The sequence below is a fragment of the Cynocephalus volans genome, chromosome 7 (assembly GCF_027409185.1).
Source record: "Cynocephalus volans isolate mCynVol1 chromosome 7, mCynVol1.pri, whole genome shotgun sequence".
Lineage (NCBI taxonomy): Eukaryota > Metazoa > Chordata > Mammalia > Dermoptera > Cynocephalidae > Cynocephalus > Cynocephalus volans.
Genome location: NC_084466.1, coordinates 26,481,116 through 26,553,204, shown reverse-complemented (window position 1 = coordinate 26,553,204; position 72,089 = coordinate 26,481,116). Strand labels below are relative to the sequence as shown.

The window sequence follows — 72,089 nt, the reverse complement described above, 5'->3', positions numbered from 1 at the left end:
TCTGATTTTCATTGATGCAAAGAAGAACCAGTTTATAGACTTTAAAAAATAAATTAGAGCAAACTAACAATATAACTTAAATGAACTTATGTACCAGAAATTACACTAAGCCCCATTTGTCTTTGTGAACAGATAGCAGGGTTTCATTTTAAACTTGGATAGAACATAGTAATAATACCAACTATTTCTAATTTTATTCATTGTTATACTGAGGATAATGGTTGGCAGAGAAACAAAGGAAATATAATTTAAGGGCAAAAGGATTGTAAAGAAAAATAATCTTGCTGAAATTCAGAGAAGGTAAAATTTTTAGAATATATATATTTTTAATATACAAATACATAAGAGAAATAATACAAGGGTTTGAGGCATTGTCTGATTTAAAAGATAGTTGCATTATTTTGCAAGAACAACTAAAAGCTGATTCCACTTTAAAGAGCAGTGAAACCAAAGCAAAAATTCAGCATAAAAAGTATCAAGTGTGTGGGGGGGAAAAAATGACATGGAAGTCCTAAAACAAGGCTTTAGTTAATTCAGATTTTCAATATCAATTGAAACAAAGTTCAAAGTTCTTTGAACTTTGCTGCAAAGTTCAAAGAAGTAAAGATGATTATATTCTCTATAAATATAGATTCCCTGAAGCTTTTTAATCAAGGACTACCTTCTTCAGGAGGCTGTGCAAGAATGAGGATGATTTTGCAATAATTTTCTATCTGTGGCAGATACTTTTGCAGTTCGATGTGGGTACTCCGAATGTGTGGGTACTCCTGAATGGGTTGCTAACAGGTATCCACAGACACGGTTTCCTCCTCCAGTGTCACTTTGTCCTTGATATAGTCTGTGGCTGCTGAGCCCCTGTAGGGGAAGCCTAAATTCTGAGTGAACTCATGGGTATTACAGAGTTAATCTCCTATGTTCCAGCTGATGCTGGATGTATGTCCTGTGTATTGACAGGTGCTGATGAATTTCAAATTTGTCAAGAATGAGATGAGTCCACTGATCTCAATTTCATGATGTTTTGTATTTTGCTGAGATTGTTCTGACACCAGTTTGTGAATGAAAGTACTTAGTGTCTCTTGCTTATTACTACATCTTCATTATTGTACAGTTATGCAAAGAGCTTATTATCAAATCCTTTTTTAATTTTAATTTTAATTTTTTTTTAAATTTTATTTTGTCGATAAACATTGTGGTTGATTATTGTTGCCCCTTACCAAAACCTCCTCCTCCCTCCTCCCTCTCCTCCCTCCCCCCCAACAATGTCCTTTCTGTTTGCTTGTTGTATCAACTTCAAGTAATTGTAGTTGTTATATCTTCTAGCCCCCTCACCTCAAATCCTTTTTTTTAAAAGAATGAATAGCTAAAAATCTGCCTGAATTCTCACAATCAAGGCGACTTCAAATGGTTGTCTGGCAACATAATAGATACTCTTAGACAGTTTTACTTTTACTTAATTGAGTAAGGAGACTTTGTTTAAAAACACAAAACTCTAAAATTTGCATTCAGTTACATTCCTTTAACAGGAGTAAAAGTCAAAATGATGAATAATTTTTGTACTATCTTTTATGTTTAATCTAGAATTTAATATTTTCGTTCTTAAGTGTTGAGTGCCAATATCTGTTGCATGAAAAGCAATAAAAAGCCCAGAAAAAAATGGCGAAGGTGTCATCAGAAAACTTTCTTTCTTCTGATAAGGTTTTCAACCTTCCATAATAGATGTGGGTCTTTAGAGACAGCATTTTGAAGGACGTGCTTGTGAAGTTGTTGTGATTTTTAAACTCATCCAATTTTTGCAAAACCCTCTTTCTTTGTTAGACTTTATCAAGTATTGCTTAGTTTCATGCTGTGGTATTCATGAGGGCAGAAGAAAAATCTGTTTAGAAACAGTTTTACAACCATTTTACAGTATTGCTCTTTCTGCTTTCTACCTCTGCTAGGTGCCTTTCTAAAGCACTTAATCAGTGAGAGGCTCTGTCTGTGATAAGCATTCACATATATTCTGTCGTTTAAATTTTACCATTACATGAAGGACAGATGATGTTATTCTTATCTTACAAATTAGAACACCAATGCTAACATGGTTTAAAAATGGAGACCAAGGTGACACAGTTAGCAGAGCTGATTTAAGTAATTTGAATTGAAGTTTATTTGATTGCAAAGCCTGTATCATTAATCACTATGCTGCATTTACTGTTACAATATATAGCTTCCTATGCATTTAGGCCATCTTTATTTTAACTGTTTCAGTTCTAAGCCATATTTTTGTACTAATACTTTAAAATGCTTGCATGGCATAGTTTTGTGTGTAATCTATTACTCAAGGAAAGTACACAGGTCAATAAATGTATTTAAAAATAATACATGAATGGCATATATTCTGAGCCTTCACTTGTCTTAGAATTTACTTTTATTTTATTAACAATGCATGAAAATTTTAGCGTTTTTTAAAATGTTTTGTTTTGTTTTTATTGGTTATGAATATTCATGGGGCACAAAGCAAATTGTCACAACTCATGCCTAAGATGTGATGGCCAGATCCATGCTGACAGCATGTCCATTACCACAAACGGTGATTATACCCCATGTCCCCCACCCAATTATCCCCGACCTCCCTCCACATCCCCCTTCCCCCACTCCACTTTGTATCCCTAGGTGTGCTCTCTCCCTCTGCAAGTCCAATGCACCGCTGTGGTCTTTCTTTCCTTGCTCCTTTATCTCTTAGCTCCCACTTATGAGAGAGCACACGCGGTATTTGTCCCTCTGGGCTTTGCTTATCTCATTCAGCATAAGTTTCTCCAAGCTCATTCACGCTATGATCTTATGGATTTTAGGTCTGCAAAAGAAGAATACATTACTGAAAAATACTGTCTATTAATATTAAATAATTAGAATATTATTGAAGTTCCCTAAATTTTTTTAGATTTATTTTACACCTTCTGACAGAGATGTCCTTTCAATAAGTCAATAGCAATTGTTACTTCTTGCTCATTCAGTCCAATTAGCATAACATCAATGTAATAAACTAGTGGGTTATCTTGTGGGAGGAGGAATTGACCAAGGCCCCTAGAGACTAAATTATGATATAGGGATGGAGAGTAGATATAATCTTGAGCTGGGACAGTAAAAGGGTATTTCTGGCATTACCAGCTAAATACAAGCAGCTCTGGTGGTCTTTTCTAACGTGTATTACAATATATATATTGGCCAACTCAATAGCTGCATATCAGATGCCAGAGAATGTGATAATTTGTTCAAGAAATGAAACCTCTTCTGAAACAGAAGTGCAGCTGTAGCTGCAGTTGGAGTCACTATCCGGTCCAGTTTATAATCCATTGTCATTCTCCAAGGTCCATCTGTTTTTTTCACAAGCCAAATTGGTGAGTGTATTAGCTCATTTTCTGTTGCTTATAATTAAATGTCTGAAACTGGATAATTTATAAAGAAATAGAATTTATTTCTCACATTTTTGGAGGCTGGAAAGCCCATAGTCCAGGGAGCACATCTGGTAAGGGCTATAACTCTCGTTGGGAACTCTCTACAGGGTCCCATGGTGATGCAGGGTATCACATGGTGAGAATGGCAAAAACAAGAGAGCTAAACTTCTCACACTCCTTATAAAGCAACCAGTCCGCACCAATGACAAACCATTACACCCTCAACTCATTACTCCATGAATGGATCAATCCACCCACAAAGGCACAGTCCTTGTGATCCAATCATTTCTTAAAGGCCCCACCTTTCAAATACCATAATCCGATTTTCCACCCTTTTAACACTATTAAAATGGGGATCAAGTTTCCAACACATGAATAAACTTTTGGGGGACCAATTGAAATGAGTTGAATATGATGTAGTAGCAATCATCTTTCTGCTTCTTTCAAGTTTTTGATATTGGCACTAATTTTTGCAATCCCTCCAGGACTGCAGTATTACTTTCAATGTACTATTTTTTTTTTTTTTAGAAAAAGAAATTCTAGTGATTTTCAGTTGGCTATTCAAAAATTTATGCTTGAACCAGTATAGATAACCATATGTTAAAAAATTAAAAAAAAAAAAAAAAAGGATTTCCATTGTGACTTAGCATCATGCACAAATATTAACTGGAAATATATATTAAACCTAAACATAATAGCTAAAGTTATAAAAGCTCTAGAAGGAAATATGAAAGATCTTTGCTACAACAGGGTTGTAACAATTTTCTAGATAGGACACAAAAAGCATGAACAGTAAAAGAAACATAATTTGTTAATTTGGGCTTTATATTAAGTGAAAACATCATTTTAAAACATACCATTAACAAAAAGAGGAGGCAAGAAGCCAAAGACTGGAAGAAAATGCTTGCAATAAAAACATCTGGCAAAGTTCTTGTACTCAGAACAGACAAGTATAAAGAACCCAAACTTCAGTGGAAGAAAAGCAGACGATTAAAAAATGGGGCAAATATTTGAACATACACTCCACAGAAGACGTTGTACAAATGGTAAGTGACCACATTAAGCATCTTTAATCATTATAGGAATGCAAATTAAACCACAGTGAGAAACCCATTTTCATGTTAAAAAAAAAAAAAGAAGGGGGGGGGAGGACCAATACCAACTGTTGGTAAGGATACGGGATCACCGACACTCAAAATTTACTGGTGGATTTGTAAAATGATAAGAATGTTTTTAAACATAGTTTGATAGTTTCTTATAAAGCTAAATAACTCACTTACAATATGGCCTAGCAATTCCTCTCTCAGATATTAGACCAAAGGAAGCAGAAACATATATCCATGGAGAGAATTGTACAGGAATATACAGAGCACCTTTTTTCATAATAATCTCAATTTGTACACAATCCAAATGTCTATCAAGAGGTGAATGAGTAAATACATTTAGGTATTTAGATATATCTATACCACGGAATTCTATTCAGTAATAAAATAAATGAACTCTGATAAAATTAATGCAAATAAATCACTGAAACATTATGCTGAGCAAAAGAAGCCAGATGTCAAAGATTCTATTGATTCTATATCATATGATACCATTTTTATAAATCTTGGATATGTCAAATCTAATCTATAGAGATAAAGTATATTATTTGTTTCTTGTTATCAGTGTGTTGGATAGAGAATAACTGTTAATAGGACAAGAAAATGTTTGAGGTTCTGGAAATATAAACTGTGATTGTGGTTTCATGGTTGTCTATATTTGTCAAAACCCATCAAACCATGCCCTTAAAATAGGTTTACATTATATGCAAACTTCTTGAATAAAATCAGTTAAAGCAATAAAGAGACACAACAAAAATTGCATCAGTACTTTAAGTAAGTTGAACCATTTATATGTCAAAATTATGAATATATCTTAAATAGAAAAGCCTCATCCATACTAGAGAAAGAGTTCCATATAACTGTTTCACCTCTTTAAGTGAGCAGAAATACTAAATTGTAATATCTGTATGGTGTGAAAAGTGTGGCCTAGGATGAGATGAGAGTTTAAGACCCTTACAAAAACTATATTTAGTCTCTGTAAATAAAACAATTTTCTTTTCTGTAAACAAAACAATAGTATCATTGTTATTCATGATATCTATGTATCTATATAGAGATACAGAGAGACAGAGGGAGATAGAGAGAGAGAGAGAGAGAGAGAGGGAGGGAGGGAAAGAAGGAGGAGAGGGAAGATGAAAGCAAAAGAAATTTCACCAAGTTTCTGCTGCTGAGGCCTGAGGCCCTTAGCAAACTCTACATAGAAACATGTCGCGAATACATGAATGCTTCTGACAAAGGGAAAAACTGCTAAAGAAAGAAAACTTCTTTAAGAAGCCAGCAGATTTTTTTTCAAGAATACTAAAGCAATTTTTCTTAGATTTGCAATTGTTTGGTGTTTTGTTTGTTTGTTTGTTTGTTTTTATAATTGTTTGTTTTTTTAATAAATAGTAACACTAAAGTTAAAAAGCTCCTAGTCGGATAAGGCGCTGATAAGGATACTTGACAGAGTATAGCCCCACCCCCATCCTGTTATCATATGCAACAGCATTCCCTCCAAAATCTTACTTTCAAACTTCTATTTCGTGACTATCTCCTCCTATTTTTTAGTTCGTTATGTGAGAGCACTCATCACGATAGTTATTACCCAACTGGGATTGCAGAGTCCATCTTTAAATCACTTTCTTAAAAGCACTCAGTTTTACTTAATTTTATGGAACTTCAGCTGTGACTCAACCCAACTCTATGTTGCTGTTGTTTTTTCTGCACTTGCATTCTGGCTACTCACCAGTGGAGAGAAAAGTTACAGAACTTGCCAAATTAGCACCACAAATTTCATATGTGTTTTAAAAATACTCAGTAATTACAGCACATTTTCCAAGCAAATCATTTCCCACTCTCCAAGATGACAATGTCTGTTTCTTCTTGTCTCTCCAGCTCTTCTATTTTATCCCACCACAATTGATAACATTTTTTTCCCAAATACTTCACTGAGAAAATACAGTTTATCAAAGGGAATGCCTTCACCTTCCCACCTGAAATATCAATAAACCCAATTGTACCCAGATGGATATTTGCTGCCTTTCCCTGTATTACAATGGGAGATATGACTTTTTCTAGTCTCCCCCTAACTATCTCTATTGTGTGCTGCCTACTTGTTGGGTCCGCTGCCGGCGGACCCGAACAGCTCTAGCCTCGTTCCTTTGGTGGGCGAGCAAATGGTCCAGATTCCTCTTTCCCTCCGGTCCCCCCCATTAAAAGGAGACAGCGGAAGAGAGCTGTGAAGAGAAGTGAGCACACTGCCGGCCCCAACCAGCCCAATTAAAGGACACTCAGACGCAGCGCGGGTTCTGTCGAGCAGTTCCGTTTATTATCACACAAGCACTTGCTTTTTTTTTTTTTTTTTTTTGTCGTTTTTTCGTGACCGGCACTCAGCCAGTGAGTGCACTGGTCAGTCCTATATAGGATCCGAACCCGCGGCGGGAGCGTCACCGCGCTCCCAGTGCAGCACTCTACCAAGTGCGCCACGGGCTCGGCCCCAAGCACTTGCTTTTAAAGGCAAATGGGGAAGGGAGGTTTTTTACATAATCTTATCAGCTTAAAGGTCAAGGGTATGCATCCTGTCTCAATGCCTAGCTATTGCAACCACTCAGTGTTCACAAGCGCAGAAACACGTATTTGGCCAATAAGGGCTAAGGCAAGGTTCTCACAGACACCCCCACCCTACTTCCTCCCGGTGCCGTCTTAGGCTGCCACATTAATATGCCCTTGTGGGCCCATAATAGCACCACTTGTAATGTCACTTAAGGTGGCGTTAGTTTTTAAGGCCCGACACCTACTCATCTCAAAACTCTTGCTCCTCCATTTATGCTCGGTTCCTCCTGCATCATCAGTCTTTCTTGCCTTTTGATAACTACTGCTCCATTATCTATCCCTATTATGCCCTTAAAGCTCCACATGCCAAAAGAGCTAAATAGGCATTTCTCTAAGGAAGATATCCAAATGGCCAACAGACATATGAAAAAATGCTCAACATCACTCAGCATCCGGGAAATGCAAATCAAAACCACAATGAGATACCATCTAACCCCAGTTAGGATGGCTAAAATCCAAAAGACTATGAACGATAAATGCTGGCGAGGCTGCGGAGGAAAAGGAACTCTCATACATTGTTGGTGGGACTGCAAAATGGTGCAGCCTCTATGGAAAATGGTATGGAGGTTCCTCAAACAATTGCAGATAGATCTACCATACGACCCAGCTATCCCACTGTTGGGAATATACCCAGAGGAATGGAAATCATCAAGTCGAAGGTATACCTGTTTCCCAATGTTTATCGCAGCACTCTTTACAATAGCCAAGAGTTGGAACCAGCCCAAATGCCCATCATCAGATGAGTGGATACGGAAAATGTGGTACATCTACACAATGGAATACTACTCAGCTATAAAAACGAATGAAATACTGCCATTTGCAACAACATGGATGGACCTCGAGAGAATTATATTAAGTGAAACAAGTCAGGCACAGAAAGAGAAATACCACATGTTCTCACTTATTGGTGGGAGCTAAAAATTAATATATAAATTCACACACACACACAAACACACACACACACATACACACACACACACACACACAAAAACCGGGGGGGGGGGGAGAAGATATAACAACCACAATTATTTGAAGTTGCTATGACAAGCAAACAGAAAGGACATTGTTGGGGGGAGGGGGGGAGGGAGAAGGGAGGGAGGTTTTGGTGATGGGGAGCAATAATCAGCCACAATGTATATCGACAAAATAAAATTAAAAAAATAAAAATAAAAATAAATAAATAAATAAATAAATAAATAAAAGAGCTCCACATGCCAAAATTAATCTTCAGATTGCCATATCTAGTGGGTATTTGTCTGTTTTCATATTATTCACCCAACAGTATACAAGACATTTGATCTCTCCACGTTCTTGAATTTTTTCTTTAAAAACAGTCTTTAATTTTTTTTTGAGTTTTTTTTTAAAGTCTTTATTTTATTTTATTTTTTCTCTCATTCTTTTTGATCTTCTCCCCCCTCCCCAACTTTGTTTTCCCCTTACCCCTTTCTCCTTCCCTTCCTGGCATCTGGTAATCACTATTTTACTCTCTATTTCTATAAGAACGACTTTTAACCTCATTTTTTGATGGCTCTCTTTCCAACTGACCAATAAATTTTGGAGCATTGAAGGAATTAGCATTGGGAACTCATCTTATCTGTCTGTATTTCCTTCTAGGTAATCTCATCTGATATGAGGGTTTTACAAGTCATTGCCAGACTTATAATATTAACTATATAACCCCAGCTCAGATTTTTTCCAAGAACTTCAGACCAGTGTATCTACTGCCTTCTTAACATCTTTAACATGTCAGCTAGATAAATAAAAAATTACCAATTATGAGAGAAATGCTGAACATTCCTCAAATCTATTGCTTACCCGGTCTTTCACTTTTCAATAAATTGCATTATCACCCATTGAGTTGCTCAACACAGTATCCTCCAAGTTGTCATCTTACTTCACCTCCAGGATCAGAAACACTGGCAAGTGCTGGAAGTTTGCTTCTTCTACCAAAAACATATCTATTTTTTATTTTCTCATCTTCTTTATTACACTATTCTGATTACCAGCCACAATCATTTTTCCTATGAACTATTACGTTTGCCTTAAACTTTGTATTGTCTTGCCACATTTTATAGATCCAGTAATTATTCACATAATTTTAAATTTGGATATATATGTCACTCTTCTAGCTAAAATCATTCAATGTTTTTCTATTTCTTTAAGAATAATACAGTGATAACTCTCATAATGGATTTTTCTTTCTGAATAAATATTGATAATTTATTAAAGGCAACCCGGTTCCTAGAAGATAATATAACATATGTCCTCACAATTAATACATATTGAAAATGACATTGGACATTGGCAGCATTCCACACATGCAGCAGTCTAATCAGTTGTGAGCTTCAGCATAGGTGGTAGCCCAGGACAGAAAGGCATTACCTAATGATGCAGGCAGAAACCTGAAATGCAAAAGCTAAGGACAATAAGACAAATGTTTTAAAGGCATTAGACAAGGTAAGTCATTATCTAGTAATGATATAGTTGCTGTTGGATCACCATTAGCCAACAACATCCCTGGTTTGGGCATTTTCCTGGGTTGCAATACCATCCATTTTGGTCCTTGATGTTATCAGTAGGTACAAGCAAATCATAGATGGGGGCCTCAGTTGGAACCCCTAACAGTAAGCTAATATCTGTCCTTTTCTTTGTGAATCCTGAGCAGGGTATAGTGGTCAAGGTAGGGTACCCATTTAAATAAAAAAGTATATCGCTTGTAATGACAGAGGTAAGGCTGTCCCCAACTGGAATGAGAATACCAAGCCAGTGGGGAAAGGGATAGATACCATTTTAGCTTCCAGCCTGTTAAAGTATTACCAGGCAGGAGGTCCTGTGGCAAACATAGAACAAGTCTCTCATCTCACTGAATGGGCCGCAGTCTGCCTTCCTGTATTTGTACCTTGAGAACCCTGGTTATTGGTGTGCATTCTGCAAGCTGGTCGTATGCAAACATGTGCATTGTGGGGGCAGTGTAAGAATAAAATATAACTTTAACATGCGCAATTTGCTTCTGTAATAATAAAAATGAGAAAATATAACTAATGCCATTTTAAGTAAGGCAGCTTCTAAGGGGATATGCAGAGGCCCAGGCACGCTAAATTCCAGGAAGGGAGTAATCACCACCCGGTTCCAGGAACTGACCAGTTCCTTATCTAGAGGCCACCTGGCCACAAGGAAGATAAACGATTGGGAAATACACTATTCCTTATCAGTGTGCCAGCCCACTAAAGCCCACCAATAAATCCAAAGGTCACCTCTGATAACCTGTAAACAGTAAACAACTCATCCTGTTGCCAAAATCTGCCTAAAAAAAAACTGTACGAAAAGTGTTTGTGTTAAGGGTTCAGGGTCGCTTTTGTCTTGAATTCTGAGTGACCCCAGCATGCTGGAATAAACTCCTCTTGCTTGATTGCATTGGTCTCTGTCTCATGGTCTTTGTGAGGTGAGCCATCCCAATGTGTGGGGTTTGTGCATGGTGCACAGATCTTACAGCAGCACTTATAATCTATCTCTTAGGGGAAAATATAAACATATTCAAAATGATCCTTAAAAATTAGGGGTTCTTGCTTTTAAAAAATATAGTAGGGCTTTTCTTTTGATGCAAGATTCTCCATAGTGGTGTTACAATGTATAAATTCTCTGAGTTAGTAGCAATCTTATATACAGTTTCTTATACTAAAAAAGTGTATGATTATACAGTTTTTTCACAAAGAAGGATTTTAGGAGATCTTTCATAAAATATTTTATGAAGAAGTTTATGATTCTTTGTGATAACCTCAAAGCTTATATAGAGTAATAATTTCACAATAAGACTACAAAGAATATCTTTGAGAAGAAAGTTCTTCAGGTAAAATCTTTCTGGTTTAATTTTTCAGTATATACATTCTCTTCTTTCTTTGTTCATGATCAAAATTATTCTACTGTTTTCCCCAATGTATTTGTGTTTAAAATATTTTTACAGGCTACATATGTTTGTTTTCTGAGTTTTCATTTGTCTGGGTAATTTTAAATGTATCACTATAGCAGTAGAGACTCAAGGTCAGATATTGTAGTCGAACTAACTCATAGATAAAAGTTAAATACTTCACTTTTTATAGTTTTCTGTGTTTGAGTTAAAATGCTCTGTGACAACCAACTGAATCAAAACAGAAAACTGCTTTTTTTTAAAATTTATTTTTTATAACAATGGAGTGACTTAAAAAATTACTTCTGAAAAGCAAATTTGATTTTATTGGTTTAATATACAGAACTAGTTACAAATATTTATCTTCAGTTTAAAGTAGGCAAAATTAAACTCTAGCATACATCTCACCTATTGCAAAACGATACAACTTTTCCTTATAAATCTAAGAAAAAATGTTAAATTACATATGTTTAAGTTTGTAAGCTTATTTACAGGGCAGTGAGAAAGGCAAAGTGCTTAGAAAAAGAGTTTGCATGAGTATCACCAGCATCAGCATTTCCTTTCTATCCCTGATCTATTTGTATTAAATTCATGCCTGTTGTTTTCTATCTGACCAAGATGACAATTTCCAAATTCTCAAATGTCTTCATATCAAATCTAGTTACAATTCCAGTTGCTATTATTATTAATGACTAATAGAGTTTAGTAAATTACTGGAGCAGTTTAATTATTTGATCACCAAATTCTGTGATAATGCCAATTGACTGAGTTTTTATTTTATTACAAAATGTGATGAGTATAGTTTTTAAATGCATTTAAATCAGAGTCTTATTGTCTTCCTTTTGTGGGCTTTGTTACATTTACAACAATGTTTCATTTCATGGGAAATGCTTCTTATGAGGCTGATTTTAACTAATTGAATTGTTTCATCTAATACATTGTGTACCGTCCTGAAAGTGTTAATTTAATGACAAAAGCAGTCAAAATAACAGAGTAAATATATTTTTAATTAACTCATATCATTGGTTTTCTTCCCTTAAATTTTCAAATATTTGAATACAACAGTGTCATTAAATAATTAAGGAGTTAGAACTCAGGAGACCTATTTCTAACTTTTAGGCAAAGTATAATTAGTTCAGAAATGAAATCTGACATGTGCTATTTCTGGTTAACATCTTGAAATGGCATGCCAATCTCTAAAAGCTTATTACTCAATATCAAAAAGGACTTAGCATTTAAAGAGAAAAAAATCTACGTCAGTCATTCGGATCAAATAAATAATTCCATCAAAAAATTTTCTCTCATTTGCCTCCTTTCACCTCTTTTTTAAGTGAGGAAGAAAAACCCCATCTGTTATACTTTCTATTCTTCCTTGCAAGGCTTCACAGGCTTCATATACTTTAAGATTGTATGCAATTCTGTAAGAAAATAATCTAAGTGATTCATTTTCAGAAATAATTCAGGCCCAGCCCAAAAGTTGTCTGACTGGTTCAGCCCATTCCTGGGGGAGAGGGTCACTGAATAGATAAAGTTGTCCTTCAGATACTAGTGAGTTACCAGCCCTTAATTGTTTACTTCAGATGATAAAGTTGTCCTTGAGATGGTAATGAGTGTCCTTGAGATGGTAATGGTAATATTTCTCCTTTCACAGGGTTTTGGGTGGGCTTTTTTTGCAGGCTTGTCCTGAGCCCTCAGACAAAGAAAATTCCTACAAGGGGGTAGTAATTTGGGGTACTCTTAGACATCATCCAGGAAGATTGTGCATCCCATAGTACTCTCAGCCAATGAGGAGGTGGGGGCAGGGTCTTGCACACTAGGAAATAAATTGCTTGTTACAGCCCTTTTCCATGTGCCTGCCTGTCAGACACCCAAACCTTACAAGACGGTAATTAAAGTCTTGCTTTGCTGTATCTCGTGTCTCTGTATCCATCCTTTGGCATTGGGTGGGTGAGGGTGTTTCTCACAAGTTCCACGTGGGGAATTTCACAATTGTGTATTTGCATACATTCATTTTGACAGAATGCATCTTGGAAATAAGTAGGAGTGTGTGTGGAGGGGAGGTGGTTGTCAGTTAAGTAATTGAGTAATGGACACAAATATAAGGAAGGAAATAAGTCAGTGAAGGAAATAAGTGTTGCTTTGCCTCCCAAGGATTTGTCATTCCTTTTGCCATGGGTGAGGGAGCCACCAAAGATTACTCAAAGCCCATCTCTTCTGAGCAGTGAGAAGCCTGAAAAAGGGGTTAATATCCCAGAACCCTCAAGAGCAAGGCATTCCTTCCATTTGTGAAATTAACCATGAATTGGGGTTCTCTTCCTGCATTTATTTTCGAGCCCAGGAAGTTACAGCAAGAGACATAGGTGGAGTTTTTGCTAAGTACCATTTAACAAGTTTTAACAATAGAAGCTGGTAACATACAATTAAGTCAATCCACTAACAAAAGCTTGATTTTAGCAAACATTCTCTTCTTACAGCAATTTCCAAGTATCTTTACATATCAATTAGTAACCTATCTGTCTTTGAGCCAGCAACCTTGCTGTGTTACAATTCTTTATCTTACAACAGAGACTTTATAGCCTGGGGAAAATTTCCTGTCCTTTTCAAGGTCAATATTTGAAACTGCAAGGCTTTGGAAAACCAGGCCTTGTGAAGTACATTTGCTTTATGAATACTCCACAAATAAGTATTCAGTAACACCTGTGTACATTGTATTATATTCAACACACATAATGGTTTGTTACTGCTTTGGAATTTTTTTATATGGATCAAATGGAAGTAGAAAAATTCTGAATACCTCTAAGGTCCTATACTTCAAGAGCCTAAGTGTTACAGACAGCATGCATCACTCATATTTATTCATACATATCTGCTCTGAAAATTCCAACTTTCTTTTAAATTGCTGCTGAGGACATAGAAGTGTTGCATTTTTTCTGTATTTATTTCCAAGGGATTTTGCTGCCACTATTCATTTATTAGTTCTAGTAATTTTTTGGTGGAGTCTTGTGGGGTTTTCTCTGTATAGGATCATGTCATCTGTGAATCGGGATAGTTTGACATCCTCCCATCCAATTTGGATCCTCTTTATTCCTTTCTCTTGCTTTACTTGTTCTGGCTAGAACTCCCAGTACTATGTTTACTAGGAGTAGGAAAATGGGGCATTCTTGTCTTGTTCCAGATGTTTGGAGAAAATCCTCTAATTTTTATCCATTCAATATAATATTAGCTGGGGGGTTATCATATATGGCCTTTCTTAAGAAAACTGAAAATAAATGACTCAAAAATTGATGAATTTATTTTTTTCTGATTAATTACTCCATTAAGTAAAAGAGCATACACATAGAGTATACCAGCTGCTATCTGTGGCATTTTCATAAAAAATATTTGATTACACAGAGTGAAGTATTGATCAAAATAAGAATACTAATAGATCTGCAACATAACCAAGGCCACTTTAGACAAGCCCAAATACAAAATGGCACCACCCACCTCCTCCCCTCCCCTTCTCCCTTCCCTTTACAAGAAGCCTCCTGACTTAAACAGAAACCCCTTTTGCTTCCGCAAGGATGCAGTTCTCCACCCTGATCCACATTAGCATAATGACCCTCCTTGATGGTATCAGCCAGCCCTTGGTGCACTATATAAGTAAGCTCTTCCACCCCTGCACCTGGTGCTGTCCCTATTTTCAGGGCATCCCCGGACTGTTTCCCACTTTGGGAAAAGCCTGGTGGATTCTTTTCCTTTAATAAAGCTTGAACAGTACCTGGCATCTCGGCTCACTTTCTTTCAAATACCATATTTCTCTCTGACATTTTGTGCTTAAATTAAAGCATTCCTTGGTATATAATTTGATGTTAGTGATGCATTTTCCAATGTAGTACTACACATACATTAAAGACATATATGTTATAAAGTACGGTTGAAATGATATAAATTTCAAATTACATGCCCTATTTTCCTATACATCTAAAACTTGTATAATTTTTAGATTTAAAAAATATATTGTCATTTAGCCAAAAATGTTACTAATTGATTTAAATATTTGGAAGCCTTATTTATCTTATAACATAGTCCTTACTGAACATGTGCTTGTATGCATGTGGTGTGTGTGTGTGTGTGTGTGTGTGTGTGTATAAATATTATTCTTTCTAGTAAGAGAACAGTAAAAATTCAAAACTAGCAAAGTAAGAAAGGAGAATTTAACAACACTTGGTAAACTCCATGAAATTCTGTAAAATTAAATAAATTAACAAGTAAATAACAGGTAAATAACAAAATATGTAATCAAACATTTTAAACCCAAAAATTGTCAAATAAAGTAGATTATCACAATAAGTAATAATCCAACACATGCACATGAATACACAGACACATACACACACAAACACACACAAATAGCTACACATTCTTAGTAGGAAAAAAATAAATATAGGAGAAGTCAAAGTTTGAAAGTAAAAAAAAATGGAAAAAGTTAAACTGGAATCTATTTACCAAATGTGAACCAAAATAAAGTGTTTGCAAGTAAAATTCTTATAAGATTATTGACGTATAAATATCATCAGAGTAAAAGAGGGTTAATCATATTTGCTAGTTATCTTCCATTTGCCTTCCAGATTTATTCTCCCCAATCTCAGCTCTGCACTGTGCTCCAGAAGGCTGACATTGCATCAAAAGATTCTCTAGACCTCTAGTTTCTACTTCACCTTAGCCAAAAGGAGTCACTGCCCGAGATCAGAGGAAATGTGAAATTAGAGGGTTTATTTCTTGCTTTCTTTCCTTCACATTTGCTGTAAGGCAGGTCTGCCTAAATCAACATCTTCATCTCCTGCCACATAGCCCTCTTTAACTACCTACCTTCTCAGAATTCAAATAGCTTCTCCTTTCTCTAAGATTAGAGGTGGTTATGGCATCCTATTGTTACTAGTGCTGTGGGATGCAGTATCTCTTGTAGGCTTTCTTAAATCATACCTGCTTGCATAAATAATCCTATTTTGTATATGCTGTACTTTGGTCCCTCACCTATTTGATGTCTGTACAGCTAACACACTTGCCCAGGTAAAATGGCATTCAAGTATACACAGCACAAGTTATATTATTACCATCAGAGTGGCATTGGATGAAGTACCATGGAAGGGCAAGTTTTGAGAGATTAATTGTCGGGTCCGCTGCCAGCCGACCCAAACAGCCCTAGCCTCATTCCTTTTGGTGGGCAAGCGAATGGCCCGGATTACTCTTTCCCTCCAGTCCCCTTTGGAAGGAAACGGGAGAAGAGAGCCGTGAAGAGAGGTGAGCACAACCGCCGGCCCTGACCAACCCAGTTAAAGGACACTCGGACGCGGCGGGGGTTCTGTTGAGAAGTTCCATTTATTATCACACAAGCACTTGCTTTTAAAGGCAAATGGGGAAGGCAGGTTTTTTTTTTACATAATCCTATCAGCTTAAAAGTCAAGGGCATGCATCCTGTCTCAATGCCTAGCTATTGCAGTCACACAGTGTTCACAAGTGTGGAAGTGCGTATTTGGCCAATAAGGGCTAAGGCAAGGTTCCCACAGACACTCCCACCCTACTTCCTCCCGGCACCATCTTAGGCTGCCACATTAATATGCCCTTGTGGGCCCATAATGGCGCCACTTGTAATGTCACTTAAGGTGGCGTTAGTTTTTAAGGCCCGTCAATTAATCATCTTTGTTACTTAGTTGCTAGGATTACAATAGTGATTATAAAAATTTTTAGAGTTTTGTGACATCTTATGGCACGAAGGAGCATATATTGGAAAAAGAACAAAGAAAACTCTGAATGTCTGCATCAAAGTATATGTATAAAATCTGGTAATTCCACCTTTGGAAAGAGCTTCCATTTCCAAAAGTTACTTGGCAAATATGACAATAGACCAAGCTCCACAACCTAATTAATTAAGTTACAGAATTAATTAAATGTTCAACCCCTCTATACAAGGTGTATAAGTCCATTGCTGTTGCTTAAAACAGAATACCTGAAACTGGATAATTTATAAGAAAACAAAATTTGTATTTTACAGTTTCAGAGGCTGGGAAGTCCAAAGTCCAGGGAACACATCAGATGAGGGCCTTCTACAGCAATGAAGGGTGTAACATGGGGAGAATGGGCTGGACAAGAGACCTAACCTGCTCACTTGTTCTCCTTATAAAGCAATCAGAACCAAGCCCCTGACCACCCCTTAAACCATCAACCCATTACTCCATGAATGGATCAATCCATTTAGTAGGACATGGTTCTCACAATCTAATCATCTCTTAAAAGCCCGACCTTTCAGTTACCATACTTTGATTTTCTACCCTTTTAACACTGTTACAATGCAGATCAAGTTTCCAACACATGAACTCCTGGGGAACACATTTGACCCACAGCATGAGGGTACTTCAAAAGGCTTATGGAAAGGTTTGCATCATCTTTCAATTCCATTTTTCCATGAACTTTCTTAAGTACCCTCTTATTTATTGCACTAAGTCAAAGGCATTGATGGAGAAAAAATGGAGACCTGAGATAAGAGATGGAGAGATACAACTGAAATCTTTTAATACTAAAAATTCTTAAATCAAACTTTCTCCTCTCTGCCAATGATCTGGCTTTTGTTGTTGTTTTTGTTGTTAATTTTTTAATTTATTTTATTTTTATTGATTATACATATTCGTGGGCTACAAAGCTGACTATTACCACTTGTGCCCAAGATGCAATGGTCAGATAGAAATTATCGGCATGCCCATTACCACAAATTATGATTATTCACTGTGTCCCTCACCCAATTAATCCTTGACATCCCTCTCCCACCCCAACCCACTGCAATCCTAGGTATGTTCTCTCCCTCTGCACGTCCAGTGGACCACTGTGGTTTTCTTTCCTCCCTTCTTTCTCTCTTAGCTCCCACTTATGAGTAAAGACATGAAGCAAGCAGTCTTTACTTGCTTGATTAGATAACTGTCACTGGGTAGCAAATTACCCCAAATTTCAAAACAACAAACATTTGTCATCTCACATCATTCTGAGGATCACAAGCCTATGTGTCTCTAATTTGGTGTTTCTTATGTGTTTTCAGTCACTATGTGAGTTGGGGTGAAATCATCTGAAGATTTAACTGGAGCTGGAGGAATTTCTTCTACAAAAGTTAACCCACATGCCTGTGAGCTGGAGGACCCAGTTCTTGCCATGTGTGAGAGAATAAATGCTTATTGGTGTAAGCCACTAAGTTTCTGGGTAATTCTGTATGCAGCAATAGATAATGAATACAGATTTTTGGTATCAGGATTAAGATGTGAGCATAATAAATCCTAAAATATGGAAATGACTTTGAAAATGGTCCTGGGCAGTAACCAGAAAAACCTTGTCAAAAATAATAGTAAAAGCTTAACTTGCCTTGAAAGAACTTTTGGTACAATTCTATACATTTCATGGGTTGTCAGTAAGGGCTTAATGGAAGAGAAATTGGAGGAAGGGGGGATCTTGTTATGTGTCCAAAAGCTTAGCAACTTTCAATGCAGAAAGTAGAAATTCTGTCTAGTAAACTGGATGACCTAGGTAAGAATATTTCCAGCCTCAACTTTCCTACTTGGTTTCATAACATAATATGGAAGAATCTTGATTATTCCACAGAATGTGATATTCACCCATCTGAGTGATGCCATAATATTTATGGGACCTGATAAAAACTAGGTAACAGTCATTGCATATGATTTTGGAAGACAGAAATGTCCATGGAAATTCATGTGCTGAAATCTCAGTCAAATTTCTAGGGGTCCAGTTGTCATGCACATGTTGGCAAATTCTCTGTAAATTTCCTTGCTGTTAAACAAAAGACGAGATGCTATATTATTGGAGTTCAAGGTGAAAATCCCATCAGAAAGCTTCAAAGTGCTTCTTTGTTCCCTTTGATTTGGTTATGTTTCATTTGGACCTGCTGCTTCAACACATTAATCAGTGACTCATAAGACTGTCAGTTCTGAGTTGTGATTAGAGAAAAGAAAGGCTTTATAGTAGGTACAGGCAGGGATGCAAACTGCTTTGACATTCTGACCACATGTCTCATCATATCTAATAGTATTGGAAATGTCTGTAGGCAGGATAAAGATATATATGGAAATTCTGCCAAGTCCCATAGGAATATCACAGGGAAGACTTCAAAAGTTTTATAGAAAGGCTGTATCCTCTTCTGCCACCAAATATTTTACAATTTAAAAGCTGCATCTGCTTTGTTACTAAGTCTTGGTAGAGATGAAATCTTGAACATGGGGGCCCCAAATGACTATGGTTTTATCACGAACCACCTGTCATCTGGCTCACTAAACCATGACACTAAGCATGCATAACAATAATCCATTGTAAAACGTCCACACTTTTGTAAGTGGTATTTTTTTCATTAAACATTCTTCAAATTTTTCAGTTTGAATGTACATTATGTTTCTGCTGGGACCCTGACTAATATGAGCCGTCTTCAAAAAGCTCAAGAAAGATTTGTATTATATTTCAATTCTATTTATCCATGAATTTTTTGAAGTATCCTCGTACATCTCATAGTGATGAAAGTTATAAATTGGTAGAAAGACCTCCCTATTGTAAATATAAGGTATGGAAGAATGAAATTCCAAATATATAAAGCTACATTTAAAAAATTATAAATGTAGTGTCAAATCCATCATTAGAGTAGTATCTTTTAACAAATCTCTAAGTAATTGAGAGTTAGCAGAAATATGGAAGATTTGCACATCATAAATTAACAAGCTGAACATAACTTGTGTTCAAACTTTCTATGAAAGGAAACATTAATTTCAAGCACTCATGAAATAAAAATTGACTAAGTGCCAATGTATCGAGATGCAAATCAAATGATAAAAATTACAAAACCTCAGGAACATAGAAAAATTGTAAATCAATAATTACCTTTAATGCACTTGGATACTATTGCTTATAACAAAATACTTAAAACTGCATGACTTCTAAAGAAAACAAAATTCATTGCTTACGCTTTCTGAGGCTGTGAAGTCCAAAGTCCTTCTGCTGGTGGTGACAGTGACCCAGGGGTCTCACATAGCACGATGGTGGAAGCAGAGAGAGCACAGAGAAAGAATAACCTCCTCATTCACTACCCTTTTAAAGCCCTCAGAACCATGCCCATGACCACCAATTTTAATCCATTCCCTATAGCATGGACCTACAATCTAATCACATCTTCAAAGCCCCACCTTTCAATTACCATAATAGGGTTTCCCACCCTTGACAGTTATAGTGAGGGTTAATTTTCAAAGAGATTGGGGGGGCATCAAGTCTACAGCCTTCTGCCCTTAACCCCCTTTTCACATACAAACAAATTCATTTCATCCCCAAAGTCTTAACTTGTTTCAACTCAAAAGTCCAAAGTTCAAAGTCCCATATCTGAAATCAAAATAATTTATTTATCACCAAGACACAATGGTAGGACAAGCATAGGGTACATATTCCCATTCCAAAAGGGAGAAACAGGCCAGAAGAAAGGGGTAACAGGTCCTAAGCAAGTCCAAAATACAGCAGAGCAGGCATTAAATCTTCAAAGCTGGTGAATTACGTACCTTGACTCCATATTCGATATCCTCTGCACACTGTTATGGAAGTTGGGTCCCAAAGTCCTTGGTCAGCTCCGCTCCTATGGCTTTCCTGATTTCAGGCCACAGTTCAGCTTTCCTAGGCTGGGGTTCTGCTGTGGCAGCTCCACAAGTCTGGGGTCTCCATGGCAGTTCCGCTGTCATGGTTCCACTAGGCATGACACTGTTGGGGTTTCTTTCCTGCAACTCTGACCCCATGTTTCTGCTCAGTATTACTGTAGTGAAGAGTCTATGTGGTGAATCTGCCCCTGCCACAGATCTTATCCTGGGCTCCCAGGCTTTTCAATACATCCTTTGAAATTGGAGCAGAGTCTCACATGCTTTCACAGCTCTGGAATTTGCCAGCCTGAAGACAACACCACATGGATGCCACCAAGACTTCCTGCTTATATCTTCCCAAGCTGCAGGTCCAGCCAAATCTGGGACCAATTTAGCCAGGGCAGCTCAGGATTGTACAGTCAGGTGCAGGACTAGGGAAGAGTTATGATGTCCTTGGAGACTGAGTCATGTAGCCTTTCTATGCATATAATAAATTGCTTATGCTTAGAAAAACGCCTTACTTGAAGATTTGTTAAAATTTCTCTTTAAAGTAATCTGAACCTTGTCCTTTCTTGTGGAGAAGTTTTCTGAATATCTTTTCATTTTGCTTCGTGTTTCTTGTGTTATTCATGTTTTCAATTACTCTTGGAATATAATTTGATATAATTTGATTTTTTGCTCATTCCTAGCAAAAAATAAAGTTATCAAAATTATTTATATAAAGTTATTCTTCAATTGATTATATTCTGCATTTCTTATCATTTGTTTAGATTATTATTCAGTGATCATTCTTTTAATTTCTAAGACTTGTATTTAACTGCTCACAACTCTCTGATGATAATGGTAATGTTTATTCCAAAGATTTTCTTTTCCTTCTACTTGCTCTAATTTAAATTTATTTATGTATGCCTTGCCTAAATATAAAATAATTCTTGATTTTGTGTTCTTTTATGTGTTCAACTTCATGATCAACTTTGGTGGTTGTGAATAGGCAGCACACTCTTTTCGGCAGATTGTAAGAAGTTGTGTGGTGTTGTGCTTGGTGACATGTAAGTGGGCTCTGGAGGGACTTCTTGCTTCTTGAATTTACTTCTTCTGGAAGGTTATTCTGGGTTTTCCCTTGTGTTTTAACACTAACCAGATAACAACCATCCATGGGTTTTTTATGCAGAGTCATTGCTACTGTCCAAAGAAGAGGATGAGAAATAAGGAGAAGCCAATTGCCTGACTGCCTGGTGCTGTACTATTCCCAGCACATCACTTCTCTCTAGTCCTATGTACCATTGACTTAATGTACTTTCTGCCTCTAAGCACAGAATACTCTCAGTGATATTTACTGACTACTTTTAACATTATTTGTTGCCTTGTTTGTTAGGGTATGGTTTCCTTCTTCAAAGTGTTCTCACTTGTTTTTCATCTACTTTCTTAGTTTTAAATTTCTATCTAGTCTCCAGAAAAAAACAGAAACACCACCTCTTCTATACTTTTCAAAAATGTATTCATTTGCTGGCACTATTTATTTACTGTGTTCTCCTTTTTTCTCATATAGAAATTTGTAGAACCGAAAAAAAATTTTTTTACGAAGGTTGATCAAATCTAGCAGGGATAACGAGTATATAATCCAATGTGTGTAATGTTATTCTTATTGGTGGATTAGTCTGGAATGTTACTTCAAAAAGCCTGAAGCAAATAATTTTACTTTACTGATGAAGAAATTGAGCTGAGAGAATTTGAGCAACTCACTCAAGGTTACACACATTCTATCAATGACTGGGTTACAACCTTACCCAGAAGTTTCATAATTGATATATTATACCTTTTAATCTGGAAAAATAGAATAGTCTGTTTCTATATCTGTGGCTAGTAAAGACACCCAAGTGTTCTCAATTCTACAGTACATAATGAATAATAATTTTTCTATATCTCTTCAAGTCCTCATTATCAGCCTTGTTAGCCAATCTACCTCTCTCTAACTTATGAGCTCACGTCAAATGATACAGTATGATTTACTACTCTCTGAAGTACCAGATAAAATAAAATTAAAAAGTAACATAAAAATAAATTCTATTTTAAGAAACAGAGAAAAGTACTTCACTTGAGTTTTAGGGTAGACATTTTGCCTGGCATTTACACCAAGAACACCAATATCCTGCTCAAAGCATATTAAATAATCAGAAAATTTCTAATAATAATAACAACACAAATAGCTAGCATTATTCATGAATAGTCAAACTGAGGGATATAACTACAAATGAATGGAACAAATTCTATAGGACTTCTTTAGAACTATAATTTGTTGCCAAATTATATTTCTTTAGAAATATAATGAGATTAGTATAGTGTGTTTTATATAACAACAAAAAGTAATAGTGTTGATTTTCTTATTATTGCAATTGTTTCAATATTTGCATGTGTTCACTCATATATTAAGAATAAAATATATTTTAGCTAAAGTATTAGCAGATTTTGCTGTATTCACTAACTAAGGTAATTCTCTTGTAATGTTAAAATTGATTAATTTTATTAAATTCATGAGGCACTTTATGTTTAATTACAAGAACTATTAACGTGTTAATAAAACATTATTTGACACATTTAAACAGTGTTTGTTGGGATACAAGATACCTTATTAAAAATTGGGCAAAGCAGATGAATAGGCATTTCTCGAAGGAAGATATACAAATGGCCAACAGACACATGAAAAAATGCACAGCATCATTCAGCATCAGGGAAATGCAAATCAAAACCAGATTGAGATATCATGTCACCCCAGTCAGACTGTCTATTATCAAAAAGACAGAGAATAACAAACATTGGCAAGGATGTGGAGAAATGGGAACATTCCTACACTATTGGTGGGAATATAAATTGGTGCAGCCATTATGGAAAACTGTATGGTGGTGCCTCAAACAACTACAGATAGAAATGCCATATGATACAGCAATTTTACTATTGGGTGTATACCCAAAGGAATGGAAATCATCATGTTGAAGGGATACATACACTCCCAAATACATTATGGCTCTATTTATAATACCCAAGAGTTGGAACTAACCTAAATATTCATCGTTGGATGACTAGATAAGGTAAATGTGGTGTATTTACAGAATAGAATACTACTCTGCCATAAAAAAGAAAAAAAAATTCTATCATTCACAGCAACATGGATGGACTTAGAGAAAATTATGTTAAGTGAAATAAGCCGGGCACAGAAAGAGAAATACCACATGTCCTTACTCATAAGTGGGATCTAAAAAAATAAAGAAATAAATTTTTTTAAAAAAGAAAGAAGATATAGTAATCATAATAATATGTTGAACTTTCAAATGGAGAGAACAGAACTTAGGTTATCAGAGGAGGGAAAGCGGGAGGGGGAGGAAGAGTAAGGGAGGAATCGGTAAAGGGCCTCAAAAAATAATTACATTGTGCAATGCATAACATAGTTTAATCTACAACATATCTTACCCCATTATCTTCTTTTTGTTTCCTTGGTTCTTTCTTTGTTGGTGGTGTGGACTATTAGAATGGTCCAAGTGCAGAATCTGCTGTCACTCTTAGGACTCTAATCTTTCATATATTGGAAGGGAAAACTGAAGAAGAAGCTGTCTTAAGATTCACCTCCTCTCTCCTCCACACTGAAAGATTATAGGAGAAAAATGGCAAACTAAGGTTCATATGTCTCCACACAGTGTTACTAACTAATAAATTTGAAATGTACTGATAAACTATCTTTTTCTGCTCTGTCCTTTCCCATCATGGAACCAATTTGAAGCAGACTGATCAAAATCAAGGACTGGTTGGTCAGTCTACACATGAGGTTCAAGACAGTATCTCAAAATCTGATGAAGAGTCTCCGTAAAAATATATTTTGGTAAATATCAGTTTAAAAACCCTATCCATTTATATAGCATAATTGAACATTGTTTTTATTTAATTATCATGCTCTAAAAATCCAGTCTTTCCTGTTTCAGAAAAATCATACTCTTATTTCCATGGTGTTCTGGTCTCACAGTTAAAATAGTCAATCAACTATAACATCCCAATAGAGATATATGTTCAAACTACCTGTAAGTATTTTATAATATATATTTCTAATTATTGTATTTTTTAAATCATTTTGAATTGGTCTATGAAGGCACAACTTTTCCTACCAAGGGGCTAGTACAATTTCAAACAATTATTGAAAGATTCCTATTTTGTCCTTTTATTTCAAACTATTAAAATCTAAATCAAAGGAAACTCTGAATTAAATATGAAAGAATAATTTACACAGAAATACAATCCTTCTATAAAATTTATATTTTAACTCTAAATTAGTACCTCTAAAAATCATATTTTCTTTCTAAATATTTGTATAATAGTTTTTTTTCTTATTAAAACTAGATAGAATTGGCACAAATTATGGCCTGCCTGACTAAGATAATAAATGTAAATAGCAAATTTTGTGATGTGATTCTCAATTGAGGGACACAAAATGATTTAGGTAATAACCTCTTTTCTCATGGGAATGATTGTGAAGAATAGAAAAATTATCTAAAATAAGTAGCAAGATAAATAGCATTGTTCTACTGTGAAATAGAAGAAAACCTTGGCAAATAACTTAAGAAATTACTGAGAATTGGATAATATTTACAGTTTAGAATCTCTGGGAATATGAACTGTAATCCATTGAAATAGGAATTATGCCTATGTTAAATTTTATTTTTGATGGAGTGCTGAATGTTTAAATAATTATGTGCAATATACCTCGAAAAGTCTGTGTGGTGGGCTGGCCCATGGCTCACTTGGGAGAGTGTGGTGCTGAAAAGGCTTGGATAAGCAAAGTGATTGCAAAAGTTTATTTAATAATAGGATAGATAAATAAATAAAATAGCAGTAGATGGAAGATGCACGATGTTCCAGAAAATAGATATAATGGAAATGGATTTATAAAAAACAAAACAAACAAACAAAAAAAACTTTATGGCTATTGAGAATTTGTAGAGAATTTCTCTCTACTTCATGTCTACATCAAGTATATCTTTATAATTTTATGAGTTGCATAGTTTCTTATGTAAAACATAGCACTGTTTTATCAAAATATGTGCACTGTTCATCAATAAACTTATAGCTTTGAATAAGTAGAACATGAATTTTGGCCTATACTTTACACTATATGTCACCTATAAACTTTTTAAAAACTTAAAACTATATTGATTATTTAAAGAGAGTGCAATGGCCAGAAGCACTTAGATGGGATCCTAAGATCATATGAAGGAGAACAGCATTTACATGGGGGTCAGAAAGGTGATGCTTGGGTGGTCCCCAGGACTGAACAGGTCCAGTTCTGTGGAAAAGAGGACATGGAAGGAGGGCATCCTTCGACCTGGGTCCTGGGCCCAAATGGAGAATGTTTCATCCCAGGACCCAAGCGGACCCCACTATGTGGTGCTATGACCACCCAGATGAGCATAAGCCCTGGATGCGTGGTCAGTGAGAAGAAACCAGGTTAGAGCTAGATCACCAAATTGATGACTTTGCTATGCTTTCATGGCCTGGAAGGTCCAGAGTCACTGACTATAACATTACTGTGTTATTTAGGTTATGGATTTTGATTTTATCTTTAAAGGCGCCACAACAATTTACTATGGTAGAATTTCCCTCATGACCGCTGAAGTACAAATTAGACAGGATGTGCCATTAGACTTCTATTTACTAGAATGTTAAGTAACCTAATCTTTTTATCTTCATAATTGTACTTTCCTTATGTGCTATTTTTAAGGCTGAGTTAGAATTTAATTTAATTTAATTTTGTGTTCTCCAAAACTCTGATGTACACTGTGTTAGGTGATAGAAATGTAAGAATGGATCAAACTAAATCTCTGACTTTAAAGATGACATGTTCCAATGAGACACAGACATCTCCTAAATAATTACAATCTGAACGATCCAGAGTGACCAGGGGCAATAATTTCTGTGAGAGAACAGGACAAAGTGATCCTGCCAAAATGTAGGGAGTACCCTTCATTTTAACCATGACGCCATCTCCATTAAGAATTCTTTTCCAAGCAGTGTACCCAGACCTACTACGATTCACAACAGCAGTTCCCTAAAATTTAAAGTGTTCAAGCAACTTTCTCTTGGGCACCTTGTAACTTCACAGCTTCTTTTGTTTCAAGAAAGCACTTCACCATCTTGTTTGTGCTGTATCCGAAAAATAAGGTGCGTCTTATTTTTCAGGATCAAATTTCTCTAATTAAAATCATTCTCTGGACATTGATTGCAAGAGATTTTCCCACTAAGTTAAAGCGGAATAAAAACAAACAAACAAAGCAGGGCGAAAACAGAAGAAAAATCTTTTTGTCTAGCGTTTTCAGTAAAAACATGTTGCAGTTTTCCTCAGACATTTCTTATAAATTGGTTTAAATGTGCCGAAGTTACTTAGAAATATTGTGGAATAAGAGTGAGCAGAGCAATTTATCCTACAATTCTGTAATTGACAGTAATAATGATTCAAATTCTGTAGTCTCAATCACAGCCATCAAAAAAAGTGACAATTATTTTGAAGGAACAAGAAGACAAGTCAATAATCAGTTCAGTCACTTAGCTTTAACAAAATTTCATTCTTAACGTGGTACATGCCAATATAGGCAGAGCATTTTACAATTGGATTGATGCAAGTTTTTTCATGAAATATTACAAAAACTTTTTGCATTGAAGCTTGACTCCTACCGGGCTCCGTTGGCAGGCTTTACGTCTGTCAACCTTCAAGCAGAATGTGCACTACAGCGGCAGTCTCACTTCATGACAAGTGACTTTTCTTCACGTAGCTTAATTTTTTACATCATTTTTCTCATTAGGGGTAGTGTCTGCTTCTAAATTAATTCATTCACTTGAAAATTGTTATTTCAAAAGCAAAATAAATAAATAAATAAATAAAAGTGACTTGGCTTTTCTAACCTTGAGGACACAAAAACCAAGTAAAAATATAAAGCTGTTCTTGGTCTTATCAGGATTAATCATCTGAATATAAAAAATGACAAACCATAAAAATAAAATAAAATGCTTACTCCCTTTACAAATTGAAGCTTGCATCAAATGGTTTTAAGGTACTTGTTTCTTGCCTCATAAAATGCATATTTTCAACCTTGAAACAGAGAAATCATTTTTTTCTTCTTTCTCACAGATAAAGCTATTTTTCTTTGTTACAAAAGGTTATAGACTACAATAACTGACAATAATAAACATGTATAGATAATGTCCTTGCACTGTACTACATAGATTAAACCTAGTTAAGCATAAAGAAATTAAAACTTCAGTAAATCATGTTCTGGTTGCAGGCGTGCTAACAATTCAATACTTAAGGAAAAGAATTTACAAAATATGCCATTGTAGAATCTATAAAGGCATCAATTTATTTATCTAACCCTAGTCACAGGTAAGAGTCTTGAGAATTTTTAACTATGTAAGTTGTCTCTTATAAGCTCACTAAATTCTAGAGATGTATTAATGTGCTAATATCATGATAAAAGACATATGCATGTTAATTTTTCAATGTATTAAAATTATTTCAGCCTTAAATTTTTCAGCTATAAGCTATTACTTAGCAATAATGTGAAAAATCTATGTTTTAATATATTTTTGCTATATTTTATTGTGAAGATTTTAAAGATAAAGCTTAACAATATTCAAATTATATTGCTGAAAATTTCATAAATTCAATGCAGTCATCTCCATTCTAAACTGTACTTTAAATTGTACTCCAGTGTTGACAGTTTTTGATAGTATATAGGTTTAAAGCATCACCTGATCTATTTCTACAGATTATTTTTCTGCTCATGTTTTCTGCTATCTTCTGTTTACTATTATACAGACATATATGAAATAAGTTTGAAAATTAAGAAAATCTTTCCATTCTGCCATTGCCAGGCATTGTCATAGACTTATAACATGAGTGTCTTATAACAGCTTGTAATATCCTACACTAGTGTTACTAAAACAGACAGATTGTGAGTGATTTATAGGCTCATGAGAAATGATCACCCATGCAGTAATGGATATTTTAAACCAACAATTGATTCAAAGAGTAAGTGTTACACAGAATCTCTATTCTTTTGTATATTTTTATTCACTATTGAAGAAGCCTAGTGTCTCTTTTAAATAATAATGACCCTAACTTTCAAATTTGACATTTGTATTTTAAAAATGGAGATTTAAATATGAAAAAAAGTTTTGTTTTGATTAATATTTCATTATCAGGCTTATTGTCAGAATGTATCCCAGAAATCTGTAGAAATCTATAAAGCAAGCTCAGAATTCCAAAGCCTAATGGTTCTTTGAGAGAAATACAGATGTCCCCAATTTAAAATGGTTTGACTTACAATTTTTTGACTTTATAATGGTGTGAAATTAATACACATTCAGTAGAAAATGTACTCTGAGTACCCATACAACCATTCTGTTTCTCACTTTCATTACAGTATTTAATAAATTATATGAAACAGTAAACACCTTATTATAAAATAATCTTTGCATTAGATGATTTTGGTCAACTGTAGGTAATGTTAGTGTTCTGAGCATATTTAAGGTAGGCTAGGCTAAGCTATGATGTTTGATGGATTAGGTATATTAAATTTGTTTTTGACCTGTAAAATGATTTCAGCTTACACTAGATTTATTGGGACAAAATCCCATTGTAAGTCAAGAATGTAGTGATTTCCCTAAGACCTAAGACAGTATGAATACCTGAGGAACATGCTAACTAAAATATTTTTTAGTCTCTATCATATTATTTATCATACATTATTTAGTAACATTTCTGCATTCTCTGAATCAGTTATTATTTTTAGCACATATGAAATGAATGCCTACTAAATGCCTGACACTTTGTGAGAACATTATATTCTAATGATGTGAACAAGCTGTTAACAAACTCATATTTAGTGCTAACGTACATGCATCTCTAAAAAAGTATATGTTTTAAAAACATTGTCCAAGATTCAATGTGTTGATGTGATGGCATGGAATTATAAAATAAATTAACTGGCTCCACTTTAGAATCCTTGAGTATGCAGAGCAGATATACAATAGAAATGTGGAAAAGAAGGTGGAGGAACTTGACTGAAAGGTAGGTGCTTTGGTTTGAATGTGCACCTTCCAAAACTGAGGTGTTGCCAGCGTAATGGTATTAGAGGCAAAGTTTTTAAAAAGCAATTAAGTGATGAGGACTCCTTTCATGAATGGGATTAGACACTCTTAAAAAAGGGCTTTATGGAATGAGCGTGTCCTTTTTTGACCTACTACCTTCTGCCATGTGAGTGTACAATATCCAAGGTGCCATCTTGGAAGCAGAAAACAGACCCACACCAGACAATGAGCATGCTGGCACCTTGATCTTGGACTTCTCAACCTTCAGAATTGTGAAAGAAAAATTTCTGTTCCCTATGAATTATCTAGTCTAAGGCATTTTGTTATTTCAACACAAATGGACTAAGACAGTAGGGATGAGAAATTAACTGTATCTGGTTTGGGTTTAGGGAGGAATTAAAAACAATAATTATAGTCACCTGATAAAAGATAATAAAATGCTAAAGAGCCATAAAAAGAATGGACAGAAAGGAAAAATAATGGAAAGAATGGCTTCAGTCAAAGAGTGATGAGTTAGAATTCACATACTGTCACTAACCAGATGTAGACTAAAAATATTTTCAGAACCTGGAGAAATTATGTATGAAATCCCTTCCTTCTCCTTTTACTTCTACTACCCAACCTTTTACTGAACTTTGAAATTCAGTTTAAACTTCAGGATGTCTCCCTGGTATTCTTCTGAGGTCTTTAGATTCTTTAATTGCTTCCCTTTCTTTTTGTTCCACTTTCATTCAGTAAGTGTCATTCAGAAAATCATTGCTTTATTTTCTGATTGTGTGCAATTTTATTCGTAATCCTCAGATTATGATTATGAACTGACTATCGATGACTAATTTCATTGATGAATAAAAACAGCATTGTCTAATGTGGTTGAATAAGCAAAAAGCTAGCTTTTCTTGAATGCCCTTGTTTAAAGACAGGAATAGAAGAGCACATTTCTATATATGCTTGATATGATGTAGTTGGCAAGAAATAACAAGAGAAAGGGACTACAGAACCAAGAATTAGATTACAGAATAGGTAAGAAAGAAGAATATTTAAAGTTGGGTCATATTATGAAGGGTCTATAAAAAGAAGTGTCAGGTATAACATTTAGGTAACAGAAGATACTCACAGCTTTTAAAGCATGAAGAGAAGCCAGTTTGTACTCTGAATATAAGAGAGGATATTGCTTATTAAAGACTTATGAGTGTACTTCACAGGCAAAATAAAGAGATGTGGAAAATAAAGTTTTACAATACTAATAATGACCAATGGTTCTGTACAATGGTTAATTTTACACATTTTTAAACATAGATCCAGCAGGTTTTGATTAGAAAATGACAGTATGGTAATGAGAAAAGAGTAAAAAAATAATGTCTCTGAGCATGATATCTTTGCCAGTTTAATTACAATTTTGAGGATGATAAGGTATTAAAGGTAACAGAAAGCATAATAGGAGAAGTAACCTAATAGCCTAGATAAAATATTTTATACTAAAAATTATATATGTAACCATAGTTAGGTGGTGTGTATCAGTCTTGGTGCTTTATGCTGGTTGCTGAGAAACATTTTCAAATTTTTACATTGTAGGGTTGTACTTATTACATGTCATGATATTTATGTTATGTGTCAACTTGGGTAAGACATGATACTTAGCTTTTGGTCAAACACCATACTAGATATTGCCATGAGAGTATTTTTTTAGAAGTGATTAATATTTAAATTAGTAGACTTTGAGTAAGCAGATTACCATCTGTAATATGAGTAGACCACATCCAATAAGATGAAGGCCTTAAGAGAAAAGATTGTGGTTTCCCAAGGAAGAAGATCGTCTACCTCTAGACTGACACCAGACTTAAAATCAATTCTTCCCTGGATCTCCAGCCTGCCAGCCTGCCATGCAGATTTTATTTTTTTTTTAATTTTAATTTTTATTTTTTATTTTATTTTATTTTATTTTATTTTATTTATTTATTTATTTATTTTTTTAAATTTTATTTTGTCGATATACATTGTAGCTGATTAATGCTCCCCATCACCAAAACCTCCCTCCCTTCTCCCTACCCCCTCCCCCCCAACAATGTCCTTTCTGTTTGTTTGTTGTATCAACTTCAAATAATTGTGGTTGTTATATCTTCTTCCCCCCCCCCCCCCCCGGTTTGTGTGTGTGTGTGTGTATGTGTGTGTGTGAATTTATATATTAATTTTTAGCTCCCTCCAATAAGTGAGAACATGTGGTATTTCTCTTTCTGTGCCTGACTTGTTTCACTTAATATAATTCTCTCAAGGTCCATCCATGTTGTTGCAAATGGCAGTATTTCATTCGTTTTTATAGCTGAGTAGTATTCCATTGTGTAGATGTACCACATTTTCCGTATCCACTCATCTGATGATGGGCATTTGGGCTGGTTCCAACTCTTGGCTATTGTAAAGAGTGCTGCGATGAACATTGGGGAACAGGTATACCTTCGACTTGATGATTTCCATTCCTCTGGGTATATTCCCAACAGTGGGATGGCTGGGTCGTATGATAGATCTATTTGCAATTGTTTAAGTAACCTCCATACCATTTTCCATAGAGGCTGCACCATTTTGCAGTCCCACCAACAATGTATGAGAGTTCCTTTTTCTCCGCAGCCTCGCCAGCATTTATCGTTCATAGTCTTTTGGATTTTAGCCATCCTAACTGGGGTTAGATGGTATCTCAATGTGGTTTTGATTTGCATTTCCCGGATGCTGAGTGATGTTGAGCATTTTTTCATATGTCTGTTGGCCATTTGGATATCTTCCTTAGAGAAATGCCTACTTAGCTCTTTTGCCCATTTTTTAATTGGGTTGCTTGTTTTCTTCTTGTAAAGTTGTTTGAGTTCCTTATATATTCTGGATATTAATCCTTTGTCAGATGTATATTTTGCAAATATTTTCTCCCACTCTGTTGGTTGTCTTTTAACTCTTTTAATTGTTTCTTTTGCTGTGCAGAAGCTTTTTAGCTTGATATAATCCCATTTGTTTATTTTTCCTTTGGTTGCCCGTGCTTTTGGGGTCGTATTCATGAAGTCTGTGCCCAGTCCTATTTCCTGAAGTGTTTCCCCTATGTTTTCTTTAAGAAGTTTTATTGTCCCAGGGTGTATATTTAAATCCTTAATCCATTTTGAGTTGATTTTAGTATACGGTGAGAGGTATGGATCTAGTTTCATTCTCCTGCATATCGATATCCAGTTATCCCAGCACCACTTGCTGAAGAGGCAGTCCCTTCCCCAGTGAATAGGCTTGGTGCCTTTGTCAAAGATCAGATGGCAGTAAGTGTGTGGGTTGATTTCTGGATTCTCTATTCTATTCCATTGGTCAGTGTGTCTGTTTTTATGCCAGTACCATACTGTTTTGGTTATTATAGCTTTGTAGTATAGCTTAAAGTCAGGTAGTGTTATGCCTCCAGCTTTATTTTTTTTGCTGAGCATTGCTTTGGCTATTCGTGGTCTTTTATTGTTCCATATAAATGTCTGAATAGTTTTTTCCATTTCTGAGAAAAATGTCTTTGGAATTTTGATGGGGATTGCATTGAATTTGTATATCACTTTGGGTAGTATGGACATTTTCACTATGTTGATTCTTCCAATCCAAGAGCATGGGATATCTTTCCATCTTCTTTTATCCTCTCTAATTTCTCTCAGCAGTGGTTTGTAGTTCTCATTATAGAGATTTTTCACCTCCTTGGTTAACTCAATTCCTAAGTATTTTATTTTTTTGGTGGCTATTGTAAATGGGCAGGCTTTCTTGATTTCTCCTTCTGTATGTTCACTATTGGAGAAAAGAAATGCTACTGATTTTTGTGTGTTGATTTTGTATCCTGCTACTGTGCTGAAATCATTTATCAATTCCAACAGTTTTTTTGTAGAGGTTTTAGGCTGTTCGATATATAGGATCATGTCATCTGCAAACAGGGACAGTTTGACTTCATCTTTTCCAATCTGGATGCCCTTTATTTCCTTCTCTTCTCTGATTGCTCTGGCTAGTACTTCCAACACTATGTTGAATAGGAGTGGTGAGAGTGGGCATCCTTGTCTAGTGCCTGTTCTTAAAGGAAAAGCTTTCAGCTTTTCCCCATTCAGGATGATATTGGCAGTGGGTTTGTCATATATGGCTTTAATTATGTTGAGATACTTTCCCTCTATACCTAACTTATAGAGGGTCTTTGTCATGAATGAGTGCTGAACTTTATCAAATGCTTTTTCAGCATCTATAGAGATGATCATATGGTCCTTGTGTTTGAGTTTATTAATATGGTGTATCACATTTATTGATTTGCGTATGTTGAACCAACCTTGCATCCCTGGGATGAATCCCACTTGATCGTGATGAATAATTTTTCTTATGTGTTGCTGTATTCTGTTTGCTAGTATTTTAGTGAGGATTTTTGCATCTATATTCATCAAGGATATCGGCCTGTAGTTTTCTTTTTTGGTTATATCTTTACCTGGTTTTGGTATCAGGATGATGTTTGCTTCATAGAATGAGTTTGGGAGATTTGCGTCCGTTTCAATCTTTTGGAATAGTTTGTAAAGAATCGGTGTCAATTCCTGTGTGAATGTTTGGTAAAATTCTGCTGTGAATCCATCTGGTCCTGGGCTTTTCTTTGTTGGGAGCCTTCTGATAACAGCTTCAATCTCCTTTATTGTTATTGGTCTGTTCAAATTTTCTACGTCTTCACGGTTCAGTTTTGGGAGCTTGTGTGTGTCCAGAAATTTATCCATTTCCTCCAGATTTTCAAATTTGTTGGCGTATAGTTGTTTATAGTAGTCTCGAATGATTCCTTGTATTTCAGATGAATCAGTTGTAATATCGCCTTTTTCATTTCTAATTTTTGTTATTTGAGTCTTCTCTCTTCTTTTTTTTGTTAGCCATGCTAATGGTTTGTCAATTTTATTTATCTTTTCAAAAAACCAACTTTTTGATTCGTTGATCTTTTGAATTGTTTTTTGGTTTTCAATTTCATTCAGTTCTGCTCTGATCTTAATGATTTCTTTCCGTCTGCTAACTTTAGGATTGGATTGTTCTTGTTTTTCTAGTTCTTTAAGGTGAAGTGTTAGGTTGTTCACTTGCCATCTTTCCACTCTTCTGAAGTGAGCATTTAATGCAATAAATTTTCCCCTCAATACTGCTTTTGCAGTATCCCACAGGTTTTGGTATGATGTATCATTGTTTTCATTAGTTTCAATAAACTTTTTGATTTCCTGCTTGATTTCTTCTTGGACCCATATGTCATTAAGTAGAATGCTGTTTAATTTCCATGTGTTTGTATAGTTTCCAGAGTTTTGTTTGTTATTAATTTCTAGTTTTAATCCATTGTGGTCTGAGAAGATACATGGGATAATTCCAATTTTTTTGAATTTATTGAGACTTGATTTGTGACCTAATATGTGATCTATCCTGGAGAATGATCCATGTGCTGATGAGAAGAATGAATATTCTGAGGTTGTTGGGTGGAATGTTCTGTAGATATCTGCCAATTCCAATTGGTCTAGAGTCTTTTTAGATCTTGTGTTTCTCTACTGATTCTTTGCCTAGATGATCTGTCTAATATTGACAGTGGAGTGTTCAGGTCCCCTGCTATTATGGTATTAGTGTCTATTTCCTTCTTTATGCCATGCAGATTTTAGACATTCCATCACCACAATTGTGTGAGCCAATTCTTTAAAATAAATCTATCTCTCCCTCCCTTTTTTCTCTTGCTGTTTATCTGGAGAACCCTGACTAATAAATAATTACTGCACATTTTGTTAGACTGCATGTAGGATGATATTTAAAAATATTTACAAGGCATTGTGGAAAATATTCTGTAATTTAGGCTTTAGAAAGTATTTTTTTTTTTTGCAATATTTGTGCCAACAAGAAAAGATCTGATAATGTAGAACTAATTCATGCAGATTATTTTTTTCTTTTCTTTTTTTTTTTTTTTGTTTTTGCTGGGTGGTACATGGATCAAACCCCAAACCTTGGTGTTATCAGCACCATGCTCTAACCATGTGAGCTAACAGGCTAGCTGCAGATTATTTTTTCTTAACTACATCATGTTTTAATTTCTATTTCTGCACTTCAAAATATATAAATTAATGAGAACATTTGACAGTTTACAAGACACTATATAGAAAGCAAATGTCATGCACTTTGACAGAATAAGATCAAGTATGAGATGCATATGATGTGCTTTCTGAAGACCTGACAGTGTACTGATTCCTGTGAAAAATGAGATATAACCAAATATTATAATGTATAAGGCAAATTATAATAATGCAGCTAATTATGATTCAATTGGTTCTTTGTGTTTTCCACTTTCCTTTGGGGCATTATTTTTTCTTTAATGTCTCCCCCAGATACTTAGTAAGAGAATAAACAACTTGTTACTTGTTATTTCATTTAACATACTTTCCCAAGATAAAAATAATATCTCGAGTTAAAAAATGATTATTATTTATAATTCAAAATTCTACTCTTTTGTTATGTTGGATGTTACTTTTACATAATAGAAAACTTATTTTTTAATATGATAAATATAACTTTTATAGATTTCTATGGAAAATGTTGATGGTTTAGACACAATTAGTTTGTAATCAACTTGTGAGACAATAATGATGATTTACTATTATGCCTATCTTGATTCTTAATAGAAAACTTCCACAGGTTTAAAATCTGTGATGAACTTAGAATAATAAAGAATATTGCCCTAAATTTGAAGACTTGAATTGTTTCACAGGTTATGCTCTTTTTTCAAAGTGAACTTGTGAGAAAAGAAAATTTTTGTCCAAATTTTTAGTGTGCATTTTATCTCTTTTTAAAATATAATTTCCATAGGAATGCAATTGCTAAACATTAACTTTGATAACAATATCTAAAGTTAATAGATATATGTTTTTATGTAACATTGTCTATATAGAATGCCATCAATACTCTCCAAGTGGTATGACTAAATAAGAGAGCACTGGAGTTTTTCTTGGGTTTAACAACTTAGATGTTATAAAACCATTATACAGAGCTGTCATGTGTAAATTGATCTACCATTGGAATATAGCCAAAAATGAATAGAGAGTGCCATTAACTCAAACATAATTTATATCTAAGAAAGAGTATTACAGTTGATAATGCCATTGTTTATGAGTTACATAACATTGAACATTATTAATTTTATTATATCAATCTCAATAACAAAAACTATAATTTATAATAATGTTTACATTTGAAGGAAAACTAATATAACACACAGAGTTAGCATCCATCCTCTGACATAAAACATTTTTCTAAGTCATTAGTCCACTGTTTTCAGTCATATTGCTGGACAGGTTTATAGCTTTAGTTACATTTATTACAATGTGAAGTGATGAAAACCAAACTAACCATCTATCTTAAAAATCTAGAAAACACACATTAAACCCAAATAATAAAGTAATAGAGATTAAAATTAACAAATTATAAAATAATTCAATATTGATGAAAATGAAATTCAATTTGTTTTTCAAAAAGACTAATAAAGTTGATAATCTCCTTAGATTGTTAACTGAAAAAAGACATAAATGGTTTATATGTGGTAAAGGAGAAATCCTTAAGGATTTTGAAGACATTAAAGAAGAAATGAGAGGATATAAGTAACAACTTTACAATAAGCAATTTAAAAAATTTAGTTGAAATGAATAAATTTCTAGAAAAAATAAACAAAGGAAGAAAGATTCATGAAAATACACATATGAATAATGCTTCATAAATTTATTATGAAAATGACTTTATACATTTGAAAATTCACAAAGAAACTCCCAGTAACAGTATTTTCATTTTTTTTTATTTCAAATGTTTAAAGAAGAAATTTCACATATTTAACCTTCTTATAGAAAAGTAGGAACATTTTATAACTCCTTTTGGAGTTATGGAGCCAGCATTATTCTGAAATCAAAACCTGATAGGAACATTTGGTTAGATGACATAATGTAATGAGAAAAAGTAACAAGGATATGTAAAAAGACGTTAATACCTCAAAAAAGAAGGTAACAGAACTCCTGGAGCTGAAGGATTCATTCAAAATAATAAGAAAACACAACTTAGAGCTTAAGCGGCAGGCTGGAGCAAACAGAAGAAAGAATTAATGATCTTGAGGATGGTCTTTTTGAAATAACCCAGCTGAACAAAAAAAAAGTTAAAAAAAAAAGAAAAAATAATAAAATAATGAAGAAAATCTAAGAGAATTAGCAGACAGCCTGAAGCACACAAACATCTGAATCATGGGTGTACCAGAAGGAGAGAAGAAAGGAAAAAGCACTCAAAACATATTCAATGAAATAATATCAGAAAACTTCCAAGGTATAGGGAGAGATATGGACCTTCACATCACATCCAGGAAGCTCAAAGGTCCCTAAACAGATTCAATCCAAAAAAATTATAAACACATTATAGTCAGACTGGCAATGTTCAAAGACAAGGAGATAATCTTAAAAACAAAAAGAGAAAACTGAGAAGTTACCTATAAGGGAGCCTCCATTAGACTAACAGCAGAGTTCTCAGCAGAAACCCTGAAGGCTAGAAGGGAATGGGATGACATATTCAATATACTGAAAGAAAAAAAAAATGTCAGCCAAGAATACTATACCCAGTAAGACTATACTTTAGAAATGACAAAGAAATAGTACATTTCCCAGACAAACAAAAACTGTGGGAGTACACTTCTACACAACCTGCCCTACATGCTATCCTCAAGAGAGTCCTGCACCTGGAATCCATAAAACATAATCACTATCATAGAATACACAAGAGGGAACAAAACCCACTAGCAGAATAAAAATGCAAACAAGAGAGAGAAAGAAACTTAATCTAATCACCTCAAAAGACCAACAAACAACAAATGCAAACAATAAAAGTGGGGCCGAGCCCGTGGCGCACTTGGTAGAGTGCTGCGCTGGCAGCACAGCGACGCTCCCGCCGCGGGTTCGGATCCTATATAGGACTGACCGGTGCACTCACTGGCTGAGTGCCGGTCACGGAAAAAAAAAAAAAAAAAAAAAAAAAAAAAAAACAATAAAAGTGAAAGAAAGGAATACAAGATGTTGAAAACATCCAAACAAAATTTGTAAAATGTCAGGAGTAAGTCAATACCTTTCAATAATAATGCTAAATGGAACTTGATTAAATTCCACACTAAAAAACCACAGGATGACTGACTGGATTGGAAAGCTAGACCCAACTACACACTGTCTTAAAGAGACTCACCTCACCTGTAAAGACACACAGACTAATGGTGAAGGGATGGATTCATGAATAGAATGAATAGCTATTCTTATATCAGATTAAATAGACTTTAAACCAAAAAACCATAAAAAGAGACCAAGAACCACATTATATAATGAAAAAGGGATCTATCTAGCAAGAAGACATAATAAACATACATAGATATGCACCCAACATTGGAGCACCCAGATACATGAAACAAACACTATTTATATACAGAAAGTGGTGGAATCAAATACAATAATAGTAGGGGGCCAGAATACCCCTCTCTCAACATCAGACCTATCATCTAGATAAAAAAATCAATAGAGAAACACAGAATTTAAACACTTGAAACAAATTTAAACACTTTAGAATTTTAGAATTTACAAACTTTAGACAAATTGGACTTGGCAGATATACACAGAATATTTCACCAAACAAAAACAGAATATACATTTTTCTTTTGAATAAATAGAACATTATCTGGGATTGAGCACATGTTAGGTCCAAAATCAAGTCTCAACAAATTTTTAAAAAAATAATGAAATTAGTTAAAGTATCATTTCAGACCACAATGGATTAAAATTAGAAATCAATAACAAGCAAAATTCTGGTAACTATACAAACACATGGAAAGTAAGCAACATGCTCCTGAATGACATATGGGTCCAAGAATAAATTAAACAGGAAATCAAAAAAGTTCTAGAAACTAATGTAAATAAAGACAAATCATGACAAAACCTGTGGGATACTGCATAGCAGTACTGGGAGAGAAGTTTATTGCAATAAACACTAACACCAAAATAATAGAAATTTACAAATAGCCTAATGCTACACCTCAAAGAACGAGAAAAACAAGCAATATCCAATCCCCAAATTAGTAGATGGGAAGAAATAATTAAGATCAGAGCAGAACTAAATGATATAGAATCCCAAAAATTTATTTAAAAAAAAATCAAAAAAGAAAATGTTGTTATTTGAGAAGACAAACAAAATAGACAAAGCATTAGTTAGGCTAACTAACTAAAAAACAAAGATAGAAGGGTCAAAGAACAAAAATTAATGACAACAAAATGAGACATTACAAGTGATACTGCATAGATACAGAGAAACATTAGACTATTGTAAATGACTATATGCTAACATGTTTGAAAACCTGGAGAAAATATACAAATTTCTGGACACATACAAACAATCAAGACTGAACCAAGAAAACTTAAAAAACCTGAACAGACCTGTAACAAGCAATGAGATTGAAGCAGTAATCAGTAGCCTCCCAACAAAGAAAAGCCCAGGACTGAAAGTCTTTACTGCTGAATTGTACCAAAATTTTAAAGAAGAATTAATATAAATTCTCTTCAAATTATTCCAAAAATTTGAAGCAGATGCCAAACTCATTCTATGAGGCCAGAATCACCCTGATAAGAAAACCAGAAAAAGATACAACAAAAAAAGAAAACTATAGGCCAATATCTCTGGTGAATATAGATGCAAAAATCCTCAAAAAAATATGAGCAAATAGAACATAGCCATACTTTAAAATAACTATACACCATGATCAATTGGGATTCATCCCAGAGATGCAAAGATTGTTCAATATACACAAGTCATTAAATGTGATATACCACATTAACAAAATCAAGAATAAAAACCTTATGATTATCTCAATAGATTCAGAAAAAGCATTTGACAAAATTCAGTACCATTTCACAATCAAGACTTTCAGGAAATTAGGTATAGAAGGAAAATATCTCATCCCAATACAAGTCATACATGACAAATGCATTGCCAATATCATCAATAATGGGGAAAAGTGGAAAGCTTTTCCCTCAAAAATGGGAACAAGCAAGGATGCCACTCTAATTACTCCTATTGAACATGGTAGTAGCCAAAGTAATAAGGCAAGAGAAAGAAATAAAGTGCATCCAAATTTAAAAAGGCCAAGTCAAATTGTCCCTGTTTTCAGATGACAAGATTGTATGTATAGAAAAGCTTAAAAACTCTACAAAAGCGGCTGGCCCGTGGCTCACTTGGGAGAGTGCGGTGCTGATAACACCAAGGCCCTGGGTTCGGATCCCATATAGGGATGGCCGGTTCGCTCACTGGCTGAGCGTGGTGCTGACAACAGCAAGTCAAGGGTTAAAATCCCCTTACCGGTCATCTTTAAAAAAAAAAAAAAAAACTCTACAAAAAACCCCATAGAGTTGATAAATGATTTCAGTAAAGTTGTAGAATACAAAGTAAACATGCAAAAATCGGTAGTGTTTTTATACTCCAACAATGAGCTAGCAGAAAGAAGAAATCAAGAAAGCAAGCCCATTTAAAATAGTGACCAAAACAAAAAAATACCTAGGAATCAATTTAACCAAGGAGGTGAAATATCTCTACAACAAGAACAAAAAAAAAGTGTTCAAAGAAATTTAAAGAAGACACAAAAAGATGGAAATGCATTCCATGCTCTTGAATTGTAAGAATTAACTTTGGGAATATGTCCATACTACCAAGACCAATCTATAGATTGAATGCAGTCTCCATAAAAATACCAATAAAATTCTTGTCAGAAATAGAAATAACACTCCTGACATTCATATGGAACAAAAGACCACAAGTAGCCAAAGCAATCCTGAGCAATAAATAAATAAATAAGTAAGTAAATAAAGAAAGAAAGAAAGAAAGAAAGAAAGCTGGATGTTTAACACTACCAGACTTCAAAGTATTCTACAAAGATATGCTAACAAAAATAGCTTGGTAATGCCATAAAAGCAGACAAATTGACCAGTGCAACAGAGGGGAGAACCTGGAAATCAACCCACATATTTATAGCAAAATGATCTTAAGCAGAGGCACCAAGAACATACATTGGGGAAAAGACTGCCTCTTTGATAAATTGTGCTGGGATAACTGGACATCCAGATGTAGAAGAATAAAATTAGACCCTTATCTCTCACCATATAACAAAATCAACTCAAAATGGATTAAAAACTTATATGTAAGACCTGAAACTATAAAACTCCTAAACGAAAACATATGGGAAACACTTGAGAAAGTAAGACTGGGAAAAGATTTAATGAATATGACCCCAAAAGCATAAGCAACAAAAGAAAAAATAAATGGAGTTATATCAAACTAAAAAGCTTCTGCACAGCAAAAGAAACAATCAACAGAGTGAAAAAACAACCTGTAGAGTGGAGAAAATATTTGCAAACTATGCATATAAGAAAAGATTATTATCAAATATACAAGGAACTCAAACAATAACAGTAAACAAACTAATAATCCTATTAAAAAATGGGCAAAGGAGCTGAATAGACATTTCTCAAAGGAAGACGTACAAATGGCCAACAGGTACAAGAAAAAATGCTCAACATCTCTAATCATTAGGGAAATGCAAATCAAAACCACATTGAGATATCATGTCACCCCAGTTAGACTGGCTATTATTAAAAAGACAAAGAATAGCAAATGCTAACAAGGATGTGGAGAAAGAGGAACCCTTCTACACTGTTAGTGGGACTGTAAATTAGTACATCATGGAAAATGGTGTTGAGTTTCATCAAATATTTACAGATAGAACTGCCATATGATCCCGCAATTCCACTGCTGGGTATATACCCAAAGGAATGGAAATCATCATGTCAAAGGGATATCTGTACTCCCACATTCATTGTAGCTCTATTTACAATACCTAAGAGTAGGAACTAACCTAAATATTCATCGTTGGATGACTAGACAAGGAAAATGTGGTATATATACACAATGAAATACTACTCGGCCATAAAAAAGAATGAAATTCTGCCATTTACAGCAACATGGATGATATTAAATAAAATTATGTTAAGTGAAACAAACCAGGCACAGAAAGAGAAAGACTGCATGTCTTCACAAGTATCTAAAAATAAATTAATAAATAAATAGAAAAATAAATAAATAAAAAGAAAGAACAAAAGATATAGCAATCACAATAATATACTGAACTTTCAAAAGGACAGAACAGAACTGAGGTTACTAAAGTTGGGAGTTGGGGAGAGGGAGGGGGGTAAGTGAGACATTGGTAAAGGGCCATGAAAATCAATTACATCATGCAATGTCAAATATGGAATTTATCCTGTTTTGAACATCATGTATTGCACACAGGTATTGATATTCAATGCTGTACCCCACATATATGAAAATCAACTATGTTTCAATTTTTTAAAAACTTGATATAATGTTACAAGAAAGAAAAATTAGAGGTCATGACTTTTATGAACATAGGTAAACTAATTCTAAACGATTATTAGCAGTTGATTTCTGCAATAAAGTAGTCCTCCTTACCCTCTGTTTTACTTTCCAAGGTTCCAGAGACCCATGGCCAACCATGGTCTGAAAATTTTAAATGATATATTCCAGAAAAAAACAATTCATAAGTTTTAAATCATGCACTGTTCTAAGTAGTGTAATTAAATCTCGTGCCATACTGGTCCATCCAGTTCAGGATGTGAATCATCCCTTTGTTTAGTGAATCCACACTGTCCATGTCACCAGCCTATTAATCCCTTAATACAGTAGCTGTGTGGTTAACAGATTCAACGAAACATAGTCTATACAGGATTTGATACTACCTGTGGTTTTGGCCATCCACTGGAGGTCTTGAAACGTGTGCCCTCTAGGTGAAGGGAGGACTACTGTACCTACTCAGGATAATTCATCACACTTATGGTACCTTTATTTCTAGTATGGTATGCTAGCATGCTAGCTTTTCATTTTAAAAAAATCATTATTTATTTAGAAGAGTGGACTTTACTCTTTTAAAATGTCAATGACATGATAATGTGAGGGCATGGAAACAAATGCAGTGCTCAATGAGAGTTTCATCAAAAAAAGGATTATATTAGCACAGAGAGAGACGAGACAGAGACAGAGCAAATGTGGGAAAATGTTCACTTTTAATGAATGAGTGAAGGTATATTGTTGTTCTTTGTACTAGTCTTTCTGGATTGATTTTTTTTTTTTCTTCTGAGTGAATAATTTTGGGAAAAGTCAATGTGGTTCACCATATCAATGAAAAAACTTATTTCAATGAATGCACATAATATATTTAGTGAAATACAATACCCATTTATAATAATAATTTTAAATTTTCTTAGCAGATTACCTAAAGGAGATCACCCTCTTAATCTATTAATAGGTAATATACACTTCTAAGGGTATAAAATTTTGGAAAACTCCTTGTTAGCATCAACTAATATTAAACATAGCTATATCCTGTGAACCTGTAACTTTATTTAACAAACCCAACAAGAATGAACACAGTGTACACCAGAAAATATAGTTTTTCTTACATTGTGGAATAAAGGGAACAACATAAAAATAATGTGTTCATTCCATCATAACTATAAAATGAGGGCAAATCTCAACTAAGCCAAATGTGGTTGCTTTAGTAGGTATGGAAAGGTGGGAATAGAAAAAGGGAATGAAAGGGACTTTTGAAATGCTAATGATGTTCTAGTCGTCAAAATGCTGTGTTGTTTACATCTTAGTATTTGTTAAATTCCATCAAGCTGCACTCATGATTTGTGCATTTTCCTTTATGCATGTTATAATTTAATTAAAATGTTTATAGAAGAAAAGTGTCTAAAAAGAGAACTAGTGAAATATAGAATTGATCAAGAATTACCCCAGACACATGCTGGAGTATAAAAATGAAAGCATTTTATAATTTAAAGTGGCAGCATTGATATTGAACCTGCAGATATCTTACGCATTAGTGGTTCTGATAGAAATGGACACAATTTCTTAGGAAAACAATTCGTCTTGGATTTAATTTTGTCCATGTACCACAATATCTCTAAAATAATTTGCAAGGCAACATTATTTGTAATAGAACAATAACTAAATAAAATTAAAATTAAATTTGCATATATTAATGGAAAGAATATATTCAATATTAATTAATTAATTAAAGAGTAAATAGAGTATATTAATTAAATAAAAAAAACACAAAGATGACAGCACATGAACTCCATCTTTACAAATTTATAAAGAAGAATTTCCAAAAGATATTATTAAATGTCACCCCTTCCATTTTCTAATATATGCCTAAGGATGGAATTGTAAAACTATGATGAAAATTTTAAAAATTAATTAAAAAAAATAAATGTAGTCTGCATCCTTTTCTGAGAGAGAAAGAGGGAGAAAGAGAGGACAATTTAGAAATTATGTAGACATTTGCCCTATTTTCTTGACATCACATATATTTCTTGTGTATGAGATATTTCACTTCAAAAGTGGAGTTCAGCTCACGAAATGCAGCTAGCTCCACATTTGAATTGGTGAGGTGGGAAGGCAGGCTGTTATAGCCTGCTCCAGTTGGACCCCAGCTCAGAGTCGTGGCTACGTGGTCTTTCATTGCACTCTGAGGACAGTCTGCACGCCATCCCTCCTGAGGAGAGAAGGTGAGCTTCCTCCTCCACAGCCACTCTTTTCAAACATTCAAGCCAAGAATATCCCTGAAGTGTTTCATCACTTTTGAACTCTTAAACAACGCAGAGACAACACTAGGATGTGGGCATCTGAGACAAGCTGTTCTGTTGCCAGAGGGAAAGGGCTTCAATGAGTAGATCACATGCAACACTGTGAATGTCTTCAACCAGGGTATTAAAGAATTCTGTCCTGAAGCAAGCTGTCTAGCAATGTCTGCACATCCTAAATATAAAAATCATTTGGTAGATACTATTAATATTAAATAGCCAATCAAATATTCTGCTCCAAAATGCATGGACTATCAGATGACTGTGCTTCTGGATTAGCTTCATGATGACACTCATTTTCCTTCTAAGTTTGGTGTTCCATTGCCCCAAATCTTTCCCTGTTTCAAAAACTATTCTAAAGTGTCTGTTCGGGATGTCTACACATATTTATTGCAGCTCTTTGATTCTATGATGCAACAGCAAGCGGAAGTCCACCTCAACCCTTCCTTAGAGTACTTTCTTTTCTTTGTTCAGAAGTTCAATCTGATTGACGGGTGAGTTGGCACCTCTTGTAGAATTAAGAAGTTTGTATAAAAAGACAGATAAAAGTATCTACCAGAACACAGTTACCCTCTTGCTTCATCTATGGCTAGAGCTATCTCATTAATATCTGCTATAGACTAGTGACACAAACTATGAGAAAGCAAGATTAAAAGAAACCCAATACATGTGTGTACTAATAAAATTGTCCCAATGGTAAGTAAGCTTAATGGCCTCAGAGTAAGAACTTTACCACGTGTGATTAAGAACTTTACCACTCCTGTCATTGTTGTGGAATTATGTTTGATTTTAATAGGTGATGACTAATAGGTAGCTTATTAGTTTAGTTATTTTTCTTTTGCTAAAGAAAATGATTGTTTCAGGTGACAGCAAAAGGAATACTAAGAATTACTACAAATAGTTTATTAATTTTTTCCAAAACACATTTTGTAGCAACACAATTAGATATTTCTTATTCCACTTCTATTTTATGAATAGAAAAAGTGTTTTTAAGTTTCTTTAACATCAGAACAGTTGGTATCATTTTGGATAACCTTTATTTTCAAGTTCATATGTCAGCGTTTTTATAGATTAAAAATATATGTGTATATTTTTACAAAATCTATGATTTTTGATTCTATCATCATATGTCAGTTATGAGAGCTATCAAATTGTTTGTAAAATAAAAATAACTTTTTAGTTTTTTAAAATTGATTTGGGGTTTTGTTAATATATATATCTATCTAAATTTGTTAGAGATGTCTATGTGTATATATCAGAAATAAGTTCTTTAAGTCTTCTAAGGATAATTTTGTAGATTTTTATTTTAAAATGTTTTACTTATTTTTTAACACATGTAGTTTCTGGTTAAGTAAAAAATCCCTGCAAATTATTAAAAAAAAGTCTCAAAGCCACTTTTTCATAATGTTGTTTTTTAGAGTGCTTAAAATTTTGGGTAGGAAATGACAGAAACTCCTTAGTATTTCGATTTTTTTTTCTAGCAATTTAAAAAATTATCTCTATATTTGTTTTTTTGTGTGTGACTTGAGCCTTCAGATAAGAGTATTGTGGAAATGGGTGAGCTTTATCTGAATAAATATACCTTGAGGAAACTACAATAAAGACCATGAAAGCGAGCAAAATTTAAAATATATGCAGATGATACTAGATACAAAAATAAAATAAATACGTATTGCTCATCAATATATATTCCTAAATATTGCTAAAAAATTTTTAATATTTCACTTTAAATAATTAATACCAAGCATATAATCCTATGTAATGGGAAAATATTAAATAAATAATATCTATAGTGACTAGAATTTCAAAGATATCGTAAGGTATATTTAAACCTATTTAGAAGTTTTCACATATATCTACATGGTGAACTGAATTTGTTTAGCCTTTTCAACAAAATCTTTAGATTCCTGAATTTAATAAAAATTCCAGAAGAGGGAGATGTTTACTCTCGAATGAAAATGTTTTCTCAGTGTGAATGAATTGGTTTCACAAAACAAAGAACAAAAGGTTTATATGTCATCTTTAAGATACGTGAATTATAGATGCTAAGTATATGTTGTAGTTAAAATTTCATCTTACTGTACGAGGTAGTATAGGTATTTTTCTTATTTGCAGGCAAGTTTTTATACCAATTGACTTTCTCAATTAAAATATGTTCCTTAATTATTCAAAATATACATTTTGTTTAGTCAGTCATTTAAAATAAAAGTTAATGTTTAATATTTGAAAAACTGTATTTGTCAATATACTTTTTTTTTTACCAATTGTGAAAAAATAATGATTGTGTTGTTAAAATTGTTTAAGAATAATACAAAAGCAATTGTATCACTATCCTAAAATACTTTTAAATTCATTATGTATTATTTCTAAATATGCATTTATATAGAGATATAGAAATACATAGCTTTTCATTTGGCTCTTTTATTTTCCAAAGAGATTATAATTACTCTGAATTAGTAAAGACAATAAATATTTTTTCTAAAGGTTTTCCTGATGCAAAGGAAGGAATGGCAATAGATACATTAGTATATAGTGCTATGCTTAATTGTAAAGATATTTCACAGCAAAGCACATCTGTAGTTTAGCCAGCTGACTTGACCATGAGGCTCAATGCTGGCAGTCTAGATCTTGCAGGGAAAACATAACATACAAAAAGCCCTATGTTCTGTTTCTCCTTCTTCAGCTTTCCAGACATGAAATCGCTGCTTTTGCACTCTACTCAACTTCTTGTCTCTAATATTAAGAAGAAACTATGTAAAAAGCCAATATTGGGCCAAGCCCATGGCGCACTTGGTAGAGTGCTGCGCTGGGAGCGCGGCAACACTCCCGCCGCGGGTTCGGATCCCATATAGGAATGGCCAGTGCCCTCACTGGCTGAGTGCTGGTCACGAAAAAGACAAAAAAAAAAAAAAAAAAAAGCCAATATTAATTTACATATTATTTGCAAGGCTGCATTCTTTTGACAAATCTTTATATTTCCTTGAGGCACTATAGACGTGCTCTATATTTTTCACTAGCTCTATTTGAGTTTCTGGAAATTAATGTAAGGAATAAGGGGGTGCCACGTTGCAGTGATTTTCTTATGGTTTGCATCACTTTCCCCCCAGAATTCTATTTATATAGCGTTAGAATTGTATGGAAATTTGGGGCTGAAATATTGTCAGACCTAATGAAAAACAGATAAAAAATATTTTCAGGGAAATACCAGAACTAAACTGATAGCAAACCTAAACTTTCTCTCAAAAAAAAGTTTTCTAAGCTCTGTAAATCATTGTCAACATCATGGAAGCTCTGACACCTGTACTAAAGTAAGTGCTAATTGTTCCTTATGATAGTTTTTTTTTTTTTTTTTTTTTGGTTAAAGGAAATACAATATTGATTTAGATATGCTCACCAAATGGGTGTTTAAAGAAAGTTTATACACAGGGTAACAAAGAATTATGGGAATAAAATTGCTAATGGACTTATTTGATAATGAACTTCTAAATTGGGCACATTCTATGAAAGTCATAAAGAGATAATTGTAAATGCTTTTGTCTGTCTTCTTTTTATGTTATTCTTTACACTTTTATTTCACAATCTACAGGACAATGTCTTATCTTTATCCTACCTCATCTTAAACACAATTTAATGCTCCCGTTATGTCATTTATTTTCTCTGATTGGTTGTTACCTTTCCAAATAAAGGTTAAGATCCCTCGTTCTATTAGTACTTACTGTGTATTGGCAGGGTCCTCAGTCATAATCAAGGAATAATTTTACAATGCTGATTTTATGTCCATATCTCTTTGAGAATATGCATAAAAAGAGCATGAGCACTTTGAGAACATGCATAAAAAGAGCATGAGCAAAAAAGGCTCATAATAGAAAAAAAAAAAAGGAAGAGGTAGTCATCTTCAAAATGAAAATATCACTCTTCTCATTAAAATCTTTCAAAGACTCTAAATCTTATTAAAAATAAAATTGAAGTACTTTAGAATGACGTTAGTAATTTTACCACGTGTCACTAGCTCTTACCCTTTACTGCGTGCCCCATTACTCCAACATCCATATTGCTCTGAGATCCAGTCTTGCCTTACCAATGCCCTTCATAAATTCACACTCTGGCATATCATTCTACCTTTACAATTGGCTTTACTGCCTGGAACTAACACCAAGGATTTTCTGAGGAAACATATAGTCATCCTATAAAATATATTTTGTCTTATCCTGCTGGAAGTTTTCCTTTTCTTTTCCACTCTGTGTTAATTCCCATATGGTATATTTTATAGTCCATTTTACTTACTGAACTATAACACATTTTTATATTAAAACATTTTTTCCAATATGTCCATTGTCAAGACATGTGGCCTGTGCCTCTTCATTGTATACTTCCTTGGAACCTGCACAGGCTATTTACCCAAAACGTAGTTAATTATCTGAGTTTATGCTAACCTCTTGGCCTCTCATGTTCTCACAACTTAAAATACCCACACCTGATACATTCTTATTTAAATTATATCCATTTTTTTAAGTCCATGTGCAGGTTTTCCACCATTACTGACTGTTTCAACTTACTATTACAGCCTTTGTTGCTTTTTCTCTACTATATTCTTAGATGAATTTATTTCAGGACAACATTCTAATGCATAGCATTTATATATGATCTTCTATTGCTTGGTGATTAATGTTGTCCTGACTATGAGACTTAAGTTCCTTAAATCAGGGACACAATGTTATGTTTCTCATGAGTCTCTAATGATTTCTAGGTCAGAAATAGGCTGATAATATGTGCTCAATAAATATTGATGGGTTTATTAAAATGGCCACAGAGAAGGAATAGGTGATAATACATGACAAGTCATTTTTTTAGATTCTATTACACACTTGGGAATAAAATTTCAGCTGTCTTTTAAAAGTTTCAAATGTTAGAAGATAAAAATAGTGTCCCTGAACATAAGTGATAGACAGCTGGTTGATAATGTGGTGATGAATCATTTGACATTCTTTTCACTTTCTTCCTCCAGAACTCTTAATAAGAATGTGTGGCATTAATAAGCAGCAAGGAGTCCTGCATAGTTTGTGGGTGGATCTCAGAAGAAGGAGCCAAAATAAAACATATTGTCAGAAAAATCAAATGGTAAAATGCCAGTCTATTAAAGATATAATTCAATATAGATATCTAGAATTTTTGATCCAGAGATGCAACAAAAGAAGGGCAATATACTATAGCTTTCTATGTTCTTTCTTTAAAATGTGGTTGTATGAAAGAAAAACATTTCCTACCCATTACCTGGAATATTTTCTCCCAGTGCTTTCTCACAAAATAGGCTTCTATTTGCCAGTGGGATTTAAGCTTCAAGACCACTACATTTTTTTTCCCCAGCAGTAGCTTTTCATCGCAAGCAGAGCTATCAGCAGTGTGAGTCGAGATAACAGCCTCATGCTGAAAGGATTCTTCATTGCTGGAACAGCTCTCAGGATATAAATTTTTTGAAGGTTGTCAAAACAGGGTGAACTTCTGTAGAGATTTTTACAATGCAAGAATGGGCATTCTTACAAAAACAGATGTGCTATTTGTCAATTCATATTATCAATTTATGCAAAAATATTTCATGAGGAATATAATCTACTAAATTCTACAATTTGGAAATATAAATATATTACATAACACGTTGAGTTCCTATTGTATCCTATTGTTTATAATCTCTGTTTTGAAACTAATAACTTACCTCCATTTTTTTTTTAACTATTCCTCTGAGCCTATGTTTCCTTATTCAAATGTGTGAACAGCACATGTATTTTTTTATCATGATTTTTGACACTGTGTTTTTCATCCTGATTAATTTAATCTTTATATAGCTATGTTTAATTTTATATATGACGTTTTGAGGGTGTTTTGTAACTTATTTCCAAGATTTAAAAGTTTTCTCTAATATCAGATTGCCCATACGAAACATATTTTGAGCTACTGATAGCAAATGTAGTAACACAACAGCTGACTACAGTGTTTACAATGATATATCTGTACTATTAAATGGAGGGGCATCTGTCAGAATGGATCTATATTAGAACTTATGCTATTATATGTCTAGAACATACTAGACAATGTCTATCTGACCACACCCAAATAACACAAATGTTAAATAATGCTCAGGAATCCTATTTACAAATAATTATAACTCCTGTAAGTAGAACCAAATGGTTGATTCAAATTAGACTGCTGGGAAAATATAACATAAAGTTTATGTTTGTAACATTATAACTGCAATATAATTACATTTTTTTCTTGGTCTAAGTTAAAATGAACTATATTCTGTGAAAGTTTTACATTTTTTTAGAAGTACACTGCTGTGGGTCAGATGTGTTCTCCCACAGTTCATGTTCTGGAATTTGATATTCAGTGTAACAGTAATGGAAATCCAATTATGGTATTGGAAAAGTGGAGACTTGGAGAGGAGATTGGATAGTGAGGACAGTGCCCTCATGAATGGATTAATCCACTCAAAAAGTAAGGAGTTATCAAGGCTATGGTTCTGATGGCTTTATAAAGAAAGGGAGTGAGAAGTTTAGCTTTCTTGTTTGCCATTGTTTTCACCAGGTGAAATCCTGTGTCACTGTAGAGTCACCACCAAGAAGAAGGCCCTCACCAGATGTGTTTCCTGGACATTGGACTTTAAGAAATAAATTTCATTTCTTTATATATTACCAAGTTTCAGGTATTTTGTTATAACCAACATAAATGGATTAATACATACATTAAGATATGTTTCTATAAGTTTTTTAAAAATGCTATGCTGAGCAAGCAGAAATTTCACCATGGCCAAATTGCTAATATGAGAAAAATAAAAATAAGAAAAATAGGTCACCCTGAAGCCTATACTTTTATTTTGCTTAATATGAGTTTATATGTTTATATTTCTATGCAATATTAATAGATACTATGTATCCATTACAGTTCTATAGTAATAAGCAAAATAAATTGATTTTACCTATGCAGTTAAAACCAATTTGGAAGAATATGGAGGGAGCTCATTTTGAGAGAGATTAGTATGACATTTTTAGTAATCCAATTGAAATATGATGGCTCCTATTCTAGTATAGGAATCATAATGATGAGAGAAATGGGTGGATAAAGAAACATTTAAAGTTAGGATCTCTTTTGGAAGAGCTATCAATTTGACAACTGACCAGCATAAAGACTAGAAAAGCCGTGGGAAATGAGAACATTGACCAGAGTGAGTATTTAGAATGAGAAGAAAAGAAAGCCTGGAAAGAGACATTAAGAAATCTAAGGGGGTCAGAAGAGGAGAAACTAAGTATGGTGTAAGGATAATTAGAACTTCCAGAGGAAAAAAAGTGAATATATTTTACAGAGATTGGGTAGAGACTATATTAGTAAAGAGAGATCAACACAGCAGTCACCTACAAATCAGGAGAAGAAACTAAAATATGTCCACTAGCATTTATGTCCAGAGCTTATTGCAATTTAAGTGGAGGGACACATGTGGAAGGATGAATAGTAAATAAAGGTGTAGAATTGTAGAGCATGTGTGTAAGTAGTTATTTCTGAATTTTTCTGAGGGAAAAGACAGACAATAGGTGCTGGAGGGAGACTAATGCCAAAATAAGATGTTGCACAAGTGGCATAGAGGGCTATGTTATTCAGCTGAAATTGTGGTTGTAAAGGAGAAACAGAGGCTCAGGATATTAGTTGGAAAGAATAACATAAATGAAGATCAGGTTCTGAGGAGGTGGCATGAGACATGGTACAAAGCATGGGAGAAGAGATGAAGCACTGAAACTACTTGAGAAACACCTATGTTGTTTTCAGGAAAAGGAAAGGAGTGGTCGATATGGATAGAAGTTTAGATATATTTGATTATGGGAACCATTAGGATTTTAATTCTAATATCTTTTTAATTCCATATGAAGTAAGAAGCAATGCTATCTACTGACAGTTATTGGGTTGAGGAGAGAAATCTTGGTTTTGAAGATAATGGAAAAGATTTGAAGTTCTCATTGTGTATAAACAGAGAAAATTGACTGTGGGAATTATGGAAGTTGAGATATGGTTTTGATTGATATTTACTGATGTCAAGCACTGTTTGAGTCCTTGAATTGATATGCTGCACAGCATAGAGAGAAACGTTTCTGACCTTCATGACTGTATAACCTGTGTCCAAGAATGGACTTGAAGTAGGATATGTGTTGTGATTTATGCATCCTGGACTTTAAAGGAGGATATATGTTGCAATCATGGGATTTAAATGTGATTTGGTAGGGAAAAAACGTGGCTCTGCATTGGACAGTCTGCAACTTGAGTGGTGGAAGATAAAGAGAATTCACTGGGTAAATCTGGAACATTAAAATAGGAGGAAGAGCATATGTGAAGAGCCAGAGGTAACCAGAGGAGTTCAGCATGATGCAAGAATAGAGAAAGGGAGGAAGAAAAGGAGGACACAAAAATGTTCACACAAGTACATGTGTTGTGGGGCGCTATTGAGATGTATGACAGAAAATGTAAGGGAATAAAAGTTTTTGCAAATTGTTTCCACATTAGATTTTGGACATTTTATTTTCCGTGCTGTTGAAGACCTCCCTTAAATTTTGTTTTTGGCCCTAGTTGCTGGAAAGAGCTATTAAAGATTTTAAAAGCTTGAACCAACATGAAATAAATAAGGAACCAGAATTATTGTTTAAAGTAGTAAGTAAAGTCATTGGACTGAAGTTATTAGAAATTAATTGTTAAATTCCACCAGATTTACTTTCGTAAATTGATTAAAGCAAAACAAGCCATATGACAGGGAGGCTGGTCACGAAACTTGGCAGTGCTCCTGGTGAATGACCATGGAAGCCTACACTTGGGAACAAATAATTAAGTTGCCTGAGAACGATGCCTCCCTTCAATCTCTCATATTGTATTTAGTTTGTGATACTCACTTTTTTTCTGCAGCAATAAAATAGGTTTATATATTTTTGTGCTTAAATTCTTTCTTAGATATACAAAATGTTTTATATTTGCAGTTCAAAATTATTGTTTCTGTATTCCCTATTCTGCCGACTGGGTTCAGGTGATTTTGCTTGTTTGTTTGAGAACTTCCTTTAATTTGAACATCATTGAGAATCTATGTGGGAGAAGCTCTTCACATGTATACAATTATATATATATATATATATTTGATTATACATATGAAAATGTATACACATATGCACACATATATGTGTGTGTATGTATCTTTATACATATTTGCTATGCCCTATAAGTGATATTATAACTAGGTACAAAATTCTAGGTTAAATTATTTTTCTTCAGAATTTTAAATATATTTTCCCACTTTTATGATCAAAAGTCATCTGTTAGTTTGATTATATGGACCATGTCTCTGAGGTAATATCTATTTTGCCTATTCCAGCTTTTAAGTTTTTGATTTTTCTGTGAGGATCTGTAATATCACTTTTAAGTCTAGTTTTGTTTTGTTTTATTTTTTTTCTCATCCTATCCTTTAATCTTTGTAATCTTTTTCAATCCATGCATTTATATATGTTTTTAAAAATTTTTAAAAATATTTTAATAAGAGCTTCAAGTAGTGCCTTTCCCTCATCTCAATGTCTTTTTCTGGAACTCTTATTAAATATATTTTTGAGTTTCTCATTCTCATTTCAATGTCTTATAATTCCTTAATCATAATATCTATCTCTTTATCTTATTGTTGCTATCCAGTAGTTCTCTCTGCTTCACTATTTACTTGGAGGTTTTTTTTTTAATGTTTTAATTTCAATAGCATATTCCCCTTTATTTTTATATTTCTGTTTTGCAAACTCCTTCACCCTTTGCTACTTAGTACTTCTAATACTGATTTAATTGCAACCTTTAATTTTTGTTTTCCTCAATATTTCTAACTTTTCTTGAATCATAAGTATTTTTTAAATTATCTTAGTAATTTTCTTATATTACATCTTTTCTAGCATAAAGTATGTATTTCTAAGAACTTCACTGAGAATCAAAAGAAGATAGGTGATGAGATTGTGTTTGCTTTTGCTAAGTATATACATTTTTTCCCATCTATAATATTTCTTTTAACTACACCAAAATACTACTTTCCAATTTTTTTTCCTAAGGACAACACTCATTTTGTAAAAAAATTGATATTCCCAGATCTGCTTCTTGCCTGATAACATCTTTTGACATCTGTTATCTCTAAAGATTCCTGCTCTCATGTTTTGGTGGAGAGGGATCATTAAAGTGTAAAGACTCGCTTGATATCTACTTTTATCATAATAATGCATGAAATCCTCCAAAATTCAGAGAGTCATTTACACAAAGTTAGAAGATAAGGAACTTTCCTACTTGGTGTTTTCACTTTCAGAAAATAACCGACCTCATCCACTCACCCCATATTAAAATTATACTTCTTGAGTGTATAATTCTAGAATGAATGTACAAAAAGATGTGAGATAGTGCATAAGAGTCTTGGGCAACTCATATGAAAAGTGATCAAAACCTTCCTCTAATGGTGAAAACCTCAACCCACCTTTAGTTATAGCGATAGATAGATGGGTATGTTCTATTTTCTTTTATTACAGCTAATCTCCTGCACCAAACATTTTCTACTTAAATTTTTTTATCACTTTATTATCATCAATAAGTCTTTATAACTAACAGGTTACTGAGCAAAATCTCTGAATTCAAAAATTGTGAAAATATTATCTTTATCTTCTACATACTTAGATGTTGGCAGTTGATCGACTGTGATTTCGTTTGTCTAAAAATCTGAACTCAGTACTCATACAGTTTCTTCTCCTTATGCTTTTAATTTTTTAATCATTCTAACAGATATAGATTTGTTATAACTTTTAATATATTTTTAATAGGAATAGCATTTGTAACAATGCTTCCTTCATAAGGCCCTTATTACTTGTTTCTTTCCCCAGACTGCACTATGGGAGCTACAAAAGTGTGCTTTAGAAAATGAGATTTTGACATATTTGCAAATTACATTAGATGCGTTCCTGTCAAGGACAGATAAAAATTCCTGAAAAGATTATTACATGGGTCACTTGTGTTTTCTAAACACAGAGAAAATGTTTTAATGTATCTGCTGAAGATAGATTATTTTCTCTGATGGGCTGTTGTTATGATTGCAATGCTTTTTAATTCTTAAACCAGGAAATTAAAGGTACCTAGCTGAGCAAAATAAGTATTTTCTTTATAAGCATTATAACTTAAATTATTATAAATAAAAAGCTAAAATAGTATTATTAAAAATGCTACTTAAAAATACTACTAAAGAAAATATGTGATTCTATTAAATCTATATTCATAGTTATTTATTTTTAACAAACTATATAATTCCACTTTAACTAAAATTTCTCTTGATATACCTTAGAATATAGTGATGAGGAAAGAGATCATAGAAACCCAAGAAAATGGTGCAGATATTTCCTGAGAAATTTATCTATCAACACTTTTGTGAAAATCCACTAAATCTTTGATCAAGACCTAAGCTTTTTCTTAAGAGTTGTTTTCTATTTAAATACTATAGTCACCAAGGGAAACCAAACTCTGGCATTAAAAGAAAGCTGTTCTATGATGTGTTTATTGCCAGAATGTTGTTAGCAGAAACTTTGCCTACCAAAATAATTTATTTTCAATAAACCACATCCTCTCTAAAGCAGCTCCTTTCATAAACTTTATCTATATTGTTTTCCTTAGTTTTTAAAGAAGCATACATTTGTAGTACATTTTTTTTCTTTCAATTTATTACTGGAGTACATTTCTTTCCTTTAGAACTCTACCCTCATAAACCCACCTAAATACCCTATGAACACTTATTAACTAGGTAGTATTTTTCTTCTTTTTCCTTAACATTTGCTTTTTGGTTATCTAATGCATATATGAAAATGTTTATCATTATTAACTTTCTCAAATATTTCATAGTTATTATGAGCATTTTTCTGAATTCATCACTCAAAATTAGTTTAATGTCTTTAATAGGTTGGTAATGGTCCAATTCATTTTTTGAAGTGGTTTTATAAATATTTTGACCAATGGATATTTCTATTAGCTCTAGTCTTTTTGCCATTGCAAGGTCTGTGGTAAGAGACATCTTTTAATGTCTATTCTCATGCACAAATGCCTTTTTTTACTGTGAGGGATGGATTTCCAGAAACGGAATTGTTGGAACAAAGTGTAAATGTATTTTTAATTTCTGTAGAAGTTGCCAGATGGCTTTCTAAGATGCTTTTTAACAGTTCAGATCTCTTCCAGCATTGTAGAAGAGTACTTTTTGCCTGCATTCCTGCTGACAATAGATGTCATCACTCATTTTAATCTTGTCAGTCTGATATATGTAATGTGATACCTCGTTTTTACTTTAGCTTGCATTTCCTTGACTAGCAGCAAATTTCAGCATCTTTTCATATCTGTGCTGGTCATTTGAATTTGCTGTTATGTGATTTGCATTTTCAAATTCCTGCCTATGTTTCCATTAGGGGATTTGTCCTTTTCTGTGACACAATTTGCCTTTCTTTTGCAAATGTTTTTTCTTAAATCGTTTTTCTTTTAATCTTCCACAATTTAGTTATTACCATAATTTTCTTTCTTTAACAAAGAAAGAAAAACTACCTTTTAAAATCTGTAAATTATATTTTTTCAGTTTAGAATTCATTATCTCCAAGATTGCAAATGCATGGCCAGGCATTTTTTTTTTTTTTTCGGGGATTTTATTGTTTTGTTTTTAAAACACCTGTAATGTAGTTTTGTATTATAAGATATATGCTCAGGTTTGTACCATCAGATATTATTTAAAAATTTTAGCTTTCTTGTACCACTTGCAACTGTTATTTCTTCTTTTTAAAACATTTGGTATTCTCTTGTCTTGGAAGTAATATTTTGGGGGAAATTTTAAACTACAGATTTAGTTTCCTTATTAGTTACAGGGCTTTTCCAGTTTTGTATTTCATATTGAATTAGTTATGATAGTATATATTTCTCTAGGAATTGATGGATTTTAACTAAACTGTCAATTTTTTATGTGTGGGGTTGTTCACAGCATTCTCTCTCTCTCTCTCTCTCTCTCTTTTTTTTTTTTGTGTGTGTGTGTGTGTTTTTTGTGACCGGCACTCAGCCAGTGAGTGCACCGGCCATTTCTATATAGGATCCGAACCCACGGTGGGAGCGTGGCAGCGCTCCCAGTGCCTCACTCTCCCGAGTGCTCCATGGGCTCGGCCCCACAGCATTCTCTTATTATCTTTTTATGTTTGTACAGTCTTTGATGATATCCCCTATTTTATTCCTAATGTTAGTAATTTGTGCCTTCTGTTTTCTTTGTTAGTCTTCTTAGAGGTTTGTCAGTTTTATTGACTTTTTCAAAGAAAAGGCCTCTTTTATTCTTTACATATATTTTAAATTTATTTTTAATTGGCACTTATTATACTATTTTTATAGGATACATAGTATTATTTAAATATATGTATACACTGTGTGATGACCACAACAAGCTAATTAGAATATACACACTACAATGTTTTTGCTGTATTTTCTATTTGACGATTTTCTTCATTCTGCATGTTTTGGGCTTATTTCACTCTTTTTTCTACTATCTTAAGGTGGGAGTTTAGATTGTTGATTTAATATACCTTTTTTTAAATCTGATGTAGGTATTAGAGATGTAAATTTCCTTCTCAGAACTAATTTAGCTGTAAACCACAACTTTGTATTTTTAACATTTATTTTCATCAATTCACTATATTTTCTTGATTCGTTTGAAACTTTGTCTTTGACCAAAGAATGATTAAGAAGTATGCCTTTTGGGCTGACCCTGTGGTGCACTCGGGAGAGTGCGGCGCTGGGAGCGCAGCGACGCTCCCACGGCGGGTTCGGATCCTATATAGGAATGGCCGGTGCGCTCAGTGAGCGCAGTGCAGGCAACACCAAGCCACGGGTTGCGATCCCCTTATCGGTCACAAAAAGACAAAAAAAAAAAAAAAAAGGAGTATGCCTTTTTTGGCCTGTTGTTTATTCCTACTTGGCAATTCTACAATTAAAAATGCTGTAAACGTTTGTTTGGAGGCTGTTGTGTAGACATAATTTTCCAACTCATTTGGGTAAACACCAAGGAATGTAATTCCTGGATCATATGGTATGACTATGATTAGCTTTGTAAGAAAATTTCAAATTGTCTTCCAAAGTGGTTGTACCATTTTACATTCCCACTGGTAATGAAAGAGTTTCTATTGCTTCACATCCACATAAGCATTTGGAATTGTTAGTGTTTGGGATGTTAGATATTCTAATAATTATAAAGTAGATTCTCTGTTGTTGTTGTTGCTGTTGTTGTAGTTGTTTCCAGTTTGGCAGCTTTACTTATTTATTTATCTTAAATTTATTTTTAATTGAAACAATCTATTGTACATGTCTGTGGGGTACAGTGTTGAATATCAATATGTGATCCTCAAATCAGGATAATTGTTATATTTATCATTACACAATGTTATCATTTTTTATGGCTCTTTACCAGTTTCTCACTAACCATCCCTCTTCCTCCTCCTTTCCCACCTCTGTTTTAATTTGTAATTCTGTAATGGCATATGATGTTGAACATCTTTTCATATACTTATTTGCCATCTCTATTTCTTCTTTGGTGGGATGTCAGTTTAGATATTTTTTGCCCCTTTTTAAATTGGGTTGTTTGTTTTCTTATTGTTGACTTTTTAAAGTTCTGTGTATTTTTCAAGCACACATCCTTAATCTGATATGTGTTTTGCAAACATTTTCTCCAAGTCTGTTGCTTGTTGGTTTTTTAAAAATTCTATGAACAATGTATTTTGCAAGCCAAATTTTTGTTTTAATAAACTCCAATTTATAATTTTTTTTCCATGGATTATGCTTTTGGCATTTTATCTAAAAAGTCATCATCATACCCAACATCATCTAGATTTTCTTTTATATTATCTTTTAAGGGTTTTATCATTTTGCATTTTTAAAAATTTTGAGATAGATAAGTTATGTAAAAGATGTAGAATATACTCATTATCCTGATTTGAGCATCACATATTGCACACAGGTATTGACACTCAACTCTGTAACTCACAGATATCTACAATCAACTATGTTACAACAACAACAAAAACAGTTCTTTGTTTTTAATGGTATAAGGTCTGTGTCTAGATTCATTTTTTTTGCATGTATCCAATTATTAATTCACTACTCTCTTGGATTCTTTATTGAATTTTTCCAAGATATTTTTATGCTATTCTTATCAGTCTATTTCCGAGCTATCTTTTCTGTTCCATTGATCTACTTGTGTATTATTTCGGCTGTCACCACACTTTCTAGGTTACCATAGCTTTATAGTAAGTTTTTATGTCAGACAGTGTCTTAGTCTGTTTTATATTGTCTATAACTGAATACATGAAACTGAGCAATTTATAAAAAACAAAATTATCTCTTACAGTTTGGAGTCTCAAAAGTCTAAGAAAAAGGGATTGCACTTGGTGAGGTCATCTTGCTTGTGGAGACTCTCCACAGAGTCATTGCATGACATCATGTGGTGAGGGAGCCAAGCATGCCCTGTTTGGGTCTCTCTTCCTCTTGTAAAGCTGCCAGTTCCACTCCTATACCTTATTAATCCATTAAACCATTTATCCGTTAATCTATGAATGGTTACCCGATTACCTCTCAATACTACCACATTGGTGATTAATTTTCGACATGAGTTTTGAAGGGAACAAACATTCAAATTATAGCAGGTTGTGTGTTTACTTGAACTCTGAATTTCTTACATATTGTGTTGTCTATTCTGGGTCTTTTGCCTTTCAGTATAAACTTTAGGATCATTTTCTGATATTCATATAGTAACTTGCTGAGATTTTGACTGGAATTTTTTTGAATCTATTCATTAATTGGGAAAAACTGACCACAATATTGAATCTTTCTATGCATGATCATGAAATGTCTCTCTATTGATTTAGATCTGTTTTGATTTCTTTCATCAGTGTTTTGTAGTTTTTCTCATTTACATTTTGTTAAATTTATACTCTTCTATCTCTTTTCCCTTTTTTGAGTGGTGAGTAGGGAGAGGTGGTGCTAAAGTAAATGGTGCTGTGTTTATAATTTCAAATTTTGGTTACTCTTTGCTGATATAAAGCAAATCACTTGACTTATCTATTTTAATCTTATATCCAGTCATATTGCTACAATTGTTTTAGATTAATTTACTTTTAATTGGTAATTAAAATTGTATACATTTATCATGCATAACATGATGTTTTGAAATATGAATACATTGTGGAACGATTACATTGAAATAATTAACATATGCCTTACCTCACATACTTATCTTTTGTGAGAACACTTAAAATCTATTCCTTAGTGAGTATTAACTTAGTGAGTTATTAACTTAGACAACATGTTGTACAATACACCTCTTGAATTTATTCCTCCTACCTAACTGCAGTTTTGTATTTTTTGACAAACATCTCTGTTGGCCCCATTTTTAGGAGCAAACATTATCTGTGAGCCACATGGTGCCTATGGGTGGAGGATGAAGATGGCGCCCACAGGAAGTAGGGGAGGCGTAACCCAAGATAGCTCCAAAAGGCTTTTATTGGTTCTCCAGTATTTCTGCACTTGTGAACCCTGCGTGATCGCTATGCTCAACATGTTAGCACAAAATGCATGCCCACGTGATCCTTTAATTGATTGGTTAGTTCATGGAGAGCCCCTACTTGCTTGCTTATATAAATTGCAGTGTAAGGGCAATGAAGTGGAACTGCCCTGACAGAACCTCTGCCACATCTGAGTGCCTCTTTCACGCGGCTGGGTTGGCGGGCAGCAGGTTCACTTTTCCCCGAGATCCCTCAGTCCCAACACCGGGGATAATCCTGTCAGCTCCTTCTCCTTCTGGGTCTGCGGGAGGACCCCAGGAGTGCCCCCGCAGAAGCTGGCGCCCGAACAGGGACCCACCACATAAGAAGAACCGACCCACCATGCGGCCTTGAGAGAGGTGACGAGTGGCCACGAGCCTCAGCGCAGAGTCTCCCTCTGGAGAAATGCCATCTCAGGGTAAAGGACGTTTTCAAGGTGAGTCTCCTCATTCCCAACAGGTGAATAGGGTAAGTAGTTTTCACTCTTTTCTTATTCCTCCTACTCTTACTTCCCACTATCCTCTCCGGAACAAGCAGACGGGTGTGGGACAATTGACATGTCGTGGCCAGGGTGACTCTCTGCTAGACCTTGAAGGTCTCATGTCAGTCGGCTCCAGTAGCGGAAGCCCGACCAGGTGACACTCCTCCTTGCCTTCTTCCAGCTGAGGGACCGGCCATCCCCTTTTCCCAAAATACTGGCCATCACCAGCCCCGTCAGGTTTTTTCTGGTGATAACCCTCAACTGCTTTCTCTCTCTGTTTCTATACGTCTAAACACCATGGGAAATACTACGGGCAAAACGGATGAACCGGCCCTTAAGGCGCTAAAATATTTGTTAGGAAGTAGAGGACTTGAGGTTTCTGACAGTCTGGCTGCCGAGACCTGGGACACCGTTCTAGCCCTGGCTCCCCGGATTGTCCCGGCCAACCTGTTTTCTTGGGACACGTGGGACCACATACAAACCCTTGCCCGGCAGTGTGAGGTTCGCTGTGGGGAGGACCCACCCTTAGGGTTTACCCTACTATTTCAGCCCTTATGTTTTGCTTCTTGCAAGGCCACAAAGGTGACAGCCATACCCCTACCTCCCCAGACTTAGAAGAGCAATGGGAAAAGTTTGAAAGGGATTGTATTAAGGGCGGCCTAACCGTCTCTTCACAAGGTCATGCCCAGGATACCTTTCAGCCAACAAATAGTTCTGGGGACCCATCAGAGGAACGTGGGGGGTCACAAGAGGACCGGGACTTTCTCCAGCACAAGCCCCCTGGGGAGGGCCATTCCCCTCCCCTCCCTCCTCTCACTAAAGACTTACAGGAGGGGGCCACAAACAATAAACAAATAACAGCCAGTTGGCAGCAAAAATTTCAACTAAATGATCCCCGGGAGGCTCCAACGCCATTTCACCACCAGCCTCAAGCTTTCCCCGTTAATGTTAACTATAAACAGCATGAGCCAATGGGGAATCCCTGGGAAACTCCACCACCCTTTCCTTATCAACCCCAGGCTTTTGCTATAACACCTAATGCCACATTTGCAAAAATTTGCTTGCCATTTCCATGATTAGTCTCTGTTGAGAGTTTTTAGTATTTTTTTAGTTGAATTTTTTCTTCAAGAATACCATAATTCTTTTTCATTGAAATTTTTTTCCGTCACCTCTCTGTTTCAGTATTCTCATGCAATTACCTTCTTATGTAGAGGTGTTATTTTTATTTATTATCTACATAAAAAGTATCACTTCTGTAGCCAGAGAGCAGTAAGCCTATTATATAGCACCTCCTAGTAAAATGATCATGGAAGACTACAACTTCATACAATCAGAAAAACAAACAAACAAACAAACATATATTTATACCAATTTAGGACGTATGTTGATATGATCTAATATTTCCAAATACCAATTAACTTAGATAGTGGTTGAGACTACAGGAAGCAAAATGGGTTCTAGGAGGAGTCACATATAAAATTTACAGATGTATAACCAGTTACAAAAACAAGTGCTGAGTATTTATATACTGCCTATTTATATACTAAGTACCTGTGAATAAGAGAGCTATGTCTGCTGCTGGGGGTCCTAAATAAGCGTTGTTATTCTGATATTAGTAAAGAACACGCTGATCTCATAATGGTTAATAAATGACTGATATGAGGCAATACCTCAAAAATGTACCCTTTCCTGGATGTAAATCTATGTAATTAACTCAAATTTATAATTACTTGATCATTTCCTTATTTTCAAAAACACTTAAAGTATGCATTAAATCCTCTGTTGCATCTGCCAGCTGATAGAATATGCTATATCTCCTTGTTTCATATACTCTAAATGAGGACACTACATATCAGTAAATTTCAGGTAATTGGAAGGATAAAACTATGATGTAAACTGTTGAGTATTTACAAATCACACTGACTCAGATATAATAAGATAAAAGATCAATATCTGTGATTACAACTTGAGGCTTTCCAAGGATGTGTTGCATTTCTGCTTCTAATTGCCTCTCTTAACATTATCTATTCTCATGGCTTTTCGGGGATATAGGTAGGAAAAGAACTCTAATTTTCTCTCCTGCTTCAATCTACAACTCTAAGTTCACCACTTTCTACAGTCATCTTGAATATTCAGAGGTAACGAAAAGTTGTATATTGCCCCATTTTATAAATTCTCATTATGAAATAAAAGATTAGATACAGATTGCATTTTAGAATACTAAAAGATGGAGCAAATTAAAGTCAAGAAATAAAAAAATGACACAATGTCTATTTGAATTGCCACTTTGACATTGAGATATGACCAGCAATACACAGAAAAAGTGGTGAATTTTCAATTTTAGTATAAATGTAATGCAAGAAACTGAAATCAAGAGGTAAAGATCATAAAGGCAATAGGATTGCCAGGAATTAACATCTTTATTAATGATACAATATTATGTTACCCACTTCAGAATGTCACTGATAAGTAAATGGAGTTCCCTAATTGAGTACACTGTTTCTTTAAAAAGTTTGAGAACTTGGGAGTAAAGAAAGTGTTCCATCCTTTTTAATGAAATATTAACGAGATGTTATGTGGCTGACTCGAGAAATAATACATCTCTACATCAATTAGCTTTGCTGAAAAAAGGCAAGCAGAATATTATTATATGGTTTAAGGAAGATTGTGTTAGAATTTGTTTCTTGAATAAACTAAAATTCAAGTAACATTTTGAAAATGTGTACTTAAGATTTGAGCATTATAAATATCTAATAGGACAGACCAAATGTGCTTAAGTAATGACATACAGGTATACTTCAAAAAGTTTGTGGAAAAATTGAATTGAAAGGTAGTATGAATCTTTCCATGAACATTTTAAGTATCTTTGTCCTAATTGAAATGGAATCAGTGCTATGGCCAACAACAGATAGGAATGTGTATATTTTAATAAAGGATGAAACAAAGAGCCATTTTTGTTTTTGATTATAAGTTGTGATAGCTTGTAAGAGTCGACTGAAGACAATGGGAGAGTTCACAGAAGTGAATGACTTGAAAGAATCAAAACAGCACTTCAGGAAAATCATTGTTGTTGTTGTTTGTAGAATATTTGAGGGGAAAAAAAGGATAGAGATGGAATATTTATGTTTTACATAACTGAAACGTTCGAGTAAGAATTTCAAAAATACCCTCAAAATACCCACTAGTACTGTGATTATAAATTTGAAGGAATGAGGTTAATAGATTAGATATACAGACGACATATTGTGGCAAACTGAACATGAAGAGGGTTGAAGGTGGCAAGATGCAGAGATGCAAATGCTTATCCAGGATGCTGTGTCTGAGAGCATCATTAAAAGAAGAGAAATGCCAACACTAACGGAAGTAACAATTATGGATTAGAAACTTGGGATGACACATGCCTGTTAGCAGCTGCCTCAGAAACCAATGAGCAATTGTATGCCCACAATCCACTTCTTGGCATAGTGCATGTGATCATAAACAGTTTAGGAAAAAAACTGCAGTCATTAAGGGCAGTAACATCAGGGGAAATTTTTGTCTTTGGATTATTTGGTATGATCATCTCTTCTTGGATATGATTGTGTCTTCTTGGCCTTTGTGGAGCCTGCAGAGTAGCGAGCACTCTTTGGGTTCAAAGAATAGAAGCATTCATAGTATACCCTTTATAATATAAATAATTTACAAATCTCTAACTGAGTTCTTACTTCAGTGAAGTAAATACAGTAAGTGAAATTCCAAAAAACTTTAACCCAGGTTACCTACAGAGACTGTTTATGTAGAGGTTCAAAAAGAAATATTGGTAGGAAGAAATGAAATATATATAAATTTTTTTTGGGGGGGCAAGCCCCCTTTATACAGACTTTAAAAAATGCATTATTAATAAGTGATTAGTTGTCACCTTTGGAGTCCTACTAGTTTGTCCATTCATTTCTTTAGGAAACACAACTAATACAAATTTAATTCTGGGGTGAGTAAGTATTTAAAATGATAATAAAATGTCATTTATGCTAAATATCAAATTATAAAATAAAAATTAGACTGAACCAGGGGGAGATAAAGAAAAAATAATTGATACATATTTTTTAAATTATACAATAGTTATGAAAAGTAGTTTAATTTTAACCTGGATGAGCGTGTAAAATGGATGTACCTTTTGTCTTGTGTTTTTTACAGTGAAAATGTAATACTTTTATCACAAATAATGTCAAAAATATTTCTGAAATGAAAAGAATATGTTTTTGTTGCAATGGCCTCTTCTACTTGGCTTAGCTGTTTTAAAACATATTGAGTTTTAAAACTAGTTTATTTTCTAAGCTGACTAAAGTTTAATTTACATTAGCTTTATGTTCTTATAGAAGAGTGGTTATTTGTGACCAAGGAATCCATTTATTACTGATTCAACCATGGATTTACTGTGTGTCCCTGAGCAACACCATTAACTTCTGTCTGACTCTATTTCTTAATTTATATGGTGCAAGTGCCACTATTATGCAGAAATGATAGAATAAATTTCAAATTTCAATAAAGAAGGAACTAAGGGGGACAAAGGGTACAATGTGATGGAAATCTGGTCATCTATTTTAAAACACTAGCTTTTAATTTCTATGGAAACTACTTAACTTAGCCAGATGCCTCAGTCTATTCAATGGCTAAAAGCAAGTGCTAGAGAATTTAAATGGGGAAATATGTCTAATTCTTTTTTTTCCAACAAGGATTAAATGCTATTTTATACATGATGAGAAACTCATGTCTCATGAACATGAGCTGGCTTCCACAAGAGTAGTAAAACATGGCATAATACTAATCAGAAAACAAAAAGGCTTAGAAATATTTTGTTCTCTCTTTATCATAGAAAGTTATGAAAAAGTAATGCTGTTAGTCTTCAGCTTTACAGGTTTTCACATTAGATATGATTTGAAGTGTATTTTGTATAAATATAATTCCTTCAAGAACCATTCAGATGCCTGCAATTATAACATTAGACAATTATTTTCTTCACAGTTGTGAAACTTTTAATTTACTCAATAATATGAAAAAATGTTCCCCAATAAAAATTATCTGAAAGGCTGAATTAATTAAGCATAAGAAATATTTTTTTTTTGGAATTTCCGTAGTATTAAGGGTAGGCAAATGACCAAGAAGATGATGGAATGAGAGGTTTTCGTGATCTAAAGTAATGACCCTCTTCCTTTGGAGGAAGGATAGTTATTTGGCTGGGTGAGGGGGGAAGATGCTGAAGTTGGCAAGAGAGGAAGATGATGTAAGCCTTGATCCAAGATAGAAGGACAGTTTCACTTTGAATTAAAGGTTAATCAAGAAGAAAAATAGGACTGGCTGGTTAGCTCAGTTTAGAGCACCACCTTATAACACCAAGATGAAGGGTTCACGTCTCCTTACTGGGGGAAAAAAAATAAAAAGCAACAGAAGAAAAATAAATAAGACCAGAGAGAGAGAGGGATACAAAGTGACATGTAGGAAGAGAGGAGATGAGAGAACAGGAGAAGAGGAGAGAAGAAAAGTTAAAGTAAAATACAAATTTGTCTCATTTGAGGTTTGGTGGATGGGAAATATTTCCCCCCAAAATTTTAGCAATAAATCTGCCATCCTATGATTTTGTGGTTAAACAATCCCAGATTATAAAACCCATATGATCTGAAAAGTCTGAAACTGAAAACTAAAATTAAGGTAGTCACATGTTGTTAGTACCTGTGCTGTCCAGCAAATGCAAAAACAAAATCTGCTGCTGCTCAGTATTTTTAAAAATAAGCCCTGGCCTTCAACAACTCAAAATCCTAAATTGCTAAACATAAAGAAATACAGTACACTATTATAGAGTCACCAGAAATGAAAAACAACAGAATTAGAATCCTGAGTTTTCTATTTGAGGGACTTGTCAGGTACATAACATAGAATGCAAAACAATAAATAACAAAAGACAGGAAATATATTATTTAAAAAGAACAAGCATAGGACAGGCCCCGTGGCTCACTAGAGAGAATGCGGCGCTGGTAGGCCTGAGGCCACGGGTTCAGGTCCTATATAAGGCTGGCCAGTGCGCTCACTGGCAGAGCATGGACTGTGCCCAGGGTTGCGATCCCCTTACCGGTCAAAAAAAAAAAAAAAAAAACAAGCATATTTCCAAAAATCTAGTAGAAGATTTATATTATATATGAATTAGTAATCATTAAAATTATATGCTTGTGGAATGAACAAACCCACAGAAAAGGTGAATTGAAGATAAAATTAGTGAATTGGAGAATGGAATTAAAAATACATGCAAGTAGAGTATAGTGCAGCAAAAATATGGAAAGCATGAGCAAAAGATAAAGGAATATGGAGGATAAAATTACTAATGTACAGCTAAATGGAGTTCTGAATCTAAAAAGAAGTAGAAGTAATTTCATAGAGATAGATGAATGATAGATAAATAGATAGGTAGTTAGATAGACAGATAGAAGTGTGCACAAGTAAATCCCAAGGTCCCCAAGAAGAGTGCATATAAAGAAAACTGTACAAAGTCTAATTGTTGTAAAATTTTAGAATACCGAATTTCAATATATTCTAAAAAAAGAGAGAGAGAAAAGACAGAAAATGATTATAGAAATAATGATTGAACTGTTTGGAGAATCAACAAAAGAAAAACAAAAGCCAAAATAGGATGGGATAAAATGTTTAAAAGGCTGAGAAAAATGTCTTGTCCTGTCACTTAGTCACTTAGTGAGTGAATTGGAAGGCAAATTCATGATGTTTGTCTTCATAAACTGCAACATTTTCCATAATGAAAAGGTGTACAATTTTACTCAAATTTGGAGATGGCTAAAATGAGAATGAAATACATACATACAGAAGGGATTCAGTAAATAAAATCTTTAAAATTGTATCTTAGTTGATTTAGAAACATTTCTGCCTTTTAAAATTATCTCCCATAGTCATCAGGTGTATGTAACATCAAATCAGCACTTGATTATGACTTTTTTTCTTTTTTTCGGAGCGGGGGTGTCTTTTTTTGTTTTGTTTTTCTCAAATGATAGTTTTATTTTCTGTTTATTAGTTTTTTAACACAAATACAATAACTCACCTTTAATAAGACATCCATTTTGTTTAACTGAAAATATTGTAAGTTAACTGAATATAGAAATCAATGAAAATGTTAATTTTTAAAAAGCTATTAAAATTATTTAAGGGACATCCTCATCAACAGTGTGCGAAGGCAAACCCTTAATATCAATTTTGCCACTGAATTTTCTTTCATTTTCTGAAAGAGCAAAATTTGGAATATCTTAAGAAAATCTTAGGATTTTATTCTTATCTGTAGATTTGGCATTCCAAAACAGTTGTCTTTAATCAAACAAGTGAAGCATTAAATTTCAAGACTCCCCATCATTTGAAATCAGGATACACACAGAAAGAGTCATATTATTGTTTTTTATATATCTGAAAACCATGAGTTTATTATCTGAATTTTTCACTCTCTTACAACAAGAAAATAATTCAACCTGTGCTAAAATTTAGAATTTTTCAAAGGTGTGCCCTTATGACAATCTTTCAATTCTGGCACTACAGATTCTTTAATAATTTACCTTTGGTGGAACCCAGCCATTGACATTCTTACTTAATTTCCATCATTGTTTAACTAGTGAATTCACTGCTTTAGAGCTCCAGACTAAGTTCACAAATGCTCAGCCTTCTAAAGTCCTAAGTCTAAAGAGCCAAGAGTTGGAAACAGAATAAATGTCCATCATTGTATGAGTGGATAAGGAAAATGTAGCATAGCTACACAATGGAATACTACTCTGCTATAAAAAAAAAAAAAAAATGAACAACATGGATGGACTTAGAGAAAATTCTATTAAGTGAAATAAGCCAGGCACAGAAAGAAAAATACTGCATGTTCTCACTTATTTGTGGGAGCTAATAAAAATAAATAAGTAAATAAACAAACGAATGGGGGGTAAGAAGACATGACAATCACAACTTCTTGATTTTGTTAAGACATGTGAACATATATGATGGGGGAGTGGAAAGAGGGAGGGGGAAAGGAGGAATTGGGAAAGGGAAACAAAAATCAACTACACTTTATATCATAAATTAAAATAAAATAATCAAAAATAAATAAATAAATGAAATTATTTGTTAATAAAAATTTAAAAAGTTGAATGATATACAAACATTTTCTATCACAAAAAAAGAAGAAATTATCAATCTTCTAATCTGTGTAATCTGTGTGCTATCACATCTAGATATCCGTAAAATCTATCATAAAAATACCAAGTTTTGCAGCAACAGTAGGCTACCTCTTTGTTCCAGTTTGTATTAGTGATGTTTAACATAAAGGAAACAAGAAGACTTTAAAATAAAGTGTCTTAAAGAAGACATTGTAGCCCACATTTAGCACAGTTTATCTGTCTTTATTAATGAGGGGATCTCATTGCTAGCTCCACTTTCTCTCAAGAAGAGTGAAAGAGAAAAGCATATCCATATCTTACAAAAATGTCAGCTATAAATGAGAGAGAGACTAGTTTGCATCCCTTTTGCAAGTAATTGAGATACAGGACCACAGTAAGTGGCAAGCAGCCTCAGAAATAATTTTTAATTACTAAAAAGCCAGGGAGCAGCTAAACAAAGTTTTTTATTTATTTTTATTTATTTTTATTAAAAAGATAATAAAAGAATGGATGATATGTATAATACGTAAATCAAAATCAAGATTAAAACATACACTATTTTATGAGCTATGTACTTTCATTTTAACTTTATGTATAGTAGAAAATATAAGATTAAAAAAGTTATTATATCACAACCACAATTACTTGAAGTTGATACGACAAGCAAACAGAAAGGACATTGTTGGTGGGGAGGGAGGAGAGGGAGAAGGGAGGGAGGTTTTGGTAAGGGGCAACAATAATCAACCACAATGTATATCGACAAAATAAAAGTTAAAAAAAAAAGTTATTATATCTACTAACATATATATATATATATATTCTTGAAAGAAAAATATTTGAAATGTGCAATGGTATAAAATATTGGCATTTAACTTCATTCAAATAATATAATAAAAATTTGTTTAATCATTACTTTTATTAAGATATTAGTATATATATATATATATATAAATATATACACACACATACATACGTTGGTTTAAGTTAGGCAAAAAGATAAGTGGAACTAAATAGAGTCAGAAAGAGACCTAGACATACACAATTGTCTGATTTATGACAAAAGTTATACAAGTACAATAACTCAATGGGAAAAAAATATTCTATTTAATACATGTACCTGAAATAATTAGATTTCTATATGAAAAAAGAATTTCAACCCTTACTCCAAGCACATGTAACAAACATTTTGAGATAAATGATAGATGTAAATAATAAGGTAAAATAACTAAATGAATAGAAAAAACTTAAGGAAATAAGTTCATAATCTTGGAGTAA

At 34.0% G+C, this 72,089-nt stretch overlaps 1 pseudogene; it reads left to right on the top strand.

Moving 5' to 3' along the window:
- Positions 1-26,019: 26,019 nt before the first annotated feature.
- LOC134381599 (MOB kinase activator 1A-like) lies at positions 26,020-46,038 on the top strand (annotated as a pseudogene).
- Positions 46,039-72,089: the final 26,051 nt, after the last annotated feature.